Genomic DNA, 58,999 nt, shown 5'->3' with positions numbered 1-58,999 from the left:
TACAAAGACTTGAAAAACTGTTTTTCAGTCGATTCAAGTTTCTCACAGTATGATGGAGCCCAGATTTCAGCTGCATACAGGAGAGTGGAGGCAACAATGGACTGATGTAGCTTGAAGATCGTCCGAAATCTGCTTGTCTTTGTGGTGGTCAGGATTTCCTTAACTTTTGCAGATGCCACCCTTGCTTTTTTACTTGCTTCTTGTACATTAGCGCAGAAAAGTCCAGATGATGAAAAGACTGTTCCCAAATAGCAGTATGTGCTTGAAGTCTCAATCTCCTGATTCTGGTAAGTAACATTCTTCTTAACTCCGCTACCTCCTCTTCTGACCGGTACTACCTTCGTCTTCAGAACATTCACCTCAAGACCGTTCTTGAGCTGAATTTATAAACTAAAAGAGAAAACTAAAGTTCTTCCTTTACTAAAAACGTTCTACACTATAAACTAAATAGTAAACTATTCATGAACTAAATACATCTACCTGTTGTTTTCTAGATGGATTCAAAATGGCAATTCTCTATAATATAGACTTGAAGACTTATAGATTGAAGATTGGTTAATTTGTAATTATTATTATGTTGTCATCCACATAAATCTAACTATTTGATGTTGTTCACAGTGTTTTTTATTTCTGTGGTGTTGAATCCCATTCCTAATAGAATTATTTGTAATATCATTGTGTTAATAATTATTTGCAGTAACAATCATCTACAAAATAAGTCACATAACTTGAAATTCATAGCTTATATAAGATCCAATGAGTAACTACTCTCACTTTTACAATAGTAAAGTAATGTTGTAAAAGTTGAAGTACCTATATATTTTCATAGACTATCTCTTTTCTGTATAGGGCTACTCACGGTATATAGAAGAAGACGGTAGGTGTCACGCGCATGTTTGTGCTGAATTTCCGGTGTAGCTGACGTCATTTCATATCCAATCATCTGTTTTTAACAAAAATACGTTTCATAAATATTGCCAATAGGTGTTAAAAACCTCCGGTGGTGGCGATGACGCAATCTAGCTGGCTGGCCACTGCGCACACATTTCATGACCCCTACCGTTTTCATCTAAATACCGTGGGGCTACTTGTAATATAAATATAAAGAAAATAAAAATCTCAGTACCCTTTTTTTGAAATATTTTATCACAACATGTTTCGGACATTGATGCCATTTTCAAGTGATATGAAGTAAATGAATAAATACTACTGGAAGTAGATTCTTATTTTGATCATATGTTAGTGTATTCATATGCTTTTATGAACCAGGACTGTAAATTTTGGGTTTAAATTGGCATGATTCTATCAAAAATGGCGTTATTGGTGTCTAATTGGTTTATTAGGTTTATTGTTTACAGTCCTAGTTCATAAAAACATATGAATACACTAACATATGATTAAAATAAGAATCTTCCAGTAGTATTTATTTATTTACTTCATATCACTTAAAAATTGCATAAATGTCCGAAACATGTTGTGATAAAATATTTCAAAAAAAGGGTAAAATGAGATTTTTATTCTCTTTATATTTCATAGACCAATCTGTTGACGTAGTTACTTGTTTTATTGATTGAAATAACTTGAAACAAGAAAACATTTAAAGCTTACCGGTATACCTTTAGAAGAAATTATCATTCATGTTTGAAGGTGGAAACTGATTGAAGTGAAATGTAATAAATAATATTAATATTATATGGGAAATATTGATGATTTCTTAATACAATCACATAGGGCCTACAATTCCTAGGCTGTTTATTGACAATGAAATGTGTGCATACTTCCATAAGAACCAATGATATTATTTTCTTGCTTGACAGAGTGGGAACTCATTGGGAAGTAAGATAGTAGTGTGATAATCAGTATGTGAAATTAATATTCACTAATTAATTTAACTAACTTTGTCTAATTGCCTGGTCTACTCCTTATAAATAAATCAAATGAGTTTTCCCATCAAATTCTTGAGGACTGAAAATTTTGTGAATTGAAGAACTACAAGACTTGACCTATTTCGGACTATGTTTTATCTGAATGTGGGAGAGGAATAGCACAAGGTTAATCATAAATTGATTGAACACAGACTATCACAATTGAATATGTCTATGGCTAAGACAATCGTTTTTGAACGTTTAGAAAGAGCATTTCTAAATTGGTGTTGCATAGGATGAAAATCTTCCTCAGTAGTGTATACTACCAAATTGATTCATGTGAAAACTAAACGGTTCATTAGCCAAGGGCACGATTGCAGTAAATAGTATCATAAGTCACAAGGACGGGAAGGCCCCTTTTGCAGACGAGAATGATGTTTCTGATGGAATTAAATAGAGAATGAATTTATTCAAATGCTAATTAATATATAATTATTATTTAACGATAATCCTAAATAAATGCTGCAAATCACCCCGAAGACTTCTGCAACTGCAGACATTGACAACAGGGTTAACAGCTAGATGGAAATTCGATGAGAACTACTATCCAAAAATTAGTTGCCAGCCCGGGAATCGAACCCGGTACCTCCCAATTACTAATTTTTGGATAGTAGTTCTCATCGAATTTCCATCTAGCTGTTAACCCTGTTGTCAATGTCTGCAGTTGCTGAAGTCTTCGGGGTGATTTGCAGCATTTATTTAGGATTCTCGTTGAATAATAATATTATAATGATCTTTCTAGTCGAGGCGTTAGCCGAGACTAGAATTTCATTTGAGCACTGCAAAAGACATTCTCGTCCAAGTAACTTACACTATTTTTTGTCATAATTATCTAGAAAAGTATAATTGAGAAACAGAAAACATTACCTGCTTGTGCTGACATTACTACATGTATTCTATGAACATAACCTAGTTTACAAGTTTTGAATCAGAATTTCTTGATTATAGTTGACAAAATTTCCACCTGGAGCGCTAAAAGGCGGTTTTTTCCAGTTTTGCGGTTCCAAAATCAGAACTAGGAAACATACTCGACTGTAAAGAAAAACAAGATTTTATTACAGTACAGTACCAGAGACCTCAAAGATGCAGATATCTCTTAGAGATATCTCTTAAAGGTCTTCGTATTGTATGCTGTAATGAGAATAATATGTTTATTTGTTCTACAATCAGCCGTTCACCAGCTTAATTTCATGGATGTAAAACAGCTGAAATTGAATGACTGACAAAAAATTTATTATGAAAACTCCTTATCTCCAGTCTTCAGGACCTCACCTCGTACACAAGTGGCTTATATCAGAAAATGATAATTAAGCATTTATTTTATTAATAAATAATAATCATAAAACTAACAGGTACCATTTTATTAATTTTTTACAAGCTACCATATTTTTCAATGAGTACAAAAGGATATTATTATAATATGATATAAGAAAGTGTGTTGTGATTTTAGATTATTTTATCATGAAATAAGTAGTGGATAATAACACATAATTTCAAGGAAGCTTTGAAGAAGTACAGTATTGTCAGTTATCACATTCATTTGAAAAAATGACCAAACATTCATGCATGTTTCATCATGATTGTATCTTTTCCAATGATTTTGAATTTCTGTCTCAATAGAATTTGAAATTGAAATTGAAAATTGAAAATGTATCCCTATATTATAGCCTAACTGACAACATACAAACACAATAGATGAACCGCTGGTATTTCAAAACTGATTTCAATTTGAAGTATTATGATTTAGAACAATAGAATAAACTAATATAGAGATACCATACATCAAAATATTATCCAATTCAAGCTATATAGCCTACTAGCCGTCAGGCTCGCTTCGCTCGCCATATCCGTCTAGCCAGGGGGCGGAGCCCCCTGGACCCCCGACTGGATCGTCCAAGAATAAGATCAGCAGGCTCGCTTCGCTCGCCTGCATTTTTCATTTGAGCATTTTTATCATATGTTAGAACAATCCAGTCGGGGGTCCAGACTAAACGTCTGGCTATACGGATATGGCGAGCGAAGCGAGCCTGACGGCTAGTAATATAATATTCCCAGGATTGAAGTAGCAGTACCCAATCAATTTTTCCGCGATGAATGCATTTACTCGTGAATCTTCAACTTGGTGCCAACCTAACAAAGTCAACTCAACTTAATGCCAACCAGACAAAATTATTAATTTAGTTGCCAGTTAACAACTGTTTCGAAGAGGTACTCTATCTAGATTATAGTTCTATAGTAACATATGATATGGAAATTTCAATTATAATTAAGAGATTGGGAGAAGAAGAATATACATGCTAAAAGACGAACTTTAAACCCTTAAAAACAACCCTTAGAGTTAAAATATTGCCAAAAGATTTCTTAGTGCGCCTCTAAAGGGCCAACTGAACATACCAACAAAATTTGAACGTTTTTGGTCCGGTAGATTTTTAGTTATGCGAGTGAGTGAGTGAGTGAGTGAGTGAGTGAGTCAGTCAGTGAGTGAGTGCTATTTCGCTTTTATATATGAGAAGGTTGTTTCCAAAAGGTACTATATCCGTTTGGTGAAAAATTTCAGGATATGATTAATTCCTCTCAACAATTAGGAGTAATAATACTTATTTTGATAATATGTTCAAACGAATCGGCATGAATTGTTATTGTCATTTAAATATACACTTTTATTATATCACGACTACTAAAATTAATAAAAATAAAAAACTAATTGGAAATTCTTGGATATAGTACTTTTTGGTTTTTAATTAGTATATAGTACTTTTTGGAATAAAACTAGAAGGATATAGTACATTTTGAAACATAAGAGAATCATTATTGAGAAGAGGGCTCGTTTAAAAAGCTAGCAATCTGTGTTAGCTTAAAACATTGGACCAAATTTATTCTTCATTAAAAATATATTCAAATATATCGCTCAAGGTTCTCATCTCTATTAATAACTTTTAGTTTTCTAAGTGAAAATATTAGTAAATATTCACTCAAAACATATTTTCCTCACAAAATTGAGGTTGTTAATGTGATGAAAAACTCAATGAAACTTTTCAGTTTCTCATGGATAAAAAATTCAAATAATAATCTATTATCTCGTATGTAGAAAAATAAATTCGATTGACCACTTTTTAAAAATATTATCATGGTATTTTATTATTGCACTCTAATTTCATGGCAGATACTGTAGAAATAATGTGAAAATGTTGAATACAAACGATATTAATGAATATTATTCAAGATTTAAAAAAGATCCTCATTCATAACATCTATATCATCTGAATCATTATTGCCTGGCACTTCTTGAGCAGATAGACAATCTCTGAAAAATTGATGATCTTGCCAGTTTATACCCAATTTCTGCAAGAGCGTTTTTACGTCCTTAATCTTGTCAACAGACATGTGATTGCATTTCTTCACTTGTCGAAGTGGCAAAGTAACTTTTGAAACATTTTTGAACTTACTTTTTAAAATAGAATGCTCAGTACCTGCGCCTTCCGTGTAGAACTGCCTAACGTTCACTTGTGATGGATTCTTGAATTTAAATGTAATCACTTTGGCATCCCTAATATTGAAACCCTTATTTGCTTTCAAATAGGTTGCACAGAGTCTTTCCAGTTTTGAATAATCACATCTCTAGTGTGAAGTGTCCCAATAGATGATAGGATCTCATCATATGGTCTGGGATCAATAACGTTTTGTAGTTTTCTCATCTTCTTTTCTACAAGTCCAAACGCACGATCCGCCGGGAGATAAGAATGTCCTCTTACAGGAAATGTCCATTTCAAATTAAGACTCACTTTAAGGCAGTATTTCATCAGCAAGAAGAGCATTGTATAGTTCTTATTTTGTCCTACACAGCTGTCACAAAATACACGGAGCTCTTCTATTGATTCTATTGGACCTCCAACTATATTGGGTAAAACCCTATTCAGAAAGTGCCACACACATGAGACAATTTCATTACAGCCTCTCCCATAGTTTGATTCAAGCCATCTGTAGAAATGAACATTTTGCTTGGTTAGTGTTGACGTATTATCATGTATTACAATACCAAATATGTAATACCACATTTGGCGAGAGTAAAAAGATTCGCCAATCTCAGTTCTTGGCAGAGGCTGATTTTGCATCAAATCAAAAACTATAGTAATAGTCTTCTGTGGTCTCACATTCAGTTCCTTGTAGAATACTGCTGCTCTTTTCTTATGCACTAAAAGCTGCACCAGTAACACCTTTTTCTTCTCAATATCAGTTTCCATTTTTCGTTTAACTTTAAGACTGACACACTCACTACAAACGTCTGTTTTATTAGTACCGAATCCCAAATTAAAATTGTGGGTAAAAACATTCCAGTAGATACCATATTTACAGTTCTCATCATTACATTTTTCTTTGTACATTTCCCACATTTTTCGAATTGATAAACTGGATGGAAGATAAGCTCGCCCTGGTGCATTGTTTCTACCATAATGTTTTTCCTTACACTTGAATTCACTTATATGTTCGATGATTTTCTTCCGTCTGTTGAGTTGAAAACAAGAAACTCTAGCTCCACCTCTTCTCTCAGTCATTGATTCATCAGCAATAGAGATTTGTTTTGCAGCAATTTCAATTTTTCGCCGACCTATTAACAGAATACTCATAAACGTCTTTTTACAAACAGGGATAGGACCCTCAGGACCTTGAATAAAACAATTTATGGAAATTGATTGCTTCCTTTGAAGCAGCATCTTCATCCACACGTCTCCTTTTCACTTGTGATACAGTAATTTGTCTCTGTATGAATTTTCTTTCATCGACAGCAGAAGTAAGGTTTTTATATTTTTCATGAAAAAATTTCATTGTCTCTTCATTGATAGTTTTCGCTTTACAGAAATTTGTATTGTGTTCACAGTCTATAAAACAGTCCTTATCCCTAGCTTCTTTCTTCTTTGCTTTACTGACATTTTTCGCCCACTTGCTTGGATCTGACTTACGTTTCCTTGGCTTCTCTGTTTCTCTGCAGTAGTCCCACCTGTCTTCATCACTATCACAATGAAGTTCACTGCTAGGCATTTTGAAATCTATGTATACTGAACAAGGACAATTTAAATTACATATTAAAACTATCACTTTCAACTGAACTTGCTTTAAAAATATATGAATCAGGAAATAAAGATGAGCACATATGTACACAGACCACACACACTTTTAACCTCAATGCTAAAACAACAATCAGCAATTCCCGCTAGAAATCATATGATTGACTTCAGTGCAGCCAACAGATTCTTTCCAACACAAAAATTATACTCCTCATTGGTTTATTTCAAGAAACACAAGTGATTAAACAATATTCAGAGCATGGATATAGTACTTTTTGGCTTGAGAATGTGAAAGCTTGTGATGCGTGTATGGGATATAGTACTTTTTGGACCAAAATGGAAATAGTACTTTTTGGAAAATTGGATATAGTACCTTTTGATATGAAACAGCTATTTTAAAGCCAGTTTTATGCATGAAATAGAATTTTCTGGAACAAAATAATAGCTTCAACTCATATAAAATGGAATATATTACCCAAAAAAATAATAAAAACATTTTGCTAAAAATATGGATATAGTACCTTTTGGAAACAACCTTCTCATATATAGATAGGTGGAAATAATTCAAAAATCTGGTATGGCGCACTCACACAACTTTCATGCCGTTATGAAAATTGATCACCTGACGCTAGTGTTCCCGCGCATCTCAATTCAAAGATTTGAGCCAGCTGGTGACAGGGCAATAACGCTGGAGACACACATGAAGTCTGCTATCTCTTCATAGTGAATGATTTAATAGAATCGACAATAATTTGCAACTGAATAATCACATTTCCTCGAATTTAAAGCTTATTTTCAATTTTAGGTGTAAATGTTACTGAACATAAACTGTAGAGATTTTCATGCTGAATCTTTTCCACTCAATTTTTCTAGTTTAAATTGTATCTGAAGACTGATAATTGGGAATCTAAAATCAAACTTTTCATAGATGGGGCGGTGCTCCTGAAATTTTTACAGATATGGGACTTGTGGCAGTCGATAGAGTTTATCAATGACTTTTTTAGGTATGAACTTGATCAAAATCGTTGGAGCCGTTTTCGAGAAAATAGCGAAAACACCTCTTTTTGACAACATTTCCGCCATTTTAGCCGCCATATTGAATTGCAATTGATCGAAATTGTTCGTGTCGGATCCTTATAGTGTAAGGACCTTAAGTTCCAAATTTCAAGTCATTACGTTGATTGAGAGATGAGATATCGTGTATACAGACGCACATACACTCATACACACACACACACAACACACACACACACACACACACCACACACACACACAACACACACACACACACACACACACCACACACACACACATACACTCATACACACACACACACACACACACACACATATATAATACAGACCAATACCCAAAAACCACTTTTTTGGACTCAGGGGACCTTGAAACGTATAGAAATTTAGAAATTGGAGTACCTTAATTTTTTTCGGAAAGCAATACTTTCCTTAACTATGGTAATAGGGCAAGGAAAGTAAAAAACTTTCTTCAATGTCAGAGTTAAATTTGAGGTACTTAATCAGCTTTTGCTTGAGCTGAAAATTTTGTGAAGTTAACAACTACAAGACTTGACCCATTTTGGACTACGTGTAATCTTATCTAAATTTGGGAAAGGAATAGCACAAGGTTACCTTTTTTCTCTCTATCATTTTTGATGATGTACTTATTGTATGTATGAATAAATTATATTAAGGTGAAATGAAAAGATATTGTCAATGCCACATCATTTATTCATAGAATAATATACATTAAACAATATGTTTTCATTAATTTCATCTTAATATGGAGAAATTTCACAACATTCCTGTGCCAAGTGTTAATTGGATAAATTATAGTTTTATATGGGCTACAGTATTCAACTCACATTGAAGATGATAAAAAGGCATGGAAATATGTAGAGTTTAGAATATAATTCCATATTTATTCATTTATTTTGTAAATGAATGTGATAGTTGACAATATGATATAATAGAGTCTAGAATGCTTCCTTGAGTTTATATTTAAGGTCCGGTTGCACAGAAGTCTGTTGAATGTTAATCATAATTAAAGACCTTGAGAACCAATCAGAGAGAATAATATTAATGAGATGACTTCTCTGATTGTTTCTTGTGACATTTTCAACCATGATTAAAATTAAAGGGGATTTTATGCAACCGAGACCATGTATCACAACATCTCACCATACACCGTGTGAATTTAAAAATACAATTATTAGGTATGAATGTTTATAGTTTGGATATGTATAAAATATCTCACTAAAGTAGGGATTTGATATTGAAGATTTTGTTGCTATCATCCATAGTAGAAGTAACTTTGGCCCAAACTTCGCGGCTTCGTTCCTTGGGCACTGAATCGTACTACCTGAAAAACAGATATTAAAAAATATAACTTCAATCAATCTAGAAACTGTTATTACACTTATTATATATTTTTTATTATTTTACAAAGGCGACTTTCTAGAAGTATTTTAAGCCTAGGTGATGATGATGGGATGTATGATAATACAATAATGAAGGTAGAGTTATGAATGAATAAAAATTATAGGTTATGCTATCCACTTGAATTGATTTGGGTCCACTTTTCAGTCCAGAAATAAATAAACTAGAAATTTTGAATTTGATTTGATATTAAATAAAAAATCTTTCTTTTCAATGAGAAATTTGGAATGCATTTAACTCTTCAAGGAGGAGGTTTATCCTGCTCATTTATATATCATGAGGCTGATAAAGCAACTCCTAGGAAAGAAATTAATTTTCACTTTTTGTGTAGTTGAGAAGTTGATATTGTGGTAATTATTCATATTGAATGAAAAAGACTAAGAAATTGTCAAAAACCCACAGATTCATTGATATTAAAACTCCTCTGAGTTTATCACAGTTTGACAATGGTGTAATAACCAAAACCGGTCTTTCTAAGTATCAATAAATCTGTGATTTTTTGACAATTTCTTAGTCTTTTTCATTCAACAAGAAATCAATTCCTCATCTCTAATCAATTTTTTTTCTAATCAACGTAAATAAACATTAAAACAAATTTATAAAACAATATTGAAACTTGAAGTACCCTTTATTATTTAAAATATTACAACGACTATAGTTTCGACCATTTGGGTCATTTTCAAGTTGAAATGTGAATGTTGACATTTCAACCCGAAAATGACCTAAGTTATGGACGAATTTAGTCGTTGTAATATATTTTAAATAATAAAGGGTACTTCAAAAGTTTCAATATTTCTTTATTAATTTGTAAAAGTAGCTCATCAAAGAGGAGTGTTTTTATTAGAACAAAGTTATTATAGAGTGTATTATCATGGAAAATAATATCAATAAAAATAAATGTCTCAAGGGATACGGTATGGTAAGTAGAAATCATTTTGATAAATTATTGAAGGCTACAGTACAGAGACTAAAATGTTTCTTTTTCTTCTCAAAATATTAATTTTATAATCTCTCGATTATTGTAAAGTTTTTTGATAGGCCACAACTATCGGATCTGATTGTAGAATACAGGCATTTTTCTTATGTAAGTTTATCCTCATCTCTTACTGGTATAGATTATAACTATTGTATTTTGATATAACTTTAAAGTGGAAAAACACTCACATTCTCAGGCTTGAGAATGTGCAACACCAGCACGAAACGGTCGTCTTAACACCAAAGAATGTGAGTGTTTCTTCACTTTAAAGTTATATTTAAATACAATAGTAATAATAATAGTGAAAACAAGATTGATAACCAACAATATATAGATTGGTTATTCTATGGTCATATAAAAGTCAAGATGTGAGTTCATTATCTTCTCCTAACACTTTGTTTATTCTATGGTCGTATCAAAGAATATCAAGATATCACTTTATCCTAGTCTCATACAGATATGTTTCTTATTTATTCTAATAAATCTTACAAAAACAAGGCATTCATTGATTTCTTCATTATATTATTTGTCTGTCATATTAGGCCTAATAAAAAATTTTAGCATTGAGGATTTGATTGGAGCGAGAAGTATAGATTTGAGGCAACATAGATGCATGGAAATGTTGAATTTGCAAAAATTTAATTTTCACTTATTTTGCTAGGTACTAAAAAGAACGACTAGAAGACTGTTTTTTCGAAAAATGAATTCATTATTTAAGATGGTGGATCTGCCGAAAGATCTCGTTGTCATAGGTAGTGAATCAATAAATTCAATTATTGAACGAATCAGACTGCTGGTCGTTATTTTTAATAGCAAAAAGGTAATTTAATAGTAAGCAGTTCTTGATAGGAAACAACATTAACGAATTTACCAAACAAAATAGATCATGTAGGTAGTCTTTGCTACTCAAAAATCTAATATAATTAATGTAGCATTGGTAACTTTTTGCAACTTAAAAAATCTGGTGTGGTACACTCACACAACTTTCCTTGCTCATATTTGAAACTACGATCAGACTTTTGTATATGTGTATATAAAATTGTTTTCAGAGTACTTTTTCCTTCGTGTAAATTGTGAAATTCGATGATTTTTTTAGTCATTTTTTTAAAGTCGTCAAAACAGCTGTTCTACAGATGAAATATCTTGACTATGTGTTCTTTTTATGAACTGCTCTACCTATACCTACCTCATGCACGAGAAGGAGGTTACAAAGTCCATTTCTCAAGGATGGGGTGGACCCCCCATTAGTTTCCCAGAAAGGAGACTCATGCCAGTTAATAGAGCTGATAAATAGCTATACAGAGTATGAATTTGAAAAAAAATCGGTCAAGTTATTTTGAGAAAATCGTGAAAAAAATGGTTTTTTTAGTAATTATTCGCCATTTTTCTCAAGTATATTAAGGAGCTCCTGCAATTTTCTCAGAAATGAGACTTCATGTCAGTTGATAGAGCTTATAAATAGCTATACATGGTATAAATTTAAAGAAAATCGTTAGAGCCGTTTTCGAGAAAACCGTGAATAACATGGTTTTTTAGTGATTATCCGCCATTTTTCACAAGAATATTACGGAGCTCCTGTAATTTTCTCAGAAATGAGACTCATATCAGTTGATAGGGCTTATAAATAGCTATCCATGGTATAAATCTGAAGGAAATCGTTATAGCCGTTTTCGAGAAAACCGTGAAAAACATGTTTTTTTAGTAATTATCCGCCATATTTTCCGCCATTTTGAATTCAATTTTATTGAATTTCTTATTGTCAGATCCTCATGGTATAAGGACCTTAAGTTTAAAATTTCAAGTCAATCGGTTGTTTGTGAATGGAGTTATCGTGACATACACACACACATACACACACACACACACACACACACAGCACACACACACACACACACACACACACACACACACACACACACACACACACACACACACAATCACACACACAGACCAACACCCAAAAATCATGTTTTTGGACTCAGGGGACCTTGAAACGTATAGAAAACTTGAAATTTGGGTACCTTATTTTTTTGGAAAGCAATACTTTCCTTACCTATGGTAGTAGGGCAAGGAAAGTAAAAAGGGTAGAAAATTATCTTTCTCCTCTCCCCCCGGACGGATCTTATCCATGGGGCGAACGCCAGTAATGTAATACTTACATAGAAATATTTTTGTAACAAATTGTTGTATATTTGATCAATAAAGGCGATTATTATTATTAGATTTCCCAGATGTCCATTTCAATATGTACTCTCTTGCAGAAGTCTGTTGAAGATTGACACATAAAATGTTTGAAAGCACTACATCATGTGAGAAGTAATTTTTATACTACCATTTACTTGGAATGTCGTCAGAAAGTGTTCAGATTCATTCATTGAGTAATAAAGAGGGCAATTGGAAGCTGTTATTCCAGATTTAGAGGAAGATTATTTTATTGTGTATAATCCCATTCTAATGAGTAAATAATGTAGACTTTAAAATCATTTTTAATAGCAAAAACTTGCTTTAAAAATATATGAATCAGGAAATAAAGATGAGCACATATGTACACAGACCACACACACTTTTAACCTCAATGCTAAAACAACAATCAGCAATTCCCGCTAGAAATCATATGATTGACTTCAGTGCAGCCAACAGATTCTTTCCAACACAAAATTATACTCCTCATTGGTTTATTTCAAGAAACACAAGTGATTAAACAATATTCAGAGCATGGATATAGTACTTTTTGGCTTGAGAATGTGAAAGCTTGTGATGCGTGTATGGGATATAGTACTTTTTGGACCAAAATGGAAATAGTACTTTTTGGAAAATTGGATATAGTACCTTTTGATATGAAACAGCTATTTTAAAGCCAGTTTTATGCATGAAATAGAATTTTCTGGAACAAAATAATAGCTTCAACTCATATAAATGGAATATATTACCCAAAAAAATAATAAAAACATTTTGCTAAAAATATGGATATAGTACCTTTTGGAAACAACCTTCTCATATATAGATAGGTGGAAATAATTCAAAAATCTGGTATGGCGCACTCACACAACTTTCATGCCGTTATGAAAATTGATCACCTGACGCTAGTGTTCCCGCGCATCTCAATTCAAAGATTTGAGCCAGCTGGTGACAGGGCAATAACGCTGGAGACACACATGAAGTCTGCTATCTCTTCATAGTGAATGATTTAATAGAATCGACAATAATTTGCAACTGAATAATCACATTCCTCGAATTTAAAGCTTATTTTCAATTTTAGGTGTAAATGTTACTGAACATAAACTGTAGAGATTTTCATGCTGAATCTTTTCCACTCAATTTTTCTAGTTTAAATTGTATCTGAAGACTGATAATTGGGAATCTAAAATCAAACTTTTCATAGATGGGGCGGTGCTCCTGAAATTTTTACAGATATGGGACTTGTGGCAGTCGATAGAGTTTATCAATGACTTTTTTAGGTATGAACTTGATCAAAATCGTTGGAGCCGTTTTCGAGAAAATAGCGAAAACACCTCTTTTGACAACATTTCCGCCATTTTAGCCGCCATATTGAATTGCAATTGATCGAAATTGTTCGTGTCGGATCCTTATAGTGTAAGGACCTTAAGTTCCAAATTTCAAGTCATTACGTTGATTGAGAGATGAGATATCGTGTATACAGACGCACATACACTCATACACACACACACACACAACACACACACACACACACACACACACACCACACACACACACCACACACACACACACACACACACACACACACACACACACACACACACACACACACCACACACACACACACACACATATACAGACCAATACCCAAAAACCACTTTTTGGACTCAGGGGACCTTGAAACGTATAGAAATTTAGAAATTGGAGTACCTTAATTTTTTTCGGAAAGCAATACTTTCCTTAACTATGGTAATAGGGCAAGGAAAGTAAAAAACTTTCTTCAATGTCAGAGTTAAATTTGAGGTACTTAATCAGCTTTTGCTTGAGCTGAAAATTTTGTGAAGTTAACAACTACAAGACTTGACCCATTTTGGACTACGTGTAATCTTATCTAAATTTGGGAAAGGAATAGCACAAGGTTACCTTTTTTCTCTCTATCATTTTTGATGATGTACTTATTGTATGTATGAATAAATTATATTAAGGTGAAATGAAAAGATATTGTCAATGCCACATCATTTATTCATAGAATAATATACATTAAACAATATGTTTTCATTAATTTCATCTTATATGGAGAAATTTCACAACATTCCTGTGCCAAGTGTTAATTGGATAAATTATAGTTTTATATGGGCTACAGTATTCAACTCACATTGAAGATGATAAAAAGGCATGGAAATATGTAGAGTTTAGAATATAATTCCATATTTATTCATTTATTTTGTAAATGAATGTGATAGTTGACAATATGATATAATAGAGTCTAGAATGCTTCCTTGAGTTTATATTTAAGGTCCGGTTGCACAGAAGTCTGTTGAATGTTAATCATAATTAAAGACCTTGAGAACCAATCAGAGAGAATAATATTAATGAGATGACTTCTCTGATTGTTTCTTGTGACATTTTCAACCATGATTAAAATTAAAGGGGATTTTATGCAACCGAGACCATGTATCACAACATCTCACCATACACCGTGTGAATTTAAAAATACAATTATTAGGTATGAATGTTTATAGTTTGGATATGTATAAAATATCTCACTAAAGTAGGGATTTGATATTGAAGATTTTGTTGCTATCATCCATAGTAGAAGTAACTTTGGCCCAAACTTCGCGGCTTCGTTCCTTGGGCACTGAATCGTACTACCTGAAAAACAGATATTAGAAAATATAACTTCAATTGAACTAGAAACTGTTATTAAACTTTTTATATATTTTTTATTATTTTACAAAGGCGACTTTCTAGAAGTATTTTAAGCCTAGGTGATGATGATGGGATGTTTGATAATACAATAATGAAGGTAGAGTTATGAATGAATAAAAATTATAGGTTATGCTATCCACTTGAATTGATTTGGGTCCACTTTTCAGTCCAGAAATAAATAAACTAGAAATTTTGAATTTGATTGGATATTAAATAAAAAATCTTTCTTTTCAATGAGAAATTTGGAATGCATTTTAATCTTCAAGGAGGAGGTTTATCCTGCTCATTCATATATCATGAGGCTGATGAAGCAACTCCTAGGAAAGAAATTAATTTTCACTTTTTGTGTAGTTGAGAAGTTGATATTGTGGTAATTATTCATATTGAATGAAAAAGTCTAAGAAATTGTCAAAAACCCACAGATTCATTGATATTAAAACTCCTCTGAGTTTATCACAGTTTGACAATGGTGTAATAACCAAAACCGGTCTTTCTAAGTATCAATAAATCTGTGATTTTTTGACAATTTCTTAGTCTTTTTCATTCAACAAGAAATCAATTCCTCATCTCTAATCAATTGTTTTTCTAATTAACGTAAATAAACATTAAAACAAATTTATAAAACAATATTGAAACTTGAAGTACCCTTTATTATTTAAAATATTACAACGACTATAGTTTCGACCATTTGGGTCATTTTCAAGTTGAAATGTGAATGTTGACATTTCAAATCGAAAATGACCTAAGTTATGGACGAATTTAGTCGTTGTAATATTTTAAATAATAAAGGGTACTTCAAAAGTTTCAATATTCCTTTATTAATTTGTAAAAGTATCCCATTAAAGTGATGTGTTTTTATTAAAACAAAGTTATTATAGAGTGTATCATCATGGGAAACAATATCAATTAAAAAATGTCTCAAGGGATACGGTATGGTAAGTAGAAATCATTTTGATAATTAATTGAAGGCTACAGTACAGAGACTCAAATGTTTCTTTTTCTCCTCAAAATATTAATTTTATACTCTCTCGATTATTGTAAAGTTTTTTGATAGGCCACAACTATCGGATCTGATTGTAGAATACAGGCATTTTTCTTATGTAAGTTTATCCTCATCTCTTACTGGTATAGATTATAACTATTGTATTTTGATATAACTTTAAAGTGGAAAAACACTCACATTCTCAGGCTTGAGAATGTGCAACACCAGCACGAAACGGTCGTCTTAACACCAAAGAATGTGAGTGTTTCTTCACTTTAAAGTTATATTTAAATACAATAGTAATAATAATAGTGAAAACAAGATTGATAACCAACAATATATAGATTGGTTATTCTATGGTCATATAAAAGTCAAGATGTGAGTTCATTATCTTCTCCTAACACTTTGTTTATTCTATGGTCGTATCAAAGAATATCAAGATATCACTTTATCCTCGCCTCCTATAGACCTATAGATTTGTTATTCCACGGTCATATCACAAAAAATCAAGATCTTATTTCAATATCAACTCCTATCGACTGTTATTACATGATCATATCACAATAATTCAGGGTCTGAGTTTATTCTGACCTCTTATAGAATTGTAATTCTATGGTAGTAACACATTAATTTGTGTCTTGTCATACAACAAAGGTTTTTATTTGGCAAAAAAAGCAGTGAGAGTATTGAATAACTTGAAGAACAGAGAGTCTTGTAAAGAAACTTCAAATCTGAAAATTCTAACGTTCCCTTCTCTCTTTATTCTTAATACCTTGCTATATGTTAGAAATGAATATAGAATCTTTTCCGCGTCTGGGAGCCAATCATTCTTACTCCACCCGACGTGGCAATGATCTATCACTGCCTCAAATAAGACTCTATAAGACAAGAGATAGCCATATTTTTCAACAAGCCGAAACTTATAGCAATCTTTCTTTAGAAATTAGAGAGCTGCCAATCTATGAATTCAAACAAATTTTAAAAAATAAATTGACAGAGTGCGTACTATTCAGCAGATGAGTATCTTCAGTCTTCAATATAATGAATGCTCATGATGCAACATTTACCTTTCAATTTTTAGTGAAACTGAATAACTTATTAAAATATGAGTTGTAGTTTGTTCCTAAATAAGACTACCTAAGACAAAATGTTAAGACAAATTTTTATTGTAATATTTTCATATATTATACAATTTCTTTTATCATATGCTTAATTTTATATCATAATTTCTCTTTTATTTCACAAGTGTTATATTATTGTTATTGTTCTGAACAAAGCTCAGGCTAGAATAGTGGAGGTAGAGCTGGTAGCTCTGGTAGAGCTACCAGAGGACTGTAATTTACTATTCAAATAATCAAATACAAACAAGGGGCAAAATTTAATCTTCAATTTGAGCCAGGTTATTTGTACAGTTAAACTCTGCATTAATGAACAATAAAAAAGAGCAAAAACTCACCAGATTTATTCCAATCTTGACTACTTGCCCTTCAAAGCCTTTATTAGGTGTTCTGGTCAGGTTCAGGGTGGGACGAAATCGGGGAATAGACAGGTTATTTGCTTACGGGCTGCCTTCTCGTTGATTCTGTGTTCAACTTGCAGGCTATGCACTGTGTTTCGAACAAAGCTCAAACTGGATTCTTTAGAAATTCAAATCCGATTCAAATTAATTCAATTCAATACTATTTACGCTGTTATATTCATAATTCACACACACCACATTCAAACAATTATTTACAAGAAATTTCCGATCGAAATTACATGACAAACACAATTTTGATCTTGCAACAAGACAATGGGCTGACGAGACAAGACTGAAGCCTTTCAAAAAAATCCACAATGCCAAGCGGCAGGACGGTCTGCGCCGGCGCAAACACAAGCCTGCTATTGGCAGAAATACAGTCTGGCATTCTGGCGCTACAATTCAAATTCTCTGGCCAGAACAGTTATTATTTTTTGATGTGCTCATACAATGTAAAGTTGTTCTGGCAATAAAGAATCTTGAATCTTGAATTAAAGATCTGACTTTATCCTCACCTCTTCTAGACTGTTATAACATGGTCGCATATCACAATAATTCAAGATCTCAGTCTATATCCTGACCTCTGATAGATTGGTTAATATTCCATGGTAATATCACAAAAATGAAAAATGTGAGTTAACACCTACCTCCCCTAAAGTATTCTCAGCGTTGGCATAGTTGTGGGGCAGTACACTGATTGGAGTAGTCGCCAAGGTCATGTCAATGTCATTCTCTGTCTCACTCTCTCCCTCCGACAAGGATATGGCGGGCAGAGTGATGGACTCTTCCAGTTTGTGGCCGCTGTCCTTGTCTAACTGGTTGCGCGACCAGACGCCGTCCTTGTCGAGTTGGTGACGGGACCAGAACAGGTGTCAGCTGACAAACAGCAAAACGCTGGTCAGGCCGAACGCTGCTGAAATTGCTGAGACAGCTAGAAGTTTTTCTTTGTTGCCTGTGAAAAGTTCGGGGTTTTGATTATTTCAATATTATATATCATATAACATTCAATTATAATGCTCTTCATTATTTACATTTATATATTAATATGTTATTATATAAATTGAAAAGTAAATAGCGTCACATCCTTCAAATGTCTTGGAGAATTTATCTCTGAGAAGGAAGCCCTAAGAGAGAGAGCGAAAAAAGCACAAATGGGATTTGGCTTGGTACAAAACATCTACAACAAGAAGTGTCTCTCAATAAAATCCAGGGTACGACATTACAACACAGTAATTGAACCCATGTCTCTGTATGCAAGTGAAACTTTAGCTTTGAACACCAAACTGGATATTGAGGATTTATGTCGTGTAGAGAGGAGAATCATGAGGAGAATAATTGGCCCAAGGAAAACGGAAGAAGGCTATAGGCTGCAGAAGAACTGCGTTGTGGAAAAATACTCAAAAGTATCTGCCGATATCAAAAGAAGGAGATTAAAATTCTTTGGACATTTGATGAGACTGCCTGGGGATCGAATGACAAAGAGAAACCTACTTTTTGTGAAGAGCAAAAAGACGGGGGGAAATTGGATTAAAAATGTACAGAAGGACTTATCTGATGCAGGAATTGATGATGACATAATATTTGACAGAAACCAATTTAGAAGGAGTGTTGCAAAGTGGGAAATACGCCCCGTGGAAATTAAGAGGAGAAACGTAGTCTTTTCCCAAGAAAGAAGAGAGGCTATATCGGCTAGAATGAAAATATTTGGAATAATCGTAGAAATAAGGATCTAGTACGGCATCCAAAGTAAATACTTAGCGATTTCCATACAAGGGAATTTGACTCATAATAATAATAATAATAATAATAATAATAATAATAATAATAATAATAATAATATAATAATAATAATAATAATAATAATAATAATAATAATAATAATAATATAAATTGAAACAGGAGACACAAGACATAAATAGATTGAAAACACTTGAAAACTTACATTTGAAACAGACTGTACCATGCACTGCTTGCTCGGTTGAGGAAGTGAACTCAGTTCCCGAAAATTTCCGTTTCAAATGTAAGTTTTCAAGTGTTTTCAATCTATTTATGTCTTGTGTCTCCTGTTTTAATTTATATTACAAACTTTAAAGTGTCTTCTAATATGTTATTATAATTATATATTCAAGTGTCCCCACACAGGGTAGCCTTTAGGAATTGGGAAACAAAATTGTATTTGATTTTTGGGATGTATTCGGTTGTTTATGTATTCTTCAAATAGGTAAAGAAGAAGAAGAATATTCTATGGTCTGTGGTCTGTGCAAACCTTAAAAAATAAAATGTCGCTTATATCTCATAGAGTAGCGTCATAGAGAAAAGATAGCATAAGAAGATATCCCATGGTTTGTAGATTTCAAAGTTTGGAAGTTTTGTATCAAATTATGGTGTTGTGTATCAAGTTGGGATGATACTGTACCATATTTTGTTGATACTGTACGTGTATCATTTTCTGTTGATACTGTATTATTTTCTGGTGATACTGTATCATTTTTTGTTGATACTGTTTAATTTTCTGTTCTGTTGATAAGGTATCATTGTCTGGTGATACTGTATCATTATGGTGATACCATGCAGAACAGATAGTGTCAGAAGATATCCCATGGTATAGGGGATTCATGTTCCAAATTTCACTGTTAACTCAAGCCGACGATCGTAGTAGTCCTGGTGAAGCTTTGTGGCGCTGCTAGACTCTCATATAGTGTGCCGTTCTTACACTCTCACCCGTAATCGGCTTGAGTTAACAAAAATTATCTTGAAATTTAGAACATCAACCACCTATATATTAGACGATATCTTTTCTATATGGTACAATTCTGTCAATTTCCACAGAAGCTAAAGAGCCTGTATAAGATAACTATTTTATTCTATATGATATTTTTTTAATAATTTCCACATTATACCAGGTCTGACACAAGACCTGTAGCAGACACTCATAATAATGAACAAAATTTCTGAATGTTATAGCTAGGCCTATGTGGAAAATATCTATTGTAGAAATGCTTGCAAATGATGAATTATATGGAATGAAATCAATTGAATGAACAGAATTGAAAGTGAAATGGAAAATATGAAGGTACAAGAGGAAGGATTATGAGGCTACAGGTGAAGGATGTGAGATATAATGAAGGATTGAGGATATAAAAAGAGAAGGGAAATCATAAAAAATAACAATCATATCAAATAACATTGGCCATGAAGCCCCTTGCTGGAGACTAAGGTTTGCATGGATCACAGTGAAAGGTGCGTCCACATTCACCAAACTTTTAGAAATTTATTTTTTTAAATAAGAGATCTCATCTGAAGGAAGTCCAATATTAGAAGAGGCTCATCAAATTCGAATAATACAGCAATCAGAAAGCTTCTCTTTGCTATGATGCTATCAATTTGTATTTTGTTTCTAATTTAATTGACGTTTAAAAATAATAATTACTATTTTATTTTTCATATTAATGATTGTATTGTTTTCAATTTGATAAAATAAATTCGATTTGATTTGATTCGATAACATTGTTTTTTGCCATGAAATATAAAATTATCAGACAGTAAAATGGCATACTTCCGGCTGATGAATACTTTTTTCCATAGAAATCAATGTATTTCTTCCTGCCAATAAGTGATAAACTTGAAACTTTGAAGTCCGTATGAGAAATAATTGATTGGGAAATTGATGAGAAAAAAATTACATCAAGGCGAGGAGATATTATGTTTTTATATAGTTTTAAGGAATACTCTTTCGAGATATTTTATTGTATGGGCTTACTATAATATTATTCACTTATGACACAAAAGGAAGAACATAGAATATAATCTTTAATAGAATAATAATACTTTTGCTTCTTCTGTGCTTATGAATTTCAAGATTGAATAATATTTACAGAATTTATATGAAGTGTAGGCTATAATCAATAAGAAACAATAGCGTAAGTAGATATCCCATGGTATAGGGCGTTCATGTCGCAACTTTTAATGTTATCCCAAGCCGATTACTGTCGATTATTGTCGATTATTGTCGATTTTTACTGTTTTGTTGGGGTGAGAGTGTATGAACGGCACAGTATGAGAGACTACGAGCGTCACACAGCTTCACGGGACAGACCTACGTGAACTATAGGCTTGGGATAACAGCAAAAGTTGCGACATAAACGTCCTATACCATGGGATATCTACTTACGCTATTGTTTCTCTATGCTATAATGTGGAATGAAACAGGTGAACAGGTTGTAGTAATTACATCAACTTAACGATTATGGAAATAAGGGAATTATTATTCAATGTGGAATCAAACCAAAGTAACCTTTAAGCCTACAAATAAATAATTATTACAGAATTCATGTTGTACTCATAGATCTTCTTCAGCCATCAACAATTTATGAATAATTTCTCATCTTTACTTATTGATCTCAGGATTCTGAGAATTTCAATAGATGAAGATTTCATCTCTTTCGAAGATCTTCTTTTGAAGATCATTTCCTGTATTCGTTATATTGAGATGTATATAATTATGTGAATGTACCGTATTCCGTGTAATAATCCATATATGTGACATATGAATAAGAATAAGAATAAGAATAAGAATAAGAATAAGAATGCTTTTTATTCCTTCAATGCATACATACAATGCTATCGGAAACGTCAGTCAACAATATAATACATAGTTTTAAGTTTTGAATTATACAGTGAAAGTTACACTTAGTACGATTTTGATTTGACAATACAGAAAGAGTAACAATGTATCGAATAAATACAAAATTGTTTTGCATTAGATGAAAAACTGAGGAAGAACAATTAAGTACATTTACATGATTAGTAGCCTATTGAATTATTTCACTACCTATTTGACTTGAAAATAGTCCTTCACTGGTAGTTGGAAGAAATCTGAAATTGAGTATAAATGTAATAATATGGCCCACTGTACCATTTCAAGTATTTATCGGATAATATAGTTATTTGTGCAACTAGTGCGCAAAGTGACAGTTTGCTGCACCGAAAGAAACGTTTACGCCCGAGCCGTAGGCGAGGGCGGAATGGTTTCTTGAGTGCAGCAGAGGAACTTTGCGCACGTATTTCACATTAAGTTTCTCCTACAGTTACCATTGAATATGAAAAGTGGGTAATTATGGGTAAAAAATTGCCTGAAATGCATCAAATGTTTTTCTGTGTAATTTTATTATTGATGAAAACCTTAATCCTAAAATCCTAAAGTCCTCGTTGTCCTTGGTTATAATATATAATGTAATAATTAGCGCGTTGTGCTTCGTTGCACCTCTGCTTACTATAGCAGCCCAGTCACTGTTACCAACTTCATTTTGATTTTGCTGCACTGTTGCTCCATATAACCTACTAAGTATTTTGCGTTGCCATGTTGCAAATCTGGAGTGCAGAAAAATTTTTCCCGCACTAGAGCGGAAAAGTGATTCTTTGCGTTCTGTAATCAGTGCAGCAATGGCCACTTTTCAACGTAACTGTAGGAAAAATATATTTTTATTTCTAATCCACTATTTCTATTTCATATGGCCCACTGTACCATTTCAAGTATTTATCGGATAATAAATATATTTCTATTTCTAATCCTGTAAGGTCCACTGAGCCTTCTTGATATGGTAAGTGAAATACGGTACGGTAAACTAAAAAATACTCACTCGAAATGTAATGAATCATCCTATATAATAGTAGAGCATCAAACATGTGGGTTTCATTTTTCTCCTCGTTTCCTTCATCCAGTTAACTTTGGGTGATCCTCTATCAATAAGATATGTATTTTTTGAAGTAGAATTGTCTGAAATTTAGAAAAAATGCATTACTTTGAATACATTTTTCTATAATCAATAATCTTTATTCTTGTCTACGAACATTTCAAATGTTATAAACAAACGTCATGTGAAGATAATACATAGCTTTGCATATACTAACAATATACCATACCGCTAACACATATATACATAACATTAAACATGTACACATATGTATACATATACAAATGTAATATAAAACAGTCAGATGCTCACGTTATGACTTAGGTACTCGTCAATTGTATAAAAAGCCTGTTTTTTGAGCCATTGTGCTACTGTGGATATAAACTTTTTTGTGTAAAATGTTTATTGTTGTCGGTAATTTATTGAATAATATACGGTAAGTACAGTGGCGGTTCTAGGCCTAGGCTGGGTAGGCGGCCGCCTACCCAATTTTTATGAGATTTTTTAAAAATGTTTCATGTAAACCTAAAAATGTTAAATAGAAAAATAAATTTTTGGAAGTATATTTAAATGTTTATAGTCATGAGTTATATTTTAGATGATTCAACAGAAAATTGTTTTTATTCTATTCTATTACTATGCCACATTTGCAGTGCGTGAACGCAGGGCTTTCTATGCTTAGAACGGGGAAAACATGCCTCAGGTCTACAATGACAACACAACGTCTAACTAATCTTTCAATTTTATCTATTGAACGAGAGGAAAGTGAAAGGCTGATTAAGAACCCTGAAAAAATCTTAGAGGCGTTCAGCAATGTTGGGCAAAGAAGACTACAGTTGTAAATATAAAATGTATTACTCTATGTTCTAAATAATGTTAAAGTGTAATAAACCGTTGATTTCATGAATACTAAAATGTGTATTTATTTCAGAAATTTCCTTCGATATTCCAAATAAATAGCCTATCAAATTGAAATATTATTTGAAAGAATGATTAAAACAGCAAAATTATGGTTGGCCTATTAGCAAAATAGTGTCGAATTGAACAATTAAATATGAGTATTAACAATTTTTATATTTATTAATACATCTTCATTTAATATCTATATGCTTTGACGTCTTTTTTACATGAATTACTTAAGTAGCCCTACACTAGGTCTATGAATAGACCTACAGTATGATAAGTTTTGCCTACCCAGTTTTTTATGTCTAGAACCGCCACTGGGTAAGTATTGTTGATAATTATAGCTTTTGAATGTTTCTTGCAGTCTGATGTATGCGGTAATTAGGTTATTCCTATTTCTAGTTCTATGTTCATGATGATGGCTACTATGTCTTGTTAATAGAGTTAGGTTTTTTTACATGGACCAGGTTACAATAAATGTACATTGAAGGGAGAGTCATGATTCCAAGCTCGATAAAACCATTTTTACACTCCTTAGACCAACGTTACAGCGGATGGTTTTTTTTGCCAAATAAATGCCTTCTTCATATTACTTTTTGTGTTGTTGAGAAGTTGATATTGTGGTAATTATTCATATTGAATGAAAAAGACTAAGAAATTGTCAAAAAACCACTGATTTATTGATAATTAGAAAGACCGGTTTCGGTTATTACATAAACTGGTTTATCAGAGATTGACAATGGTGTAATAACCGAAACCGGTCTTTCTAATTATCAATAAATCAGTGGTTTTTTGACAATTTCTTAGTCTTTTTCATTCAATATTCTTCATATCACTTGAGTTACCCCAAAGACGGAGCCCATAATTGAGATGGGAATGAAACAAACCATAGTAAGTCAGAGTAAGTACTTTTTCCCTACTGACACAACATTCTAGTCTCCTTATAGTAGGTACATAACTCTGGACAGTTTCTTACACAGATACTCTATATGCGGCTACTCCAACTCAATTTACTGTCTAGGACAATACCCATACATTCTAATAAAAATTGATTCGAATATCCAATGAAAGCTCTATAAATAGAATTGAGGACCTCTGCCACTGCAAATATTGATGGAATATCTGAATAGCAGAAGGAAATTCATTAAAATCTGTGCCGAGTTCTATCAATAATCTATCTACTCCTCTATCCTTATTTCCACATAGCCGTATTATTTGCTGTCTATTTTTCTGTGTTTTTTATTCTGGCTGAATTATTTTGTAAAACTGTAAAATTCCCCACAGAAACATATCGTCTCTCAATTGTTTGCTTAGGAACAAAGAAAATTAAACCGGTATATGGGGAGAACACAGAAGCAAACACTAATAATATTATATTGAAGTTGCTTTCCATGACGAAACACTATATAATAACTTTGTTAAAGTTCTGACACTGTGTTACTAGTAAATATTTGAAAAACACTTACTTTTTTGGAGTCTTGAGGAATGCATTTCACTCCTGAAGAGGAGCTTCATCAGCCTCATGAGGAGTGAAATGCATTCCTCAAGACTCCAAAAAAAGGAAGTGTTTTTTCAAATATTTACTAGTAACACAGTGTCAAAACTTCAACAAAAAATAAAATTATATTAACTATAAACACAACATTCTAATTTTTTGCCATAATTGAAATGCAATTACAAAAAGTACTACAGAATAGTGGACTTGATGAGCTTTCAATTGCTAGATAATAATAATGTGAGCTTTTTATTCCGCAACTATTTTTTATTCAATTTGAAACTCCAATATTTCTTGTTAAATTTGAAAATTACCAGTCCTTACGGATAGAATCAGCTGAAAAGCTATAGAGTCGAGTAGCAATGATGTAGGATATTGAAGTAGGCTATACCTTTATTCAAATCGATGATTGTCATTTTCCGCATCTGATAATGCAAAGTCTCTCGGTATTACAGTTCAAAGCAATTTAAAATGGGGCTTACACATCAAAATATTATGTGGCAAACTGTTGAAGGGAATTTTTATGTTAAAATAGATTGAAGTTCATTGTTGATAAAAGTGTTTCAATTTCAGTGTATTTTGCTCATCTTATTCATTCTCATTTGTATTATGGTGTTGTTGCCTGGGGTAATGATACAAATGTAAAGAAACTATATGTGTTACAGAAACGAGCAGTAAGGGTCATTGCTAATGTGAATAGTCGTTTTCACTGTGTAGATTTATTTAAAAAAATTCAAAATTTGGACAGTACGAGATATCTACATTCTTGTATGTCTTATGTAAAAGTTGATTTAGCAAGTATTTCTGTAAATAGCAACGTTCACAACCATTACACTAGATGAAATTAATTTTATCTCTTGAAATTACTTTCAAGTATAATAGAAATATGTCCATATAGAAAAAAGGAGTTTCTAATTTGAGGGTATTTTGTTTGCTGTTTGTATGCTCGTGTTTGTATTCTTATTTCTTTGAATGTAAATACTTTTTATTCGCTATGTTTAATCTATGACGATGCTATGCATTTGTATAAATGTTTTCTGCAATAAAGAAATCCTGAATCTTGAATCCAAATATAATCTTTCAAAAAAATTTTTTGATAGGATAATTTCATGAAGCATGCTCACATATGTGAACAGAGAAATCATGTAATAAATGATCATTCAACACAAAATCATTACCGGTATACATACAATCTGGTGTGAAACAATTGATTACGGTATGTGTGCTGGGCCTAATCTTCGATTTGTTAAAGAGCAGAAAAAACTTATCTGATTCTCACTTCATTTAGAAGAGTTTTTGCTCAATGTTGAGCAATGTTCACACTAGATTTGGCAACAAAATGTCGTTCACAAATAGTTTCAATCGAATAAGTTGTCAATTTTTCCTGTAGAAGAGAAAGTTGCTGTGCTTTTCAAAAAAATGGCAACGTATTGCCGCAATTCGTTGAAATCTCAGTTGACAACTCATGTATGAACGGCTTTAATGATTATCAGACAGAAATGGTAAAAAATCTACCAAAAGGTACTAATTACAAGTTATTTCTCTCAAAACTCTAATATATTATGGAATTTGAAAGGCATGGTAGACTACTCTCTATTATTCTGATTTCAATAACATTTTTGGGAGTTGACAATAGTTGTACCCTACACTATAATTGAATAATCGATGTATTCAAATTTTTCAAATCAGTGAAGTATTTCTCTAGTTTTTGATTTATTGTTTTCTGTGGTAAATATACAACATTTATTCTATTTCTTAGTTAACCTTCAAAATTCAAAACTTTTAAATAATTATTCTCATAGACCAAAAATTAAATAGCGAAGTAGTTGTGATGTGTGTGATTTCATAGCCTAATAATACTTGATTAGTCAACATCAACCTTTTATCAAAATTTTGGAGAGAAATAATATAGGCTCAGCCTAGTATTTCCTACAGGATCATATATAATATTATGATTATAATGTTCTGTGCAATAAATAATGAAATAAAAAAAATGATGTGGCTGCTTTTTTCAACTTTCAAGTAGACCATCTATAACCATCACCTTTTTGAAAGCCAATGGATTGTTTTAATTACACAAACCTGAATAATCTACCTTCATTTATCATATTTGTGGTCAGTCTTGTTGATGATGACGTCACAGTGGCCTGAGTGACATCCTGTACGTGAATGTCGTCTCCATTTTCCGAATCGTAGTCCACTTTGGCATCTTTTTGCGTTGGTTCTGAGTTGTCGTGCTCGAATTTTCCCTCTGGCTCCTCATCAGGTTCGTTGGCTGATACCCGGTCCTTTTGTAGAACTTTTTTGGGAACTGAAAAAAATTAATTTGTATGATTTTAAGTATGCTGTTAATCACTAGAATATTATTTAAATTGAATATCTGTATAATATATTGATATTGTATTCATTCACACTATAATAGTTGGTTCAGGAATGAATTAATTGAGTTTTGGAGAATTATTGAAAACTAGCTGGCCCGGCGAACTTCGTACCGTCAAATAGTTAATGCATCTCATGACAATCTTTAGCTGGATGCACACCTGAGGAGACGCGATGCGGCATTTTGCATCCAAGTGCTTCTTGCTTATTGGTTTGAATGGAAGAACTCACAGTCTCAAACACTAAATATCGGGCATGACGTGGAACGGTGTGATAAGGCAATCTCCATAAAATCAACACTTTGTATCACCAAGCCGCGCCTCCTCAGGTGTGCTCAGCCTTAGCTTAATCTGATGCACTATATTTTTATGAGAATTATCCAACAATCAGTATTTACATTATATCTCAATATGGATTTTCTATGTGCTTAGTTAGTTGTGTGTTTGTATTTTTAGATTTATATTGAATGCAGCTTGCTGGAAAATTGAATGTTATATCTCCTTGTTGCTGATTTTCCCGCGCATATTCTAAATTTACAGTTTGGACGTCGTTCGTACCGCGGCATTACTATTAGAATTTTGTGAATCAGTAGAAAAAAAACCAGATCCAACGACGGTTGTTGGTTGACAGCTGATTTTTATTTCTGTGTAGGGTCAGCTCCCATAAGGATTACATGCAAGGTCTATATAAATATTCTATAGAACTTGATTACATGTAAACTTTGAAGGACCGTAGGAAAGAGTCATGAAGTCGGATCATGAATTTGATAGGCCATAAACCTGCTCCTGAACATAACAAGCACAACTAAAAAAATGATCAAATTCGGTGCACACATAAAATAGTTATTGAATGTCAAAATTTGAGGCACGATTTTCATTTATATAGATAGATGGAGTAATCAATTGAGAAGCCATTTGTATTCTTGAATGTATTCAATTGACGATGTGAAAATGTTCAAGTATTGATAAAAATCGAATGGGTACACCATTTTATCTTCTGTCGAGTAATAAATATAATAGAAGCTATTAAATAAAGCTTATAGTATAAGCTTTATACAACAGTATTTGTGATTCTAAATATTGTAGGCCATACCATACAATATTATCACAATAAATTATGTAGTATGAAAGTGTAGTCTGTTTGAAAATTAGTTTTAGAATGTGTCTCATCCAGTGTATGTTTATAAATGTAGTATAAACATCTAAACATCTAAACAGAAGCTGCTCGTTTAATAGTATATAGGATTAGAATAGCTCACTTGACCTATCAAATGAGATGTAGCTTAGGCTTTCATGGTAATTGTAAAACTCACCGCATGCGTAGACAGCTTTCAGATACATCCGAGATGAGTGTCTGCAAGGTGGTTTTGCAAATGTGTTGATATCAGCTGCCACAGAGCAGCGCCTTCTGCCATGACACAGCTCCATGAAGCTCTCTGTCGCGTAATTTGTCAAGCAAGCTGAAAAATTAATATTATTCACCATGATTTATTCCTCCAAAATATTACAAAATTTCTTGGTTATTAAATAATGAAGCACTATTTTGATATACTGTAAGACTATTTTTTAGAATTATTGAATGATAGTAAAGAAAGTCTACAGATGAAAGCTACTGAGATATTGCAATTATTAAAATGCCAATGAATTAATAATTGTTATTACATGAAAATCCAAATTAACCTTCCGGTAGTCGCGCCCTACTCAATCACACGAGCAGTCGCGTGTTGTATTTTGTACAACATCGAATTATCCATAAGTGTTATGTTCTCTGTTTACTGTCAAAACATATTAATCAATTGTATAATTACTTTCTCCATCTTCATGGATTACTTATTTACGCCTATGAACATCTGGATGATTACCATTTCATAGCACAATAAGGTACATCAAACAAAGCCATCAATTCTGTGTTATTGGTTCGTTTACAGTCCCCGCATACAGTCTTTCCCTATCTTATGAACAGTGCGACTTATGCACTGTAGCGACTAAATGGCACCTAAAGACTGAACTATTGCTCGGTTGATACTGCAACTCAGTGGAGTGATGGGGGGAAAGTTTTGGAATTCATAGGTGACTCATTCACTGACACCACCCCATTCAATAGTTTTGTGCAGCAAAACTGACACTGTTGTACTTTTTACAAAACCGCGACTGCCGGAAAGTTAAATGCTGTAAATCACCCCCGAAGACTTCTGCAAATATTGACAACAGGGTAAACATCTAGATGGAAATTCATCGATGAATTTATAATTACAGTAGAATAATTCGTTCTAGCTGTTTACCCTGTTGTCAATATTCGCAGTAGCAGAAGTCTTTGGAGTGATTCACAGCATTTAATTTGGATTTTAGTTTTATAATAATTAGCAAAGAAAGTCGTACAACGATTTATTACATTCTATTATTGATAATTCATTGCATCAAATTATTTTTAAAGCATAATGTCACTATACCTATGTATAATGTGGTGTCATAGCATGTATATATTATTTATAAAATTATTAATTGATAATAAAACAAGTTCAATAATGATTTATCATATTATATTTCATGAATTATTGCAATGGATTGAGTTATATTGATAGCTCTAGAACTTTTTGTTCTCTTACTAGCAGACTCATTTTTCAGAATGGAACAGCTCACTTTCACAAATACGTGTTTGGAATAATTATATACAGACACTAGCCGTCAGGCTCGCTTCGCTCGCCATATCCGTCTAGCCTGGACCCCTGACTGGATCGTCCAAGAATGAGATCAGCTGGCTCGCTTCGCTCGCCTGCATTTTTCATTTGGGCATTTTTATCATATGTTAGGACAATCCAGTCGGGGGTCCAGACTAAACGGCTGGCTAAACGGATATGGCGAGCGAAGCGAGCCTGACGGCTAGTAATATAATATTCCCAGGATTGAAGTAGCAGTGCCAAATCAATTTTTCCGCGATAAATGCATTTAAATCTTCAACTTGGTGCCAACCTAACAAAGTCAACTCAACTTAATGCCAACCTGACAAAATTATTAATTTAGTTGCCAGTTAACAACTGTTTCGAAGAGGTACTCTATCTAGATTATAATTCTATAGTAACATATGATATGGAAATTTCAATTATAATTAAGAGATTGGGAGAAGAAGAATATACATGCTAAAAGACGAACTTTAAACCCTTAAAAACAACCCTTAGAGTTGAAATATTGCCAAAAGATTTCTTAGTGCGCCTCTAAAGGGCCAACTGAACATAGGCTACCTACCAAATTTGAACGTTTTTGGTCTGGTAGATTTTTAGTTATGCGAGTGAGTGTGTGAGTGAGTGAGTCAGTCAGTCAGTCAATCAGTGAGTGAGTGCCATTTCGCTTTTATATATATATAGATTTTCAGTTATAGACCTCTCTCTTTTACACAGAAGATCATGTAGAGGAATACCAAGAAATATTATTTCTTATGTGTGTATATGTCTAAATAATAAGTCTGTCTATTTGTCAAATAAAGTTGAAAATTCTCGATTAGATCTCTTGAGACACTTATGTAGGCTACATAACATATGAAGAAAATAAAATCCTTTATATGAAGTAGGATAAAGTTTTATGACTGTTCTCAATAATGATGGTTTTTTCTGTTTGTTTTGTTTGTCTCAATGAATATTGACACTACTCTTAAGTAGGCTACCTTTACATGATTCTGGGTAGATATTATATGTTTTCATCTAATCCAATATTCATGAAATCTATTTTTCCAAAAAATGTTAACTGTTCAATTAGATTCATTGAGACACAATAGGTATCCGGATTTTTATGAACACATGAAGGAATCTATTTGTTTAATTAATTTGAATATGTTCGAGCAGATTCCTGAGACAATTATGTATTTTTGTCTATATTTATTATATATACACCCGGATTATCATGATCACATCCGTGAAGTAGCACATTATTTTCATGTTTCACTTGATATTGAATGAAAAAGACTAAAAAATTGTCAAAAACCACAGATTTATTGATACTTAGAAAGACCGGTTTCGGTTATTACACCATTGTCAATCTCTGATAAACAGAGATTACAAAGTTTAGATGACAGATGACATTTATTTTCAGATGAGTTTATCAGAGATTGACAATGGTGTACCATTATAAATGGTAATAACCGAAACCGGTCTTTCTAATTATCAATAAATCAGTGGTTTTTTGACAATTTCTTAGTCTTTTTCATTCAATATGAATAATTACCACAATATCAATTTCTCAACTACACAAAAAGTGTTTCACTTGAGTTATTATTATCAAATTCAGAAGCAAATAGGTTTGTTTGATATTTTTTTCAATGTATGAATTCAGGGCTATTTACTTGTATTTATAAAAAAATAATTATAGTACCTACCCTTTAAAATTAATGGAATAATAAAACAAGAATACAAATTGTAACGTAACTAGTACCGTAGTTTCGGTGATCACACCATCGGACGATAGTTCTATCATAGAGAAACAATAGCGTAAGTAGATATCCCATGGTATAGGGCGTTTATGTCGCAACTTTTACTGTTATCTCAAGCCGATTACTGTCGATTATTGTCGACTTTTACTGTTTTGACCGGGTAAAAGTTTATGAACGGCACAATATGAGAGACTACCAGCGTCATAAAGCTTCACAGGAAAAAACTACGTGAACTATCAGCTTGAGATAACAGTAAAAGCTGCGACATAAACGCCCTATACCATGGGATATCTACTTATGCTATTGTTCCTCTATGGTTCTATTTTATAAAGGTTTGATTAAGTTCAAGTTTGATAAATTGATAAGTTTCAAGTAAAATAGTTTTTAGTGGATAGTTTTATACTGATAGGATAGTTTTAAAATAATATTCGTAATTTTGTGGCAAATAAATTGCATTTTCAATTCAAATTTGAGTTGGGGAATGACTCACTCTCTTCAGGAACACCTTGAGGCTGTGGGCAGTGCATACTTTCATATTGAGTTCTGCCATAACTGGCTCTGAAAACCGCTATTCTTTGGTTGGGAGAGCAGCTCAAAGAAAATTTCTCATCCTCACAGGCGACTCGACTGTGAAATTCATCTGCAAAACAACAAAATTCATTTATCTATTTCATATTTTCTGTCATGTAACTCAGGCCAAAAAATTTATTAAACATGGAAAAACATTTACAATATGATAAAAGTCCGTTACATACTTGGATTATTCTCCTTAAAATAATAGACTTTGCTCATTAAATTGCATACTCAAATTTGACAATTTTTGTTCATCCAATCTGTTTTATTTCAACTACCAAAGGTGTCGTCTGCCATTTTGCTTGTACATGATATTGGCCAAGGCAAGTTCATGCACAAGGGTGCACTGGTATTGAATTATGAGAATTTCTCTGTCCCTCAGTCTATAGAAATATCTCTCTCTATAGAATCTCTTGTCTCTCACTCTCTCCATCTTTAAAAAAATACAGTCCACTTGCATTGGACAGAGAATTCATCATAATTCATTCTACAGCATCCCACTATAGAGTCTATGATCTATGTGTTGGGATGGATCAAAATTAATTAATCATAGTCAATTTTTCCACTAATCTGAATCTTTCTAATCTAATATTCACAACTTAAAAATTGGAGTAGCAAATATTATATAGGATATAACAGGTATTTCAGTTCGGAAGTTATAGAATCTAGAGATTTTATCAAATATTAGTGGTGTTAATCCTAAATGAACGCTCTGAATTTTGTAGAGTAATAATTGAGAAACAATATAATTCAATCGATGGACATGAATTATGATTGTATAATTCATAGAACTAGAAGCTTGAGTTATAAAAATATGCAAATCCAGTCAGCATTCAATATTCACTGGCACTGTTGCACAAAAGCACAAAAGCCGGTTGAATTTCAACCATGATTAATTCCACGAGAACCAATCAGAGAAGCCGTCTTTTCAAAAACACCTTCTCTGATTGGTTCTAGTGAAATCAACTACCGGTATGATTAAAATTCAACCAGCTTTTGTGCAGCCGGGCCTTATTCTTCCTATATTAACTTTTTTAACTAACAGATTCTAGTAACAAGTAGCCTATTAGATAGGAAATACCAAGTATTACTTTTTGAAAGTTGAAGAATTTAGAGAATTTTTGCAAATATTAGTGTTAATCCTAAATGAACGTTCTGTATTTTGTCTAATAGAGGAACAATATAATACACAGTTGTCACATTTCCCTACATCCTATTATATTAAGAGAGCAATTTCTGTATATCTGTTTATATTTTTATATCTGGTTATCTGGTTATTCATGTTCAACGGATCTCGAAAACGGCTCTAACGATCTTCACTGAATTTGGAACAAAGTAGGTTTATGATATGAAGATTTGATTGCACTAGGTCTCAACCCTTTGATAACTCGCTGAAGGACATTAAAAGGATAATTCATCCTTGGCTGAAACAGCTGAGACTTTCGTCGTCTGTGAATAGTAAAAAGTGAGCGAGTGATTCTGTGAAAATCAAAATATCGCATCTCCGAAATTCATAAGCTGACGTATAGCCAGCTGTAGAATAGAAACACGATCATTTTGGAAAATGTTGTTCTGTTTATCAATGAATAAAAGTAACGAGAGAAGCTCGGTGCCCCGATATTTTTTACAAATCATAAAAATATACAAAAACGTAAATATATACAAAAAATTCACTCAAAACATATTATAGGATGGAGAACATAAATTATAACTGTGAATCCATCGCCTTTGCCTCTAATACATGTAAAATTTGATCATAAGCGGTTTAAACTGTTTAGCTTTGAATACAAAAATAAGTAAAAGAAGAAATTGTATTGATGAGTATTAACCCAATCATGATTGAGTAGTCACTATGTACATTGTAAAGAATATAAAAACTTTTTGTGTAGTTGAGAAGTTGATATTGTGGTAATTATTCATATTGAATGAAAAAGACTAAGAAATTGTCAATCAGTGGTTTTTTGACAATTTCTTAGTCTTTTTCATTCAATATAAAAACTGGAACAAAAATTAAAAATCAAAGAACTCTTTCATCAACTCTATACTATTTCCCACAACATGTTCCAAATTTTAAAATGATTATCAAGTGATTCACAAAATGACATTAAGACTGTGCACAGCCTAGAAATAAACTTTTTACTGGTGATATTTTTCAAAGTTTTTCGTTTTGTATACTATCAAGCTATCGAAATGAAAAAGTTTTCTCAGGAAAGCATTTTTTCTGATCATTACTTTTTGAGATATGAGCGCCCAAAGTTCAAATTTTTGGGACAGAACATTTCAAATTCGGTAGGAGATAAATACATGAGATTCAGAGGAAGGCTATATTTCATGGTAGGCTATTGTTAATGTAGTAGAACAAAAATTTCTGAAAATATCAATTTTTGAGAAAGTGATTCAATTTATTAAAAATGACCAAAAATAACTTTTAGTTGAGTTATTTTTGTTAAATTGAATAACTTTCTCAAAATTGATAGTTCCAGAAAATTTCTATTCTACTGTATAAAAGTTTCTCGATTTGTATACTATGAGGCTATCAAAATGAAAAAGTTTTCTCGGGAAAACATTTTTTTCTGATCATTACTTTTCGAGATACTATAAAATTTTGATGACTATAAAATTTACTATATACAACAATACCATGAAGAATCTATCCTCCAAATCTCATGGATTTATCTCTTACCGAATTTGAAATGTTCTGTCCCAAAATTTAAACTTTAGGCGCTCATATCTCAAAAAGTGATGATCAGAAAAAAATGTTTTCCCGAGAAAACCTTTTCATTTTGATAACTTGATAATATACAAATCGAGAAACTTTGAAAAATATTACCAGTAGAAAGTTTATTTTCAGGCTGTGCACAGTCTTTTTGTCATTTTGTGAATCACTTGAAAATCACATTGAAATTTGAAACATGTTGTAGGAAATAAAATAGAGTTGATGAAAGAGTTCTTTAATTTTTAATTTTTGTTTCAGTTTTTATACTCTTCACAATGTATATAATGACTGCTCAATCATGATTGGGTGAATACTCATCAATACAATTTCTGCTTTCATTTATTTTTGTAAATTCGACTTTCAACTAAGTTTCAGTTGTTAAAAGTCGAAACAAGTTGAGAGAAATAAAATAAAGTAGGCGAAAGGCGGTTTCCAGTTTTTAATTTTTATGTAAATACGAGTAGCCCTTACTAGGAAAATGATTATGAACAGTTATCTCTATAATTCTAATTGAAATAATATCATACTTGGTTCGCACTTGTAGGAAAGCCTGACATGCTGGGCACATGAGGATCGTTCAGCAGGCTGGAAAAGACAGTTGCTTTTTTTGCGGCAAGTTTCCACAGCTCTCTGCAACAAAGAATACTAAAACGTCTCATTAATATTGCTCAAATAATTAAAAGACAATGCCAATGGTTTATTCACTAAAATCATAGAGAAACGATAGCATTAGTAGATATCCCATGGTTTATGTCGCAATTTTTACTGTTATCCCAAGCCGATAGTTCACGTAGTTCTTCCCTATGCAGCTGTGTGACGCTGGTAGTCTCTCAGATTGTGCCGTTCACACACTCTCACCCCAACAAAACAGTAGAAATTGACAATAATCGACAGTAATCGGCTTGAGATGACAGTAAAAGTTGCGACATAAATTCCCTATACCATGGGATATCCACTTACGCTATTGTTTCTCTATTCTAAAATTCATTGGATAGTATTGGTAATATTCGTAATATCCTCATTTTTCCTTTCCCTATCATTTTTATAATGTACTTATTGTATAAATGAATACTTATGAATGTTTTCTCCAAGAAAACATTCCAATGCCTTCTACAATCCTTCTGATGTAGAGGAATGCTTCGCAAAGTTCTAAGAATAGTTATTTGTATATCTAGAGTGAAAAGTATGACTTTTTCTCCCTGTGGGAAAAAGTTTGAAGCCCGAGGTGAAGCCGAGGCAATTTTTCTGAGGGAGAAAAAGTATTTTTCGCTCGTGATGTACACAACATTTTTCCTCCATCTACATTTTTTTATAGAAACTGCAAATGAAATCATTCTAATAACTTACGTATTGGTGACAATGATTCCTAACAACATAACCTAAATCTAAAACCTAAAAACCGGTCGTCTGATTGGCACTGCCGATTGCGCTATCTATCGGCAAAAGTTGTAACAATTATATCAGCTGAGCAGCTACCAAAAATGGCTGACTCCAGATCACGCGGTTCAGATTTGAATTGCAGATCAAAAATATTTGTTGGCTGGTATTTTGAATAGAATAAAATATTTCGAAAATTGTATAAATTTTTATCGTCTACTAATATTAAGAATATAATAATTATCACACAAACATATATTTCATGAGTTTTTCAAATTTCTGGTTGTGGTATTGAATTCAGTTGACTCAATGACAGACACCTCTATTATGCTTTCTCATCTGAGCTTAGACCTTCTAACCTATTACAATGTGGTAAGTTTCAAAACAGAGATGCTCCCCATGTTATTTAAATGAAGTCACTTTTACTCCCTAGGGAGTTTTTCTGTTTTTACTACCGAGAGCGAAAAAGTGCCACTTTAGTATTAGGTTTCAGGGAGTAAAGTAAGTACTTTAGACAGTAGGTGGAGGAAAAAGTTTATTATATTCTATCCAAAATCGTCTAAACTCATATGTAGTAGCATTCACTGAAAAATTTCCAGATCTTCTAAATGCAGTAGGCTAGATATTATCATTATTCATCAGTGGAATCCAATACTCCTCAAGCTGGGTTTTCGTTTGTGGGTAAATGCCGTCATCAACCACGACAGGGAGAGAATCTCAGATTGGGTAGATTTCAATTTGTCTCAATAACCTGAAAGATTATGTTCAATTATGTTTTAATGGGGCAGGTTGAGCTTATACTTTTTCATACTTTCAAATAGCAATATGTTGTTATTATTGGAAATGTTCAATCCTTTAATAATAAAGACAAATAATTGAATCTTATTTAATCAGCTGTTTTAGCACACTTGAAATTTGGACAATATGAATGTCAACAATGCTTGCCGTCGTCGACTGCGGGAATTTACGCATAAACGAAAATTCACCAATTCAAACCAATAATGATCAGGAAGATTCCATCATGATCTAATGCACACACCACGATAGATGATAGAGAAAGAATGAAAGTGATACCATCGTTTTGTCTCTGCCCACTGTTTGAATTTGGAAATATCCCCAGGGGTTCAACTATCAGAGAATTAGTGCAGATAGTGGGGTGGAACCCCCAGAAAAAAAAAGAATCACCAAAGAAGATGAAGAAGATGACGAGGGAGAAAAGGAAAAGAAGAAGAAGAAGAAGAAGAAGAAGAAGAAGAAGAGAAGAAGAAGAAGAAGAAGAAGAAGAATAAGAATGAGAAGAAGAAGAAGAAGAAGAGGAAGAAGAAGAAGAAGAATGAGAAGAAGCAGGAGAAGTGGAAGAAGCAGGATGAAGGAGGAGAAGAAGAAGAAGAAGAGGAAGAAGAAGAAGAAGAAGAAGAGGAAGAAGAAGAAGATGGAGTAGGGAGGAGAGGAAGAGAACATTTTCAATTCATCTAACACGCAATGACCACTGCACCCACAAATGTAACTACTGGCTGCTTTTTTCCCGTCTTTCCCCTCATTTTATTTATTGTTCCCTATTTCGCTTCGTCTCTCCCTGTTCGTTCTCAATTATTTCTCACCAGGTTGAAGGAAGGGGAGAGACAGAGAGAGCGGGAGATAGAGTGGGAGAAAGTAGCTGATAGAGTGAAGTAGTGAGAGAGAGAAAGAGTGATTGATAGACAGATCTATAAAGAAAGAGAGAGAGAGAGAGGAGAGAGAGAGAGAGAGAGAGGAGAGAGAGAGAGAGAGAGAGAGAGGAGAGAGAGAGAGAGAGAGAGAGGGAGAGGTTTTTAGAGTGAGTGGAAAGTAGGAGAAAGTGTGAGCTAGTGAGGAGAGAGAAGTAGATGGAGAGATAGTGATTGAGAGAGAGTGAGAGAAAGTGAGAGAGATTGGAGGAGAGAAGTCTCACACCTTTGTTACACTATTAACTTCTTCCGGCCGTTTTGTTGAAGGCGTTTGCTGTATAGTGAGGTCCACATTATAATGGCAGTATTTGATTAACATTGGTGTTGCTATCCTTGTCTAACATTCGACAAAGCAGATAGCGTTATCCTTTACTAGCTCCGCAACTTCGCCAAATCGGTATTCAGCAATGTAGGAATATAATTATTCAACAAAATATTTAGTCTCAGTTATGAGAATTCATTATTAATTTAATCATTGAAAAATATATATGGTTGACAAATAAAATATAATTTATTATGTTAAACGAGAATGAACAGTTACTATTATATCAATACTAGCCTTCAGACTAGCTTCGCTCGCCATATCCGTCTAGCCAGGGGGCTCCGCCCCCTGGACCCCCGACTGGATCGTCCAAGAATGAGATCAGCAGGGTCGCTTCGCTCGCCTGCATTTTTCATTTGAGCATTTTTATCATATGTTAGGATGATCCAGTCGGGGGTCCAGACTGAACGTCTGGCTAAACGGATATGGCGAGCGAAGCGAGCCTGACGGCTAGTAATATAATATTCCCAGGAACAGTTCTGATTGAAGTAGCAGTGCCTAATCAATTTTTCCGCGATAAATGCATTTCAATCTTCATCTTGGTGTCAACCTATCAAAGTCAACTCAACTTAATGCCAACCTGACAAAATTATTAATTTAGTTACCAGTTAACAACTGTTTCGAAGAGGTACTCTTTCTAGATTATAGTTCTATATTAACATATGGTATATACATTTTACAATTATAATTAAGAGAATAAGAAAAATATACATGCTAAAAGACGAACTTTAAACCCTTAAAAACCACCCTTAGAGTTAAAATATCGCCAAAAGATTTCTTAGTGCGCCTCTAAAGGGCCAACTGAACATACCTACCGAATTTGAACGTTTTTGGTCCGGTAGATTTTTAGTTCTGCGAGTGAGTGAGTGAGTGAGTCAGTCAGTCAGTCAGTCAGTCATTCAGTCAGTCAGTGAGTGCCATTTCGCTTTTATATATATATATATATATATATATATATATATAGATTATGTTGAACGAGAATGAACAGGTAATATTACATCAATAAACCTGTATCAGTACCGTCTATGGAAGGCATTGACAAGACATAGGTTCGGCAACATTGTTCTCTTATCTTTCTCCACTGCCATTATAACGTGGACCTCACAATGGAAGCAATCAAAGTGAGCCTCACAATAGGCCTGAATTATCTTCCCTATAGACCTGAATTCTTTCAGTTTCTTTTGAGAAGGTTCAATGGTAGACCTACTGATAAGTGTGATTAAGTGGTGATTAGATTCTGTAGGCTGTTGGTACTTCATTGAGGTGGAGCTTGGACTTAGAGGTGTGATAATGAATTAAAACTTCGATAATTCGGACCTCTATAATTTGTAATCCTCGATAGTTCGTAGTGGAAGCTCGGACCCTTGAAAAACCACCAAAATTCGTATTAAAGAAATTTTTAATAGCAATTAGCATAATCATTGGAAACATGACCCCTTCTATTTTAGATGAAAAGTTGATCTGGCCCCATCCCAAATACAATACTTTTTGTGTAGTTGAGATGTTGATATTGTGGTAATTATTCATATTGAATGAAAAAGACTAAGAAATTGTCAAAAAACCACTGATTTATTGATAATTAGAAAGACTGGTTTCGGTTATTACACCATTGTCAATCTCTGATTAACTCATTTATCAATCGTTCATTTAAACTCGTTTATCAGAGATTGACAATGGTGTAATAACCGAAACCGGTCTTTCTAATTATCAATAAATCAGTGGTTTTTTGACAATTTCTTAGTCTTTTTCATTCAACCAAATATAATATCCGTATTATCGGATGGGCACGTTAAACTGTCGGTCCCGGCTGAAGTATGACAGTCGTGAGGCTCATTGACGGCTTAAATAAATTAAACATTCAGGCGGTGGGACCTTCCCGCAAGGGACTCCCCACCAACAAAAGCCATACGAATTTACTTTTACTCAAATATAAGCTATACTATTGATAGATATTTCAATCTTTCACTTCTCAGAGGAGAAAAACATCTGAATAGGCTTGAATAAACGAAAAAGTGACATACAATAGCTCACCACATCATCTCCGTTATTTTTAAACTTTTCAGATTTTTCTTAGACCTCTTTTGTTTTTTTTCTCAACTCTCAATTTTGAAAAAGTTATTTTCTCAATGTCTTTTGAAGATTTTTTGATGAGAGTAGACTAATTAGAAAGCTTCCAGCCCATAGCTGATGATCATAATCACGATAATGAGAGATGGTGATTTGGGAGGGGGTGTACTGACTTATAAGGGAACGTTTATTTTCTCTCTCTCTCTGTCTCTCTATCATTCTTTCTCTTTCTCTTCCTCTATGTCAGAATTAATATTCTGAGTTGTGATCAGTAATCCGGACTGATTTGGATTGGGAACGATAAGGAGCCCTGTGGGGAAATTGTTTCTGCTTCTCTACCCCGTTTTCTCTATCATGTTTCCCTTTTCTCTTTCTTCACCCAAGTTTTCCCTTTATTTGTTCTCCAACTTGACTGTATTCTCCTCTCCTTATCATTACTTCCTTCTGACGTCTCTTTCTTCTTCATCAATTTTTCCAGCTTCGTTTTTCTTTTTATTTCCTATCTTCACTGTCCTCCTTCAAGTTCATTCCTTCGTCCTCCTTCTCACTTCTTCTTCTTCTTCTGCAGATTTTCTGCATATTTCTCTTTTCTGTTTTCACCTCTCCCACTTCATCGTATTTTTCGTTTTGTTCATAGATTTTCTCAATTTCTTCTCCTTATCTACCTCCCTCTCTAGGCATCCTACAGGCATAGTTTTGAATCTCTATTCAAAATTTATTCTTGTTAAAATTTATTTTGTATTAGTTATCAATTTGAAGTTTAGATTTTCTGTTCATTTTTCTAATTTATCATAATCTTGATTTTGTTATCATATAATTATTTGTATGAAATTTGAAGAATTGTGTGACAAAGAGGACCTGGAGCTCTAACTCCATCCTTAATAATCAATCAATCTATCTCTCTTCTAATTTCTGTCCATTACCAGCTTTCTCCTTCTTTTCCCTCTTTTTCAACCTCCTCCATTTCTTTTCAACCGTTCTCCTTCCTCTTTTACATCTTCTCCATCTCCTTTTTTACCTTCTCCATTTCTCACCTCTTCCTCCTGTTCCTCTTCTTTCCTTATTCATTATTTTCCCCTTTTCTACCCTACTATCAATCCTATTTTCTTCCTCCTTCAAAATTACAGTCCAGCAAAAATAAAAATGCCTTTTTAAACAATATTATTTCTCTCCTTGGATATTATTTTTGACATCTTCCCTCCCTCTCGTTTATCTTCGTTCTATTTTATAATTCTCTTCTCCTTCTGATTCCCCTTTTCTGATTTTTTATTCGTATTTCTAAAAATTACAAAATCATGGTGTTAGAATTAATTTCCTTTCTGTCATCTTCTCCTTCTTCTTCTTCTTCTTCTTCTCTTCCTTCTTCTTTCTTCTCCTTCTTCTCCCTCTCCCTTTTCCATCTCCCTACTTCTTCCTTTCTACCCTCTTCCCTTAGACCTACTTCTTTATGTTTCTTTTTTCTACCCTGCTTATGAATCCTCAAAATGTTGAATGAGCCACTTTCATCAAAAATCATTACCACCAATATCTCTCCCTCATCTTCCTATATCTTTCATCTTTCACGGGGAGGATATTTTTAATATTCTTCCTGAAGAATGGACATTGATATATCCAAAGCTCCGCCAATTTATGTAGATGCATAACAATTTAATTATTATCTATAGTTATTATATTACAAATTGCTTTTTCATATCATATACAGTTCAATAATTATTTTCTTAGTCTATATTATGTAAATTCATCTATAATTTTGCTGTATTGTAAGCTATTGTATATAAGTGTATAAGCCAGTATATATTGTAATCTACATAAATAAAGTACTCAATCAATCAATCAATCAATCATCATTCTACACTCATTTCCTCCTTCTCATTCCTCTTTCCTTTCTCTTCTTCCTTTTTTTCTTCTTCCTAAAAACTACGAAATCATTGTGTTTATTTATTTTTTTCCTGTCATCTTATTTTTAGTATTCTCTATTTTGAGATTCTTCCCATTTATGCATTCATCACTTCTCATCCTATCTCTTCTTTGTTGCATTCTCCTTTTCTTTCTCAACTTTCACCTTCTTCTCCTCTTCCTCTTACTCCTCCTCCTCCACTGATACAACCTCCTCCTCCACCACCTTCTCCTCCTCCTCCAACTTCTCCTCCTCCATCTCCTCCTTCCTCTCCTCCTCCTCCTCCTCCTCCTCCTTTTCAGAGCACCGGCCGTCGAATATTCTCAAGCCACCGCCATTCAGCCTTCCCCATAATTATTCTCCATTAGCCCAACTTTTCAAAATCGCTCTTTCCCCAGCGATCGGCAAATTTCGAAAATTAAATGATCTCATTATAAGTTATAATTAGATAGCGGTCGGTTTTGCCAAACAATGTTTCTGTCGCTCACACAATGCCTTCTCATCTTTTTGGTTTCACTAGTGAGTAGAACATCTAAAACCTATTCATCTTTTCTCAACAAATCCTTCCAACAATGAATATAGATTCTTTATTTTATCAAGACCTTCACCAAACCAAACTTTAGTGAAGTCCACGTTATAAAGGCAGTGGAATAAGATAGATGAACAACGTTGTCGAGTTTTGCCTATTCATTTTCTTTCAAAAATCCTTTCAACAATAGGTATAAATTAAATTTCAATTTCAATTCATTAGACACACACAAAACAAGACATAACAAAGAATTACAAAACAAATAAAATACAATAAAATGTTACAAATATAAAAAATCTGGTGTGGTACGCTCACACAACTTTCCTTGCTCATTGATCTATAAGCCTCATTCTTAAAAGAGGTTGATTTCGGGGATTATGCCGATTGGCGGCTAAATAATTAAAACAATGATTATACTATTGTTATTGTTCTCAGAGTACATTTTCCTTTGTTTGAATTATGATATTTGAGGATTTTTTTAAAAGTTGTCAAAACAGCTGTTCTACAAGTAAAATATCGACATGTGTTCTTTTGAATAAACTGCTCTACCTACCTACCTCACGCACGAGAAGGAGGTTACAAAGTAAATTTATCAGGGATGGGGTGGACCGCCTGTTAGTTTCCCAGGGAGGAGATTCATGCAAGTTAATAGAGCTGATATATAGGGTATATATAGCTGATATATGCAGGGTATGAATTTGAAAAAAATCGGTCAAGACATTTTTGAGAAAATCGTGATAGAAATTTAACAAAATTCATTCTTCTCAGGAATATTACGGAGCTCCTGCAAATTTCCCAGGAATGAGACTCATGTCAGTTGATGAGGCTTATGAATAGCTATCTAGGGTATAAATTTGAAGAAAATCGTTAGAGCTGTTTTCGAGAAAACCGTGAAAAACATGCTTTTTAGCCATTATCCACCATTTTTTCCGCCATTTTCAATTGAATTTTATTGAATTTCTCATTGTCGGATCCTCATGGTATAAGGACCTTAAGTTTAAAATTTCAAGTCAATCGGCTAATTAGGAATGGAGTAATCGTGTCCATGAAATTAGGGTACCTTGAATTTTTTTGGAAAGCAATACTTTCCTTACCTATGGTAATAGGGCAAGGAAAGTAAATACCATGGGCTTTGTGGTTGGGTGTGTTGGAGAAGAGAAAAAAAGAGAGGTATCTACCTAGCCAACTATAGTTTCCCATTTAATAGACAGGCGAAGAAGAGAAGAGAGAAGTGATGAGGAAAAAAGGGAAGGGAGAAATGGGGGAAGGAAGAAAACAGAGGAATGGGTACTCAAAATGAAGGTAAGCGAGTCCACTGAAAAATGAAAAAAACTAATGAAAAAACAATGCTGGAGCAGAAATCTCGAGTCATATATCTAAATGGAAGAAGAAATTACTGTATGTCCAGTTTTTTATATCCAGTTTAATTTTTCCGCTGATCTTATTGTCCATGAGAAAGTGATTTGGAATAAGGTTTATTATTTTAGTACCTATAGTACCTATGTAAATCAACTGCCTCCTTATACATCCAATATTAGTATTATCTATATATATATATATATATATATTATATATATATATATAATATATATATATATATATATATATATATATATATAAGCGAAATGGCACTCACTCACTGACTGACTGACTGACTGACTGGCTCACTCACTCACTCACTCACTCGCAGAATTAGAAATCTACCGGACCAAAAACGTTCAAATTTGGTAGGTATGTTCAGTTGGCCCTTTAGTAGCGCACTAAGAAATCTTCTGGCAATATTTAAACTCTAAGGGTGGATTTAAGGGTTTAAAGTTCGTCTTTTAGCATGTATATTCTTCTTATTCTCTTAATTATAATCGAAAAATGTCCATACCATATGTTAATATAGAACTATAATCTAGAGAGAGTACCTCTTCGAAACAGTTGTTAACTGGTAACTGGAAAAATTGATACTGCACTGCTACTTCAATCAGAGCTATTCCTGGGAATATCATATTACTAGTCGTCAGGCTCGCTTCACTTGCCATATCCGTTTAGCCAGACGTTTAGTCTGGACCCCCGACTGGATCGTCCTAACATATGATAAGAATGCAGGCGAGCGAAGCGAGCCTGCTTATCTCATTCTTGGACGATCAAGTCGGGGATCCAGGGGGCGGAGCCCCCTCGCTAGACGGATATGGCGAGCGAAGCGAGCCTGAGGCTAGTAGGTTACATATTTGTTAGCAGTGGCCCTTAGATTATAATTATTAAGTGTAGAAATAACTTCTATGTTTAGTTTTGAAGCATCTAAATTTGAAAATCTACTTTGTGAAAATACTTTTAGGACTGAAAATTTTGTGAATTGAAGATCTACAAGACTTAACCTATTTCGGACTATGTGTTATCTAAATCTAGGAGAGGAATAGCACAAGGTTACCTTATTTTTCCTCTCCCTATCATTTTGATAATGTACTTATTGTACAAATGAATAAAGAATAAAGACTCCTTATTCAATCTAGACTTTCACCAAACTAAACTTTAGTGAGGTCCATTCGTTATAATGACAGTGGAGAAAGATCGGAGACCAGAGTTGCCGATTATCAGCCTTGCCACTGCCTTCTATAGAGGATAACTGATATTGATATATCTTATGGAATATTAAGGCCCGGTTGCACAACAGCCGGTTAAATCAAAACCTTGATTAATTTCATGAGAACCAATCAAAAGACGGCCTTCTTGATAACACGGCTTCTCTGATTGGCTCTCGTGGAATTAATCATGATCAAAATTAAACCGGCTGTTTTGCAACAGGGACTAACTGTTCAATCTTTTAAAAAATGATCAATCATATTTTATTCGTCAAGTGAGAATGATATTTTTATCAAAAATGTTCACGATTAATACTGAATATTATTGAATTTAACTTCATTTTGAATTAAACTACAATTTTTTAAATGGGACTGTGATCATGATTTCGATACAGAATTTCAAGAAAAAATGTAGTAGTTCTTTAAGGTAGGCGCACACAGATCGTCATCGGACGGACAGCAGGCATCGGACGATTAGATTTGACGCCTTGTTTTCAATTGGAGTGCGCATGCCTATACGATGGGGATTTCTTTTAAATGAGTGATAACTCCCAAATGGCATCAATTTTCTTCAAATAAATGTGCAAAATTATATAAATAGCATGCAAAGTTAGTAGACAGAAGGTTGGTTACTCATCTATAGTATTTTAGTTGAAATGCAATTGGAGTGGGGGAACTGCAGCCGTGACGTAGGCTGTAGTACAGAGTAGGCAGAATATGGCATTCTTGAAAATCATATGGTGACGTATGGTCAAATTATATAACACAAACATTCTCTGATATGCAAGATTTCTGTTTCTGCTTTACAATTATTATCAAAACATTTGAATAATAAAAGTATTTTGCCATATAAAAGCAAAAACCCCACCTCCTAACCTTCCCTTTCAAACCCTTAAGGTTTCTTCATCTTCTAGGTCGTGTTTATATTTTGTAGTTTGGCTATACATCAGCTTGTGAATTTCGGGGATGAGATATTTTGATTCTCGTAGAACATGTGCTCAATACCAGCATATGTTCAGTGCATTTATATGAATGAAATTCTTCGGATTTATTGGGATCGGTTTATCGGATTATTGCAATGCATTGGTTTATCAAGATTTTTATGGGTTAATCTGAAATTATAATAGTATAACGTTGTCTATTAACGCTTTTCCAGCTTATTAACTTTTTCGTATCACGTTTTCAGATTCTTGAAAAACTTTCAACTTAACTTTATTCATACAAGTTGAATGAACTTGAAATATTTAACAACATCATTAGAATCAGTGATTCAATCGCTATAAGTATGGAGAATTTTTAAGTTCTAGGCCAATCTTGAGGGGATTAAACGACGATGTATTTGAAGATACAGTGAATAATCTGTATGCTCACTGCGAGCATTGTATTGCACAGTGTGGTTACTCTTATCACTTTTTTACTACACGTGACGTCACGCTGGCGTTCCCCCACCACTTCGAATCTTTCACCTGTGAGTGATCAACCTTCTGACTACTAACGTTGGGAGTTAGCTAGCTAAGTCGAGCTATTCGCTATCTCCAGCTATTTGCTAAGTCTGTGTTAACTCAATGCTATAGTGGTACGTTGGAAAAAAATTAACAGACGAGATAGCAGATAGCGCAGGTTTGAGTCCGCTATCTCTGTTAAAACGGCAGCCATATGTTTATAATCTTACTTTTTCAAACCTTAGACCAGTTATAGAATAGACACGCCTCATTGTATATTCATACTGAAAGTCGATGAAGCCAACATCTACTGCCATATCGCTCCATCGTGACGTCAGCATCGGAAAGAAAACTTTTCTGTAGAGTTTGTTTAGATTGTTTTCCATAGCAGATTGCGTCTATTTCAGTGGCAACGCAGCGGGAATTCACCATTCTTTAAATAATAATTTACTTTAATCTGAAATAGACACAATCTAGAAGTTTTCTATGCGATGATGACGTCACGATAGGGCGATATGGCAGTAGATGTTGGCTTCAGAGGCTAGACTTCCCAGCGTGTCTATTCTATAACTGGTCTAAGTTTCAAACTAACTTCAAGTTACACAAATTATCCGCTTGGATCACTACTGCAGTTAGCTAATAGCACATAATTAATAATAGCAGAATTAATAATTATAGGAGTTTTCTCTGGTAATAGCAAAGACCTTAAAAGATGCATAGACTCACATGCAGCGCTGGTGTCGTACTTGGAATTGAAATCCGCCATTGAGGGGGCAACCCATAAGATTATTACATACCAATGCCACCAATGCCTTTGTGATCTATAGTATTACAAATGAATAATATATAATATCTTGTGCTAAAATACCCCAATGGCGGCCTTCAATTTCAAGTAAGAGCTATCATAGGCATTGTGGGTCTATATCTCTTTAAGGTCTTTGACTAATAGCAGATGGTTTTAGATGTGGCGTTCACAATCCAGAGTTATCAAATAGCACTTTAGCTGGCTGAAACAACATTGTGAATACCCCTACAATAATTTTTTGTCTTATGCACTTACAAAAGTCAAAATTATATTTGTCATTTTTATATCCAGAAAAAGGAAGAAGAAGTGAGACAATTTTCTTGTCCAACGAATTCGACCTGTTAGAAGGATCGAAGAATACGTCTTCGCTGTTTGATCAATTCTTTCTAAAGTTATTGTGGAACATACAAACTGACAGACAACGACTTTGGCCTTGAGTGAGTCAAAAGTGAGAAATCGCTGACGTTCGTCCAATAAAATATTTAATTTATATTGGATATTTACTTCTATTTAAATTTATTTTATTTGGTTATTCACTTTTTCTCATTTTTCTAATTGTTGTACCTGAGAGACAGCATTGGCGGGAGCACAGGTGATGGCTGTTGGGGTTGAGTTGGAGCAAGGTTGTCCATATGAGGCGGCGTATAGCGAGACACGAGTGAACCCTGGACAGGAGAGAAAGAGATGCTTGTCTTCGCAGCCCTCACTCTCGTAACTGCGAAGGGTTGACGATAGCAGAGCTAAACAAAAAAAGATTATTTTGATTCATAATTCAATTGTAACTTGTGAGCATATTAGATAAATAAAGGCGATAAACATCACAAGCTTTTTACTATTAAATCAATCAATGTGAACAACGGTAAAGATGGCGGACCTGTAGAAAGATCTTGACTAACAGTAAATGGATAAATTCATTCATTGACCGAGCCATGTGAGGTCTAAAGGTGCTTACAGACTTTCGCTCTGCTCCGCAACCGAACGTCACTCCAGCAGAGCGATTGATGATCGACCGGGGAGCAAGAGTGGAACGCAAGAAGATCTAACATCTTCCGTAACGTTCATGATCGGTGCGACTGCAGAGTGGGGGCGGAGCGACTGCGGTACGATGGAGGAACGAGGGCGGTACGAGGGCGGAGCGTGCTCGTTGCGGGTTGGAAGCGCGTATATGTGTACGCAGCTTAATATTCAAGTCGACGGTTTGGCATTTCTCTTAATGTTTAAATGTTTAAATGTTCATATGTTACGCATTTACGGCGAAACGCGGTAATAGATTTTCATGAAATTTGACAGGTATGTCCCTTTTTTAATTGCGCGTCGACGTATATACAAGGTTTTTGGAAATTTTGCATTTCAAGGATAATATAAAAGGAAAAGGAGCCTCCTTCATACGCCAATATTAGAGTAAAAATCAGACTATAGAATTATTCATCATAAATCAGCTGACAAGTGATTACACAGATGTGTGGAGAATCCAGTCTATTGCTGTATTTTCATAAGGTCTATAGTTTCAATCAGGTACTTGTGGATGAGAATACTGCGTGAGGTCTACTGTTAACAGAACTACTAGTATAAAAATTCTATTGTACTAGGTCTCATCCCTGGGAAAACTCGCTGAAGGACATTAAAAGGATAATTATTTTTCATCCTTGGAAAAACAGCAGATAATAATATTATTTCGTCTTCTGTTGATGATTGATTGATTGATTAAGTACTTTATTTATGTAGATTACAATATATACTGGCTTCTACACTTATATAAAATAGCTTACAATACAGCAAAATTATAGATGAATTTACATAATATAGACTAAGGAAATAATTATTGAACTGTATATGATATGAAGAAGCGATTTGTAATATAATAACTATGGATAATTATATTGTTATGCATCTACATAAATTGGCGGAGCTTTGGACATATCAATGTCCATTCTTTGGAAAGAATATTAAAAATAAATAAAAGAATATTAAATATATAGATGATGGAAGTGAGTGAGCGAGTTCATTTGTGTGGGACTGTCAAAATAATGACTCAGCTGTTGAACTTTTGTAATCAGGTACTTAGTGCCGGTTGCAAAAAAGGTGGGTTATTTTTAATCCTGATTAATTTCAGTGGAACCATCTTTTTGAAATGGTCTTCTCTGGTTTGGTTCACGTGAAATTATTTGGGATTGAAGTTTAACCGGCTTTTGTGCAACCGGGCCTTTGTGATGGGAATGTTTGCATTTCTCTGGGAATTGATCTCAATTTACTGTGATTAGATAGAACATTTCTATATGAACTATGAATGTTATTATAATTTCTTCTTTCTTAATAATTTTTTTATGCTTTTGTACTCCAGAGCGAAGCTCGGTCACCGATATTATCATTCACATCACTAAGGAAGGTCAGAGAATACGAGTATTAATTGATGTAAAATAGAAATTAGAGGGAGAGATTTAATCGTCACTGAGATAAATTGAAAATTATTCGAAACAATCTCATTATTTAATATGAATGCAATCATCAATCAATAATTGTATTGCCCAGTAGTTAATTAGCTGAAAGATTCTTCTCATCCCGTTCTGGTTGATATTCAGTTATTCAAATTTATCTCCGCTTTATTTACAATAAATAACGGAACAATATTCCTCCATTAAATTGGATCAATCGCAGGCTTTGTCAACCTGCATTGACTTGGAGCAAATGGAGTCAGATTCAAACTGTCATTACTTGTCAAATTGGTAGCATCATTGTGCCACTCATAAGCCGTGCTGACAGTATTATAATTGCCAATATAACTATAGTGAGGTCCACGTTATAATGGCAGTGTAGGAGAAAAACGTTGCCGATCCTCTGCCTTGTCAATGCCTTCTAATGGACGGTAGCTGATACAGGTTTATTGATGTAATATTAACTGTTCATTCTCGTTTGAAATAATAAATTATATTTTATTGAGCAAGATGTAATATTCTTCAATAATTTCATGATGAATTTTAATAATTAGGATTATAATTATTAATTATACATTCAGTATCGCGTTAGCTCTCATACAGTGCAGACGTACTCGTAGTGTAGTGCAGTAGAAGTAGTGAGTCAGCAGTTGATTGTTCACGGTATTTAAGTGGAACAAAACATTGCATCAAATTTCGGTTAAAATCCGCCGTCTTTATGCAATCGTAGTGACCTACTTTCGCGCGGCCTTCAATTTTCGTTCGCGCTCGCGTTTCCGCGATCGTGAGTGAGTACGAGGGCTTTTCGAAAAGTATGTTCGCAAATTATTGACTATGGCTACGTCAAGTGGAAAATTGTTGAAACTACCCAGTTTTCTTGCCCCGGAGTTTGAAGAGCAAGAAGACGAGGAAAGCAACATCGAGAACATGGACACCACCAAACCATCAGAGATCCAGTGTTCACCGGATCGTTATATTAAATCAAATAAGCTCCATTCAGCCGCCGAGCATGCACTCTTCATCGCCTGGAAGGAGTCGGATGAGAAGAGAAAGCAGCTAGAGAAGAGCAACGTAGAACTTCAGCAGAGAATTGAAGACTTAGAATTGCGATTTCAAAAAATAGAACAGAACATTCAACAACCATGCAGTCCAGCAGTTGCTGAAAACTACTCAACTAATGAGGAGGAGTTGGCAAAAGAGACTGAGTGGATCAGGGCCCGTAACAAACGTACTACAAAGAAGAGGAAACTAAATAGTACTTTGTCTCCTGAACCAAAGAATGAGCCTACTGGTAACCATCGTCAGTTGAACAAAATCACCTCATTGCAGAAGAATAAAGGTGAGGAAGTAAAGAACAAGAAGAAAGAAACGCCACCGCCACCAATCATAGTGGATGGTATAAAGAGCCTGGAGTCTCTTCATAAAAGTTTGAAAAAAGTGACTTCAGATGAAAAATTTAGAATAAAGCTCTTGAGTAGAGAGACTTTCAAAGTAAATTCAGTAGATTCAGAAACGTACAGAAATATTACAAAAGAATTAATCAACGATGGTTTCAACTGGCACTCGTATGAAAACAAACAGGTGAGACCCATAAGAGTGATGATAAAAAAACTTCATCACTCCTGTAGTATAGAATCCATAATGGAGGACTTAAAGGCTAAGGGATTGCTAGTGGTAGATGTAGTGAATAAGTTGAAGTGGAAAACTAAAGAACCATTAGACATGTTCATGGTTTCGTTCAGCGCAGAAGAGAATGTTAAGAAGGTTTTTGAACTTAAACATATTCTGGGTTGCAGAGTAGAAGTTGAAGCATTGAAGAAAGTTAATCTAATACCTCAATGTAAGCGTTGCCAGGCTTTCAACCACACTCAGGCTTATTGCAACAAGGAGGCCAGATGTGTGAAGTGCGCTGGAAAACATGCATCAAAGGAGTGTACGAAACCTAGTGAAGCACTACCGAAATGCATTCATTGTGGTGAAGCTCATCCTGCAAGCTACCGTGGTTGCTCTGTAGCAATTGAGTTACAAAAAATACGTAACTCGAGTAGGGTAGCCAGTAAGAATATAACATCAAAAAATGTTGTCGATTCTCAGGCTCGGAATGTGGCTAATTCTCAAAGTAGGCCCACTCAACATCAAAGTAGGCCCACAGAAAAGAGAATGACTTTCGCCGAAATCGTATCCAAAGAAAATAAATCGCAGATGAAGAAAAATGAAGAAGTAAAAGACACCTCACAAATCCTACAGCTCATCTTATCTAAACTTGATAAACAAGAGAAAATAATTTCATCCCTTCAATCTCGCATCGAGAAATTAGACAATAATAGACAACAAAAACCAAAATGATTCGTTCACTAAACATAATGGAATGGAACGCAAATGGACTCTTACAACGACAACTGGAATTGGAAGCAGTTCTAAACATAGATAATGTAGATATTTGTCTCATTTCTGAGTCTCACTTTACAAAACAGTCCTACATAAAATTTAAAGGTTACAGGACCTACCACGCCTTACATCCCAACAATGTTGCGAGAGGGGGGAGTTCAATCATAATCAAAGAGAGCATTCAGCATAATGAACACGTTAAATTAGAAACTGAACGAATTCAATTGATAGGAGTATGTGTGGAAGCAGTTAATTATCGATTTGTAGTTGCAGCTGTCTACTGTCCTCCTCGATATTCATTCAGAAAAGAAGATCATCTATCAATGTTTGATATGTTGGGAACGAGATTTATCCTTGGCGGTGACTTCAATTCAAAACACATTCATTGGGGATCACGATTAACAACTCATAAGGGCAAGGTACTTTACGAAGCTGTAAGAGAGTCAAGATGTGAATCTCTTTCAACTGGAAAACCAACTTATTGGCCTACAGATACAAGTAAGATACCTGATCTCATAGACTTTTTCATAATCAAAAACATTCAGTAAACTATTTGCAAGTAGAGGAAAGTTTTGATCTCAATTCAGACCACTCTCCAATTATTCTGAAGTTGAGTGACACTATTTTACAAAAACAAAATAATTATCCCACACTAGTTAATAAGTATACAGATTGGGATGGCTTTCAGCAAGTGTTGGAGGAAAGAATTAACCTGAATTCACCATTAACAACTGCAGATCAAATAGATGAGGAGCTGGAAAAATTTGTTACTGATATACAACAGGCAGCCTGGTGTAATACTCCGCAGACTAGGAAACGAAGAACAGTAGGAAATAATTATCCATTGGAAATAAGAGAAATGATTGCAGAGAAAAGAAGAGCTAGAAGGAGGTGGCAGCATTCACGTTCTCCTCAAGATAAAAGATTACTGAATACTCTCACACAGGAACTGAAAAGAGAGATACAGTTTATTAAAAATGAATCAATCAACAGTTACTTGAGTAATTTGACAGGACAAGGCAACACTGATTACTCACTATGGAAGGCTTCTAAGAAAATAAAAACACCCATCCAACAAGTTCCCCCTATTAGGAAACTGAATAGACAATGGGCCAAGAATAATGAAGAAAAGGCACAGGCATTTGCTGATCATCTTGTGAATGTCTTCCAGCCAAACGTTGCAGCTCAAGAAGATCTAGAAATTGAAGGTAACATCATGCAGGAAAATCAAGAACTAATGAATGTCTCAGTAGAAGAAGTGAGAAAGGAAATAAAACTTATGAATGCTAAGAAAACTCCAGGATTTGACCTGATAACTGGCTTAGTCCTGAAGCATCTACCAAGGAAAGCACTCATCAAGCTAACAAACATCCTGAATGCTTCATTCAGACTCAGATTTGTACCAGGAGTCTGGAAAGTAGCTGAAGTTATAATGTTACTCAAGCCAGGAAAAGAACCACATGAAGTAGCTTCATACAGACCAATTTCATTGTTACCTGTGTTATCAAAGTTGTTTGAGAGGATATTATTGAGTAGACTCAAGCCAATAATTGAGAGAAAGCAATTAATTCCTAATCATCAATTTGGTTTCAGAAAAAAACACTCCACAATTGATCAAGTACATAGGATAGTTAATATAATAGAGAAGAGCTTGGAAGAAAAAAAGGTTTGTTCAGCAGTTTTTCTCGACATAGGGCAAGCTTTTGACAAAGTATGGCATGAGGGACTTCTTTATAAACTGAAGAAAATGCTTCCTAAGCAATTTACAGAAATATTGCAATCATATTTGACAGGAAGGTACTTTAGAGTCAAATATGAAGATTCATATTCTGATCTAAGAGAGATAAAAGCAGGAGTTCCGCAAGGAAGTGTTTTAGGACCAGTCCTTTATCTTCTCTTCACTAGTGATATCCCTAATTTGGAGGAGAATACCACAGCCACGTTCGCAGATGACACCGCCCTACTAGCAGTAGACAGTGATGTTGGTATTGCAACAGCGAAGCTTCAGAGATCTGTCAACAAGATACAAGACTGGACCAAAAAGTGGAGAATGAAGCTCAATGAGGAAAAGTCGATTCATGTTAACTTCACCAACAAGAGAGCTGTGTACCTTCCAATCAACATCAATGGAATTAATATACCACATGAAAATCAAGCTAAATACCTAGGTATGACTCTTGATGCTAAGCTTCGCTGGAAAGAGCATGTCAAAAAGAAAAAAGAAGAACTGAACATAAAATACAAGAAATTCTACTGGCTTATTGGAAGAAACTCATCACTTTCAATACCAAACAAATTGCTCCTCTACAAGCAGATCTTCAAACCTGTTTGGACCTATGGAATACAACTATGGGGCTGCACCAAACAGAGCAACGTCACCATCATACAAAGATTCCAGAACAAGGTGCTCCGAAACATCGTTGATGCTCCCTGGTATGTGCGGAACAGCGACATCCATAGGGACCTGGGAGTCAACATGGTATCCTGTGAGATTCAAAGGTATGCAGAAAGTCATGAAGAACGGCTCCACCAACACACGAACGTCGAAGCAATCCAGCTGCTAGACAACGGAGGGTTGGTGCGGAGACTGAAAAGAAGGAAACCATTTGAATTGGTGTGCAGTGAAAGTGGTGTCTAGTGAAAAAGCAGAGCAGTGATTGAGTGAAATCTAGCTTAAGTAGTACAGTTAATAGATGTACATAATAATTATTAGTAGGTAGCAGTAAGAAATTCTAAAGAGAGTTTCACTGTAGTCCATATTATATACAATTAGTAAATTAGGTTTGATAAAATTTGCTCATTAGTCTCAAGACTAGATAGCAATAGTAATGTGATTAAAAAAAAAAAAAAAAAAAAAAAAAAAAAAAAAAAATTATACATTGTTACAATAGACGATCTGGCAGAAAAGTAAAGTGAGAAAGAGATAGCGCTATTCGCTTTGTTGAATGATAGACAAGGGTAGCAATACCCTTGTTGGGGTACCATTGCTAATCAAACACTGCCATTATAACATGGACCTCTCTATAGAGAATAATTTTATGATTCTAATTTAATGAGTTATGTATTGTTAACCCTTTGAACTGAATGAGTATGACAGATCATATTATCTATAATTATTTTCTTAATTTATATTTTGTAAATTCATCCATAACTTTGCTGTATTGTAAGCTATTGTATATAAGTGTATAAGCCAGTATATTATATTGTAATCTACATAAATAAAGTACTCAATCAATCAATCTATCTATTTATTGTAACTACTGTGATATATTATTGAATGTACAATACACAAATTGGCGGGGGTTTGAACAGCTGAGTGTCCATTCTTGGAAGAGTATATCCAAAAATATCCTCCCTCTCTACCAAAAAGGATGAAGGGAACAGATAATTAAAAAAATAGGACGTTGATTGACCGAGCGAAGTGAGGTCTAAAATTCAAGTCGACGGTTTGGCATTTCTCTTAATGTTTAAATGTTTATATATTTATATGTTGCGCATTTACGGCGAAACGCGGTAATAGATTTTCATGAAATTTGACAGGTATGTTCCTTTTTAAATTGCGCGTCGACGTATATACAAGGTTTTTGGAAATTTTGCATTTGAAGGATAATATAAAAGGAAAAAGGAGCCTCCTCCTCACGTCAATATTAGAGTGAAAATCAGACTATAGAATTATTCATCATAAATCAGCTGACAAGTGATTACACAGATATGTGGAGAAGCCAGTCTATTACTGTATTTGTATAAGGTCTATAGTTTCAATCAAAGACATTAAAGAGGTATGCATCTTTAAGCTGGGTTTACACCAAAGTTATTAACAAAATGGTTCTAACTTGATCCTTATAAATTCTATTAGATTGAACGGAAGTTGACAAACACATATGTTCATCTTCTGTATGATAAGTTATGTTCAATCTAATATAATCTAGAAGGATTAAGTTAACATTTTTTTAAATAAATTTGGTCTAATCGCAGCTTTAAGGTCTTTGGTTCCAATATTTTGTTTTGCAGTCATGGTATTATTATGCGTGCCCATCAGTATCAATATTCTCACATTCGAAAAAACTAATTTAATAGGTGAATAAAAATAAACAAATGAACCAAATAATGCTGGAGAAATTATAATATTTTTTATTCTAAAAAATTAATTTATTTTCATCAGATAGAAAGATCATCACGGAACTGGATGAATTATATCATATTAAATACAAATTCAAACGTGAACTGAGTATGTTAAAATTTAAAACAGTTGACATCTGGTACTTGTGGATGAGAATACTGCGTGAGGTCTACTGTTCACAGAACTACTAGTTGTGACTACTGTGATATAATATTGTATGTATCTACACAAATTGGCGGGGGTTTGAACAGCTGAGTGTCCATTCTTGAAAGAGTATATACAAAAATATCCTCCCACTCTACCAAAAAAGATGAAGGGAACAGATAATTGAAAAAATAGGACGTTGATGTTGTCAATATTATCACAATACCACTATAATGTTATTGACAGCATCAAAGTCTAATTACTCATCTATTTCACTATCCGCTAGTAGTTCTGCGAACAGTAGACCTCACGCAGTATTCTCATCCACAAGTACCTGATTTAAACTATAGACCTTATACAAATACAGTAATAGACTGGCTTCTCCACACATCTGTGTAATCACTTGTCAGCTGATTTATGATGAATAATTCTATAGTCTGATTTTCACTCTAATATTGACGTGAGGAGGAGGAGGCTCCTTTTTCCTTTTATATTATCCTTCAAATGCAAAATTTCCAAAAACCTTGTATATACGTCGACGCGCAATTGAAAAAGAAACATACCTGTCAAATTTCATGAAAATCTATTACCGCGTTTCGCCGTAAATGCGCAACATATAAACATGTAAACATTTAAACATTAAGAGAAATGCCAAACCGTCGACTTGAATCTTAGACCTCACTTAGCTCGGTCAATAACAAACAGCAAGTATTAATCAATGTTTAACTTTTTTCGACGACACTACAGTCTAATATTTTGGATATTAGTTGAAAATCTGGTGTGGTGCACTCTCACAACTCTCCTTGCTGTTAGGAAAATTTATCACCTGACGCTAGTGTTCCCACGCATCTCAAGTCTACCGTTCAAAGATCCAAGCCAGCTGGTGACAGGACAATAAGGCTGGAGACACACGAGAACTGTTATCTCTTCATAGTGAATGATTTAATAGAATCAACATTTGCCAACAGTTTGTAATTGAATAAATAACATTTTCTCGAATTTAAAGCTTATTTTCAATTTTAGGTGAAAATGTTACTGAACATTAATTGTAGAGATTTTCATGCTCAATCTTTTCCACTTGTTTGCTTAAATTGTATCTAAAGCCTGATAATTTGGAATCTAAAATCAAACTTTGCATAGATGGGGCGGAGCTCCTGAAATTTTTACAGATATGGGACTTGTGGCAGTTGATAGAGCTTATCAATAGGTATAAATTT

General features: G+C 33.8%; 1 protein-coding gene across 1 annotated transcript; it reads right to left on the bottom strand.

Moving 5' to 3' along the window:
• Positions 1 to 14,701: 14,701 nt before the first annotated feature.
• On the bottom strand, positions 14,702 to 49,491 carry LOC111055448 (protein eva-1 homolog C-like). Its single transcript, XM_039425650.1, has 9 exons — positions 49,482 to 49,491; positions 49,263 to 49,438; positions 36,511 to 36,613; positions 33,185 to 33,334; positions 29,588 to 29,734; positions 27,992 to 28,207; positions 23,445 to 23,581; positions 18,453 to 18,757; positions 14,702 to 15,247 (listed from the first exon to the last, which is right to left on the bottom strand). Exons 1-7 carry the CDS (start codon positions 49,489 to 49,491, stop codon positions 23,460 to 23,462), a joined length of 924 nt encoding a protein of 307 aa, XP_039281584.1. The 3' UTR covers positions 14,702 to 15,247; positions 18,453 to 18,757; positions 23,445 to 23,459.
• Positions 49,492 to 58,999: the final 9,508 nt, after the last annotated feature.

Source organism: Nilaparvata lugens, chromosome 4, assembly GCF_014356525.2.
Source record: "Nilaparvata lugens isolate BPH chromosome 4, ASM1435652v1, whole genome shotgun sequence".
Lineage (NCBI taxonomy): Eukaryota > Metazoa > Arthropoda > Insecta > Hemiptera > Delphacidae > Nilaparvata > Nilaparvata lugens.
Note: the sequence above shows the minus strand (reverse complement) of the source record. Positions and strands in the feature narration are given on the sequence as shown.

Bases quoted from the DNA above. Each gene is read 5' to 3' on its own strand.
- LOC111055448 (XM_039425650.1), bottom strand. The intron at 29,735-33,184 runs GTGAGTCATTCC...TTAATTTTTCAG, and splicing joins TCAAGGTGTTCCTGAAGAGA to CTTGCTTGACAAATTACGCG. The intron at 23,582-27,991 runs GTAGATTATTCA...TCTAAATTTCAG, and splicing joins CACAAATATGATAAATGAAG to ACAATTCTACTTCAAAAAAT.